The sequence below is a fragment of the Manacus candei genome, unplaced genomic scaffold (assembly GCF_025592945.1).
Source record: "Manacus candei isolate 608988 ecotype Guabito, Panama unplaced genomic scaffold, ASM2559294v1 h1tg000374l, whole genome shotgun sequence".
Lineage (NCBI taxonomy): Eukaryota > Metazoa > Chordata > Aves > Passeriformes > Pipridae > Manacus > Manacus candei.
Window position 1 is genome coordinate 1 of NW_026138422.1, and position 63,298 is coordinate 63,298.

Below are 63,298 nucleotides of genomic sequence, written 5' to 3' on the forward strand. Positions count from 1 at the left end.
TCCGCATTGGGCGTGGCCGGGCGCGGCTTGTTCGCGAATGGGCGGGGCTTAGACCATATCGGGTGAGGGTGAGGGGGAGTGGGCGTGGCTTTTCCGAAGGGGCGTGACGAGCAGGCACGGGCGTGGCACGTGGAGGGAGGGGCGGGGCCAAGCTCGGGATAGTCCAATGGAGTTGGGTGGTAGGCGGGGCCTGTACCCGGAACGGGGCGCGGCCAAGCGGGAGGGCTCCGGCAACCGGTAACGGCGCGAGACAACCCCCCAAACCCCCCCAAAAAACCCCCCGAACCCCCCCGGGATCTCCCCGAAAACCTCCCTAAAAACAGCCCCAGAACCGCCCCAACCCCCCCGCCCAAAAAGCGCCAGGACCCGCCCCAGAGCGGCCGCGTGAAACCACCTCAAACCCCCCCCCCAGAAACCCCCTCGGGACCCCCCCTAAATCTCCCTAAAAACAGCCCCCAAACCGCCCCAAACCCCCCCAAAAAAACCGCCCCAGAACCTCCCCAAAATCTCCCCCCAAAAATCCCCCCAAAAGCCGCCCCAACCTCCCCCCGAAAAACAGCCCCAAAATCCCCCCAGCCACCCAGAAAATCGCTCCAACCCCCCACCCCTGAAAAAACCCGCCCCAAAAACGCCGAATCCCCCCAAGCCCTGGGACCCCCCCCGAGACTTCGGGACTCCCTGGGACCCCCAGATCTGAGGGGCTGGGGGTGTTTGGGGGTGCCAAATAGATTTTGGGGGGCTGGAGGGGTGATCTTTGGGAGTATCCCACAGATCTCGGGGGGCTCGAGAGGGGGGATCTGGGGGTGCCCCATAGATTTTGGGGGTGCCCCATAGATTTTGGGGGTGCCCCACAGCTCTGGGGGGTTTCTGGGGGCCGAACCCATCTGTGGGTGGGGGGTCAACCCCTCCCTCACCCCCCCGCCCCTCCCCTCAACCCCTCCCCCCCTTTTCCAGCCCCCTCCAAATCTGGGAGCCCAAAAGGGGGATTTGAGGGAGCGCCCCGTAGATTTTAGGGGTGCCCCATGGATTTTTGGGGTGCCCCACAGCTCTGGGGGGTCGGAGGGGGTTTCTAGGGTTCCCAACCCATCTGTGGGTGGGGGGTCAACGCCTCCCTCTCTCCCCCCGCCTCTCCCCTCCCCTCCCCTCCCCCCCCAACCCCTCCCTTCGTAACCTCTCCCCCTTTTTTTCCCTTCCCCAGGCTTTCCATGGGGTTCTCCCCCTCTCCGCCCTCCCGCCGCAGCCGAGGGGCTCGGGATGGCGCCGGGGGGCTCGGGGCTGGCCGTGTCCCCCCCCTTGCTGCAGTGGGGGGCTCAGGTGGGGCGGGGGGCGCGGCGGGCGCTGCTGCGGGGGGGGCTCCTGCTGTGCCTGGGGCTCCTCCTGCTCTGGGCTTCCATCTTCCTCTACGGCACCTTCTACTGGGCTTACCTGCCCATGGCCACCGTCGTGCGGCCCGTGCACCTGGGCTTCAGGTGGGCACCGCGGTGGGCACGGGGGGCTGGGGGGGTCGGGGGGCACCGAGGGGTCCCGGGGGGTAAGGGGGGAGGGGGTTTGTGGGACCCCCCTCCCTCCCCTCGTGCTGCACGGTCATGGGTGGTACCTGGGTTCAGGTGGGGCTGGGGGCTTCAGGTGGGCACGGGGAGGCACGGGGGGGCACGGGGCACCAGGGGGGTCGGAGGGCACCAGGGGGGGCTCAGGGGGTCAGAGGGGAGGGGGGATGTGGGACCACCTCCATGCCCATGGGCACCATCATCAGCCTGGGTTCAGGTGGGTCTGGGGGGCACTGGGAAGTTCTGGGGGGGTCCCGGGAGTTTAGGAGGGTCTGGGGGGGTCATGGAGGTCTGGGGGGGTCCAGGGGGTTGTGGGGATGCAGGAGGGTTTGGGGGGGTGAGGGGTGAGGGGAGACACCTGACCCCCCCCATGCCAATGGGCACCGTCGTGTACCTGGTTCGGGGGGGGGGGCTGGGAATATTTGGGGGGTTTAGGGGGGGTCTGTACTCTCCTTTAACCCTGACCCCCCGATTTGGCCTCCCCAGGTCGGACTGTGACGTTGCCCCCCCCGAGCTCTGCTCCTTCCCCACGGCCAACGTGTCCCTGCTGGGGGAGCACCGCGAGAAGGTGGGGAGACCCCAAAAATTGGGGAGAGGGGAGGAAATATAGGGTGCCCCCCAAAAATAGAGGAGAGGTAAAAAATATGGGGGTGGGGCCCAAAAAAATTTGGGGAGGATCACAAAATTGTGGTGTGGAAACATGGAGGAGAACTCAAAAATAGGGGGGGAAGCCCAGAATGGGGAAGGCGAAAAATATGTGGGGTTGGGGGGGGGGGCAAAATAGAGGGGAGACCCCAAAAATATTGGAGGGGAGGGGCAAAATAGGGGGCATAAAAAAAGAAAGGGGGCAAAAATAGGGAGTATAAAAAAGGAGGGGAACCCAAAAATTGGGGGATGGGGGGCAGGGGCTAAAAATAGGGGAGGGGGTAAAAAGTACGGGAGGGGGCAAAATAAGGAGAGGGGCAAAAGTAGGGGGAGTAAATAATATGGGGAGACCAAAAATAGGGGGGAAAAAATGGGAGGGAAGCCAAAAATACGGGAGGGGTAAAAAATATGGGGAGATGTAAAAGTAGGGGGGGGGAAATGAAGGGGGGGCTAAAAATAAGGGGGTTAAAAAATATTTTTTCCCTCACATTTCCCACCATTTTCCCTTCACATTTCCTGCTATTTCCCCTCACGTTTCCCGTCCTTTTCCCCTCACGTTTCCTGCCATTTTCCCCTCCCATTTTTCACCCTTTCCCCTTCACGTTTCCTGCCCTTTTTCGCCTCACATTTCCCGCCATTTTCCCTTCACGTTTCCCGCCATTTCCCCCTCACATTTCCCTCCCTTTTCCCCTCACATTTCCCACCATTTTCCCTTCACATTTCCCACCATTTTCCCTTCACGTTTCCCACCATTTTCCCCTCACATTTCCCACCCTTTTCCCCTCACATTTCCCGCCATTTCCCCTCACGTTTCCTGCCATTTCCCCTCACATTTCCCTCCCTTTTCCCCTCACATTTCCCTCCCTTTTCCCCTCACGTTTCCCGCCCTTTTCCCCTCACGTTTCCCGCCATTTTCCCCTCACGTTTCCCGCCATTTTCCCCTCACGTTTCCCGCCATTTTCCCCCCTCACCTGTCTCACCTGTCCCTTTACCTGCCCAGGTGCTCCTGTACGGGCAGCTGTACCGGGTGTCCCTGGAGCTGGAGCTCCCGGAGTCGCCGGTGAACCGGGAGCTCGGCATGTTCATGGTGTCTGTGACCTGTTACGGGGCCGGGGGGCGACCCTTGGCCTCGTCCGCGCGCTCGGTGAGACCCCCGAGACCCCCGGGGGGGGGGGGTCCATTGATCTGTGGGACTGTGGGGGGCTCATGGATCTGTGGGGCTCGGGGGGGGGTGTGATCTGGGGGGCTATGAGGAGCTGATTTGGGGGTCTCCCCCCTCCCAGGCCATGCTGAGGTGGGATTAGGGAGCTCTGGGGTGGGATTTTGGGGGCTCTGCGGTGTGATTTGGGGGTCTTTGCCCCCCCCTTGGGCCATGCTCCATTACTGCTCCCACCTGCTGAGGGTCTGGGGTGGGATTTGGGGTCTGATTTGGGGTCCCCCTCCCCAATTTGGGGGTCTTCCCCCCCCCAGACCATGCTCCATTACCGCTCCCGCCTGCTGAGGACCCTCCACACCGTGGCCTTCGCCGGACTCTTCCTCAGCGGCTTCGCGGAGCAAACCCAGACCCTGGAGGTGGAGCTGATGGACCGCTACCGCGAGGACCCCGTGAGTGGGGGGCTCTAGGGGGGCCTGGGGGGCTCCAGGGGGGATTTGGGGGGGTTTCAGGGGGTCCTGGGTGGGTTATAGAGGGAGTTTGGGGGGCTCCCGTGGGGGCCAGAGCAGGCACAGACCCTGGAGGTGGAACTGAACGGGCGAGGACCTTTGGGGTCTGGGGGGTCTCAGGGTGTCCAGGGGTGGTTTGGGGGGTCCAGGGGGGTTTTATGGGGCGGGTTCCAGCCCCTGTGACCCCCCTGTGCCCCCCCCAGTACAACCCGACAGTGGAGGTGGTGCTGGAGCTGCGGAGCCGGCGGGTGCAGCTTTACAGGGCCCAGCTGAGGGTCCACGCCCACTTCAGTGGGCTCAGGTAAGTGGGGGGGAGGCTGGAGGGACCCCCAAACCCAAATCTTGCCCCCCAACCTGCCCCCAGACACAAAATTGGACCCACGATCTGCCCCTGGACCCCCAAACCTGCCCCCAGCCCCCCCCCCCTGTGTCCACACCCATGTCAGTGGGCTCAGGTAATTTGGAGAGGGGTTAGGACCCCCAGCCCCCTGTCCCACCTGTCTCACCTGTCCTCTCTCACCTCTCCCCTGTCACCTGTGCCAGGTACCTGCTGTACCACTTCCCCCTCACCTGTCTCACCTGTCCTTGTCTCTCCTGTCCTTGTCACACCTGTCCCTGTCTCAGCTGTCCTTGTCTCTCCTGTCCTTGTCACACCTGTCCCTGTCTCAGCTGTCCTTGTCTCACCTGTCCCTCTCTAACCTGTCTCCTCTCACCTGTCCTGTCTCACCTGTCCCCTCACCTGCCCAGGTACCTGCTGTGCCACTTCTCACTCACCTGTCACACCTGTCTCACCTGTCCTGTCTCACCTGTCCCTGTCTCACCTGTCCTGTCTCACCTGTCCTCTCTCACCTGTCCCCCCTCACCCGTCCCTGTCTCACCTGTCCTGTCTCACCTGTCCCCTCACCTGTCCCCCCTCACCCGTCCCTGTCTCACCTGTCCTGTCTCACCTGTCCCTCTCTCACCTGTCCTGTCTCACCTCTCCCCCCTCACCCGTCCCTGTCTCACCTGTCCTGTCTCACCTGTCCCCTCACCTGCCCAGGTACCTGCTGTACCACTTCCCGCTCACCTGTGCCCTCCTGGGGGTCGTGGGCAATTGGACCCTCCTGGCTCTGCTGACCCTGGGGGGGTACCTGCAGTGGGGGAGGGGCAGCCCCTGGCCCCGCCCCCCCCGTGCCCCCCTGCAGGTGAGTCTGGGGGGGGGGAGAGGGGGGGGGAGGGTTTTGGGGGAGGGGCTTTGCTCACCTGTGACCCCTCCCCCCCCACAGGACACGAGGAGTGAAGGGACTGGAGACCCCCCCGGGGAGGGGAAGGGGCAAGGTGAGGGCCGGGGGGGGCTTTGGGGGGGCTTTCAGGGGGGAATAGAGGGGGAGGGGAGATATGGGGGGCTAAGGGGGTGGGGGAGGGTCTGAGGGAGTTGGGGGGGCTTTGGGGGGTGGGGCAGAGGGTTTGGGGGGCTGGGGGGGAGGGGCTTTGGCACAAGGACTTTTTTGGGGGCAAAAAGTGGGGGGTTCGGGGGATTTTTCATGGGGGAGGGGAGGTTTTGGGGAGTCTTAGGGGGGATTTGAGGGGGTGTTAAAGTGATTTCCCCCCCCCAGATTCCTCAGAATGCCCCCAGAGTTCGGAAGAGCCCGAAATTGTGGGACCCTCGGAGCAGGACGAAGGTGGGGGAGGGGCCCTGCACCCCCAAAAACACCCCCAAATTCCCCTCCCTGGGCTGGGGGAGGGGCAGGTTTGGGGGGAGGGGCCCACATTTGGGGGGGAGGGGCAACAATTTTCAGGGAAGGGGCCAAAATTTGGGGGGACACACCCAGGTTTTGTGGGGAGAGGCCCAAAATTCAGGGGAGAACCCCCTGATTTTGGGGTGGGGGGCCCGGATTTGGGGGGGAACACCCAGATTATGGGGTGGGGGGCCCAGATTTGGGGGGGAACACCCAGATTATGGGGTGGGGGGCCCAGATTTGGGGGGGAACACCCAGATTATGGGGTGGGGGGCCCAGATTTGGGGGGGAACACCCAGATTATGGGGTGGGGGGCCCAGATTTGGGGGGGGGGGGGTGTCACACCCGGATTTGGGGGGGGAGGGGGGCTCAAATTTGCGGTAGGGACCCCCCAGGTTTGGGTTGGGGGTCTCACAGCCCCTCCCCCCCTACAGATCCCCCCCTGCTCGGAGCCGCCAATGCCCCCCCCAAAGGGGAGGAGGAAGAGGAGGGAGAAGGGGGGGAGGAGGAGGGGGAGGGGAAGGGGGGGGTCACCCTCACGGCCCCCCCCTCTCCCCCCGGAGCGCCCCTCCCCCCGCCAGCGCCATCTCTGCTCCAGCTCCTGAACCCCCTCCCCAAATTAGGGGGGACCCCAATAAACGCCCCTCCCCCACCTCCAGTGGGCGTGGCCTCCGTTTGGGGAGGGGGGGAGGGAACGCTGACCCCCATTTTGGGGGGGGATGGGACCCCCTGGGTGGAGGGTGGGGGTAAAGGGGGAGACTCTCAGGTGGGGGGAGGAGAGGTGGGGGGACCCAAATTCCTCCTGGACCCCTAAATCTGCCCCAGGACCCCCCAACACCCCCGTCCTGACTCCCGCCTGTCCCCCCCAACCCTCTTAGGACCCCCTCGAAATGCCCTGCAGGATTTTCGGGTCAGTTTAAGAGTTCCGGGACCACCTTAAGGACCTCGGGACCTTTTTGGGGTCCTTTGCTCACATTTTAGTGCCGCTTTCAAGGTTTTTTTCGCACCATTTTGGGGCCATTTCGGGTTTATTTTCGGCTCCTGTCTCGTTTCCGCGCTCGGGACGCGATCGCGTCTCGCTTTCTGTCCCCCCCGGGCCGCCGTCACCGGGGCCGCTCACGTGACCCGGAGCGCGGGAATTCCCGTAACCGGCCGGGCCGTGATGTCGGGGGGTCGCAAGGCCGGGCCCGGCCGGGCCCTCAAAGCGCTGCTGGAAATGGGATTCCGGCCTCGGCGGGCGTGAGAGACCGACCGGGGGCACCGGGGAGGGAACGGGGGGGAACAGGGTGAAGCGCGGGGCAACGGGGGAGGCGGCCTGGGTACTCCCGGGGGCCGTCCCCGTCGCTCCGGTAACGCGGGGAGAGGCTTCGGTAACCGGGAGAGTCGCCCTGGGGACCCCCAAGAGGGTCCCGGTGGCTCCGGTAACAGGGAGAGGGGTCGAGGGGGGGCTCCGATAATCGAGAGAGGCGCCCCAGGATGGGACCTGGAGGGTCCCGGAACACGAGGAAGAGGCTCCGGTAGCTCCGGTAACCTCGGGAAGGGAGTCGGGAGGGGTCCAGGTGGCTCCAGTGACAGGGACAGGGGCCCTGGGATGGGACCCGGTAACCGGGGGGGCCCCGGCGGAGTCCCGGTGTTAACGAGGGGTCCCCGCAGGAAGAAGGCGCTGGCGCTGACCCGGAACCGCGGGGTGGAACGGGCCGTGGACTGGTGAGGGGGACCTCCGAAACACCCCAAAAATGCCCGCGACCCCCAAAAACTCCCTAAAACCCATCCGGGACCCTCCAAAACACCCTGCAGGACCCCCAAAAACACCTCCAAACCCCAACGGAACCCCCCCAAAATCCACCTATGACACCCCAAAAACACCCGGAACCCCCAACCCCCTTCCCAGACCCCTTTGAGACCCTCCCAACCTCCCCCAAATTCCCCAGGACCCTCCTGAGACACCCCCCCCAAGCCCCCCTGACCCCCCCGTTCCCCCCCAGGCTGGTGGACCACGAGGATGACCCCGACTCGGACTCAGACCCCGACTCGGACTCAGACCCCGACTTGGACTCAGACCCCGACTCGGACTCAGACCCTGAACCGCCCCCGGGTTCTGGGATCTCCGGGGGGATTCCCCCGAGTTTGGAGGGGCCCCAGCAGCCCCAGGAGGAGGATGAGACCCAGAAGTGAGTGTGGGGGTCACCCCCAAATGTGGGGGATTGGGGGGGGCTTGGGATTTGAGGGGGGGGGTCCCCTGGGTTTGAGGGTGTCTTGGGTTTGGGGTTTTGGGGGAGCCCCCGGGTTTGAGGGTTCGAGGGGTGGATTGGGGGGGTTTCTCCCTGGGTTTGGGGGTTCAGGGGGGTGTCCCAGATTTCGGGGTGGCCCCCAGGTTTCTGTTGGCTGTGGGACAGGAGCAGGGGGGGCTTGGTGGTTGGGGGTTCAGGGAGGGTGTCCCCAGTGGTTTTGGGGGTTCAGGGGGGTGTCCCAGTTCTGGGGAGTCCCTCCCCGATGTCGGGGTGCCCCCCCCGATGTCGGGGTGCCCCCCCTGATATTGGGGTGCCCCCCATGCTCCTGTTGACCTGGGCAGGAGTGGGAGCGGCGGCACCAGGGGGGCTCAGTGTCCCCCAAGTTTGGGGGTTCGGGGAGGGTTTCCTCAGTGGTTTGGGGGTTCAGGGGGGTGCCCCAGTTTCAGGGTGTGGCCCCCGATGTCGGGGTGCCCCCCAGGCTCCTGTTGGCCATGGAGCAGGAGCGGGAGCAGTGGTGCTGGGGGGTTCAGTGTCCCCCAGGTTTAGGGGTTCAGGGAGGGTGTCCCCAGTGGTTTTGGGGGTTCAGGGGGATGTCCCAGTTTCAGGGTGTCCCCCCCTGATGTGGGGGTGTCCCCCCCTGATGTCGGGGTGCCCCCCAGGCTCCCGTTGGCCACGGAGCAGGAGTGGGAGTGGTCATGCCGGTGGGGTTCAGTGTCCCCCAAGTTTGGGGGTTCAGGGAGGGTTTCCCCCGGGGTTTTGGGGATCCCCCGGGGTTTTGGGATCCCCCCGTTTTCGGGGTGTCCCCCCCTGATGTCAGGGTGCCCCCCAGGCTCGTGTTGGCCGCGGCGCAGGAGCGGGAGCGGCGGCGCCGGGAGCAGGAGCTGTTGCGGCTGCGGGAGTGGCGCCGGGTGGCCAAGGAACGGCGCCGGGACTGCACCGAGGAGAGGGCGGCCCGGTGAGGGGGGGGGCCCCAAAAATCCCGGGAGACATCCCAGAAATCCAACCCAGAGTCCTCCGAGCTCCCAACTTCCTTCCAGACCCTTGGGGTCACCCCAAAACCTCCAGAGACTCCCCCCAAACCTCCCCCTTAGGCCCCCACGGTCACCCCAAAACCTTCAGAGAACCTCCCCAAACCTCCCCCTTAGACCCTCAGGGTCACCCTCAGGGACCGTCCAGACCCTTGGGGACCCCTCAGGGTCACCCTAAAACTCCAAGGGACCCACAAAACTCCCCCCCAGAGCTCTGGGGACCCCCAAGCCCTCCCTTCTTTAGACCCCCAGAGTCACCCCAAAACCCTTGGGGACCTCCCTAAGTCCCCCCAGACCGCCAGAGACCCCCCCACAACCCCCCTTAGACCTCCCCAAAACCCCCGGGGACCCCCCAGCCTCTCCCCAGACCCCCAGGATCACCCCAAAACCTCCAGAGACCCCCCCCCCAAACCTCCCCCAGGGACCCCCCAGACCCCTGGGAACCCCCCCAAGCCCCTCCAAAATCCAGGAATTTCCCCCCAGGCAGCGAGTGATGGAGAAGATCGAGCAGGACAAGGCTGAGAGAGCATATAGGGTGAGAGAGGGGGGATCCCAAAGGATTGGGGGGATCCCAAAGGATTGGGGGGGATCCCCAGGGATTGGGGGGGATCCCAAGGGATCAGGGGATCCCCAGGGATTGGGGGGGATCCCAAGGGATCAGGGGATCCCCAGGGGTTAGGAGGGTCCTGAGGGATTGGGGGGATCCCAAAGGGATTGTGGGGATCCTTGTGAGACCCAGCAGATCCCACCGGGATCAGGGGAGGATCCAGCAGGACCTGCCAGGACCCAGCAGGTCCTGCTGGGATCACATGGGGGGGGTCGAGTGGATCCCCAACCCCCCCCCCCTCCCCCCAGTTCGCCCCCTCCCCTGCCAAGCCCCCTCCCCCTAAGACGGAGCCGCCGGCGCCGCGGGATGACGACGAGTGCTGGATCCAGGTACGGAGTGGGGGGATCCCCTGGGATCTGGGGGGATCCAGAGGAGTCCTGAGGGATTGGGGGGGAGATCCCAAGGGATCCAGGGGCTTCCCAAGGGATCCAGGGGGTTCCCAAGGGATTGGAGGGGTCCTGTGGGAATACAGCCAGTGCTGGATCCTGACAGAACGGGGGGATCCCGAGGGATCGGGGGGGATCCCAAAGGATTCAGGAGGGAATCCTGAAGGATTTTTGGGGGTATCCAGGGGGGTCCCAATGGATTGGGAAGGATCCAGGGGGGTCCTGAGGGATTCGGGGGTCCTGAAGGATGTTGGGGATCGGGGAGATTCAGGGGGGATTGGGTGGGGACCACCTGAAGTATCCAGGGAGAGATCCCGAGCAATCTAGGGGGATCCCAAACATTCTGGGAGACTGGGGGGGGGAATCCCAAACATTCCAGGGGCATCGGGGGGATCCAGTGGGGTCCCAAGGGACCAGGACAGTCCAGGGGGGTCGTGAGCAGCCGTGGGGGGGAGCGGGGGGGGGGATCCTGAAGGATTCAGGGGGTCCCAAGGGCTGCAGGGGGGATGTGGGAGATCCCAAAGGATCCAGGGGGACCCGGGGGGGGGGGTCTCAGGGTGCTCTGCCCCCCTCCCCAGATCCGTCTCCTGGACGGGCGGGCGCTCACGCAGCGGTTCCGGGCGTGGGAGCCGCTGGCGGCCGTGCGGCTCTTCGTGGAGCTCTGCTGGGACTATGGGAGCACTGGGAGCACTACTGGGAGCACTACTGGGGGCACTACTGGGAGCGCTGGGAGCTCTGGGAGCACTACTGGGAGCGCTGGGAGCTCTGGGAGCACTACTGGGAGCGCTGGGAGCACTGGGAGCACTACTGGGAGCGCTGGGAGCTCTGGGAGCACTACTGGGAGCGCTGGGCGCGCTGGGAGCACTACTGGGAGCACTGGGAGCGCTGGCAGCCCTTGGAGCTCTGGGAGCCCTGGGAGCGCTGGCAGCCCTTGGAGCTCTGGGAGCACTGGGAGCCCTGGGAGTGCTGGGAGCCCTGGGAGCACTGGGAGCCCTGGGAGCACTGGGAGCCCTGGAGAACCCTCCCAGAGGAGGCCCCAGAGCCCCCGGGAGCAGTTCAGCCTTCGCACAGCCTTTCCCAAGAGGCTCTTCACCGATGAGGACATGGCGAAACCCCTCCAGGATCTGGGTGAGGGATTTGGGGGGGGGGGGGGCTGGAATTGTTTTGGGGGATCACGAGGAGGGTCGGGGGGGGTCTCTGAGTGGGTTTGGGGGGTCCCTGGCAGGGACTGAGGGGATTCTTGGAATGTTTGGGGAGTCCCTGGAATGTTTGAGGGACCCTGAGGGGGTTTGGGGGGGTCCAGGGTGGGGTTTGGGGGGGGGGGGGTCTCTTGGGGAGTTCCAAGTGGTTTGGGAGAATCTGGAAGGGGTTTTAGAGGATCCCTGGGGGAATTGGGGGGTTCTTGGAGGGTCTTTGGAATGTCTGGAGGGACTTTGGAGGGTCTTTAGGGAGGTCTGGGGGTCTTTGGAGGGTCCTTGAAATGTTTGGGGGTGTCTCAAGGGGGTTTGGGGGGGTCCCTGAGGAGGCTTGGGGGGGTCATTGGGGTGGTCCTTGGGGTGTCTGGGGGGTCCTTGGAATGTTTGGGGGTCCCCAAGGGGGTTTGAGTGTTTGGGGGCTCCCAGGTTCCTGGGGCAGTTTCAGGGGGGTCTCTGGGGATCTCTCAGGCTTTGAGGGTCCCATTGTTGCCCCCCCCCCCCCCCCCCCCAGGTCTGGTCCCCTCTGCCGTCATCATCGTGGCCAAGAAGGAGAGCTGAGGAGGGAGAGGGGCCTGGAGACCCCCAATTCTTCCAGCAGGGACGGCCCCAGGGACCCCCCCTCAGCTGTGCCTCCCCCCCAAAATCCTGTCTCTGTGTCCTCCCCAAACACGCAAGTTTGTGGGGGTGGTAAAGCACCTTTATTGGGAGGTCTCACCCCCTTGTTGCCCCAAAGGAGGGGTCCTGGGGGTTTTGGGGGTGTCCTGGTGATATTGGAGGGGTCTGGGACCCCACCTTCCCCCTTGAGACCCCCAGACCCAAATAAACCTCCCCCACAAATAAAAATAAGGAGGCAAAGCAGCTTTATTGGGGGTCCCCCCCCTTGTCACCCTCGGGGGGGTCTCGAGGGTTTTGGGGGGGCTCCTGGGGGGTCCCAGCCCCTCCTCAGGGCTGCTTGGGCACCTGTTTCCCCACGGGGTCCCAGAGGATGACGACGCCCCAGGCCCCCACACCTGAGGGGGGGGACAAGAAGGGGTCACTGGGCTGCCCATCCCCCCCGGGTCACCCCCCGCCCTCATTAGACCCTTTTCACCCCTCCCTCGTTCCTATGGGGCCCCCAAACCCCCTCTTATTTTGATCCCCGGTCCTAAGACCCTCCTAAGGCCCCCCCCACCATCAGTAGAGACCCCCAAACCCTCCCGTAATGGAACCCCCCCGTTGCCATGGCAACCCCAACCCCCCTTTTTCGGGACACCCCTTCCCCCCCTCCAAATCTCCTGATTTCGATGCCCCGGTCCCAAGACACCCCTCGTTACCATGGCAACCCCCCCCCCCCCCTTTTAAATACTCCGGGACCCCCCCGCTTCCCTCGGAACCCCCAAACTCTCCCCGAGCACTCCCATGAGCCCCCACCCCACCCCCCCATGCCTCTCCCGTTGCCATGGAAACGCCAACCCGCCCTCCCTCCCTCTCCCCTATCACCCACACCCCCAATTCCCCCCCCCAAAACCTCCCCCGTCGCTCACTGATGGCGAAGGTGATCTGAGCGATGGTGCCCATGGACGGCGGGATCCCCCTTTTCATGATGTTCCGCGGGCCCTGGTACAGCCACGCCGCCGCCAGGAGCAGCCCCGCGCCGCACACCAAGCGGCAGCTCAGGCAGCCCCCGAAGAGCGGCCGCGGCTGCGCCGGCGCCGGCCCCGAGCCGGGCGAGACCTCCCCGGGGCGTGACATGGCGGCGCCGGAAGAGGCGCCGGAAGTGCGCGGCGCTAAATCGGGTCCGTGTAGCGGCGGTCGAGCGGCTCCGCGCGCGACCGCCTCCCGCCACAAAGGTTCCGCCTGATTAACGGGGGGAGTTAACGGCAGATTTTAGGGGCGTCGTTACCGAAGGCCTCCCGGTGCTGACGTCACTCCCGCCGCAGCGGGGCTGAACTGCCGCTGACCCCGCCCGCAGTGAGGCCTTCCCGTGAGGGGACACGGCGGCGCCGGAAGTATGTAACGTGAAACGAGTCCGTGCGTTGTAACACCAGTCAGTTAAACCAGTCGGTGAGCAAACCGCGCCCCGCACTGACGGTTCCGCCTGGCAGTTACCGGGGGTCGTTACCGGGAGCTGGGAGAGGGGGGTTGAGTCGCCCGGTGATGACGTCACTTTCGCCACGGCACGGGCCGCCGCGCCACGTTCTCGTCGGTCTCAGCCGCCTCCCGCAGAGCCGCCATGATCAGCTCGTTGTGGCGGCGCCGCTCCGACAAAACCTGCGAGTTCGCTTCGGGAAGGGCCTGGAAAGGGGGACACAAAAGGGGTCACGGGGGTCTCTCGCCCCCCACGGCGGTCCCGAGGAGCCGTCGGCGGTACCTTGAGGCTGTCCAGGCGGTCCTGCTCGCCCCCGGCCATCGCCACCCAGAAAAACAGCCCCAGCGCCACCGGGGCGGCCCCGCGGGCGAGCGCCAGGGCCCAGCGAGCGGCCGCCATTGAACCCCCCGCGGCCACTTCCGGGGAGGGGCCGCCCTGGAGGGGCCGTTCTGGCCCGGCGGGATCATAGAGAGGGGATGTGGGAGGACCGCGGGACACCCCCCCACAAAGGAAGGGGAGACCCCTAAAAAGAGGGAATGGGGGGTCCCTGGCGAGGGGTGGAGGGTCCTTGGAATGTTTGGGGGGGGTGTTTGAGAGGAGCTTGGTCGGTCCCTGAGGGGGTTTGGGTTCCTTGGAATGTTTGGAGAGGGTTCCGGGGGGGGGGTGTGTGGTCTTTGGACTATTTGGGCGGTTCCTGGAGGGGTTTGAAGGGTCCTTGGAATGCCTGGGAAGGAGGTCATGGACCTCCCCACCCACCGGGAAAAGGGCCCCGGACCCTCCCCCATCGTTGCGAATGGGATCGCGGACCCCTTCCTAGGAATGGAAGAAGGATCACGCCCCCTCCCCAGGAATGGGGGTGATGGATCTCCCCGACCACTGGGAAAGGGGTCACGATAACGAGGGTCGCGCTGGTAACGAAGAACGACACGAGAAAGGGGATTTCTGAGCACTTTATTAACGATTTTAAGATCAAAACCGGCCTCCCCGGAGCCCCTGCGGTGCCCACGCGGTCCAGCGGCGTCTCCCCGTCCCCATGCGGACCCTGTGGAGCAGAAAAGCGGCGGTGAAACGGCGGCCCCGGGACTCCTCGGAGCCCACCGGGCAGGGTGGGTCTGTCTGTCTGTCCCGGCGTGTGAGGGTGGGACCGGCGGACGCGACCGCCGGCACCGAAGACTTCGCGCCGGTCTCTGCTTTCCCTCCGCACATCACAGGCCCCGGCACGGGCCCGCCGGGGCCCGCCAAGAACGGGAGGAGCCCTCCCGGTGATCCCCGAGCCGCCCCCCCAAGAACCGACCCTGCTCCAGAGCCCCCGGCCGCCGGGTACGGAAAAGAGACCACCGGCCTGCGCCTGGTATTTATATACCCTCGGTTGTAGGCGGGGCCGCAGCGCTACCCACCAATCAGCCACACAGAGAGGCCTCCAATCAGAGGCGGAGGCGCGCGGGCACGGGCCAATGGATGCCCGGGGAGGGAGGGAAGGGCGGGGATTATAGACCCGGAAGTGAAGGCAAACCGGAAGCGGGTCCCTAAGACCACGTGGGAGCGCGATGGGGATTGGGGGGAAAATCAACCGGCCCCGGACGGTGAACGGAGGGTCCGGGGGCGTCACGGGGGGGCCTGGTGGGGTCCGGGGGGACGAGAATAAACGTGGGGGTGTCGCGTGTTCCGGTGGGATGGGGAGGCGCGGGGTGGGGGATGTTCCGGTGCCCGTTGACCCCCTGTGCCCCTCCAGGAGCTCCGTAAGAAGCTGTTCAAGCGGCGGCGGGAGCTGGCGCGGGGGCGGCGGCAGAAGCGGCGGTGAGACCCTCCCCTACCCTTTCCCCCCGCGGTGCCCACCCAGCCGGTGCCGATGGCTGAGGGGGGTCCCTGGGGTGTCTCCGGTGCAGGTCGGGCCCGGCGGTGTCGGTGCCGCCCCCGCTGTGGGGGAAGAGGCGGCGGAAGGAGCTGAAGCGGCTCCGGGGAGCGGCGAAACGGGGTAAGAATTCTGAAGGGGGGCACCAGGGGTGTCCCGCGGGGGGGTGGGACACGACTGGGGACACCTTTGACCCCCTCGTCGGTGTCCCCCCAGCGCTGGAGGCGGCGGCGGCCGCGGGGAGAAAACCGGAGATGGAAACGAGAAAGGGGAAAAGCGGCGACGTGGAGATGGAAGAGGAGGAGCCCCTGGGGACAGCGGGGACAGCCACGGGGACTGCAGAGACACCCCCGGAGACATCCCCGGGCACCGGGGGCACCTGACCGGCACCGGGGTCACTGGTGTCCCCTCCCCCTCAGCAGTGGCACGGGTGTCACCTCCCTGGCACCGGTTTGTCACTGGGGTCACCAGTGTCACCTCCCCAGCACTGGGGCCACCTGACCCTCACCGGGGTCACCTGAGTCCCACCAGTGTCACCAGTTTGTCACTGGGGTCACCAGGGGGGCACCAGTGTCACTTCCCTCTCCCCAGTGTCACCGGCGTCACCTTCTTGTCACCAGTTCATCCCCAGGGTCACTGGTGTCCCCTCCCCAGTGGCACTGGGGACACCTCCTGGCACCGGAGTCCCACTGGGGTGCCCAGTTTGTCACCAGGGTCACTTTGGGGGCTGATTCCCAGTTGTTGCTGCTTATTGTTATTATTTAATGATTCATTAAAATATTCCCGTTTATTTTCTTTGTCCATCGTTGTCGACGCCGTCCCCGGAGAACAAGGAGACCGGGGCTGGAAAACTCCCAGGTTGGGCTTTGGAGCCCCAGTGCCCCCAGTTCACACCAGTGACTCCAGTCTGTGTCCCCAGTTCAGACCAGTGACCCCAGTCTGTGTCCCCAGTCCCTTGCCACTGTCCCCAGTTCACACCAGTCTCCCCAGTTCACACCAGCAATCAAGTCGGTGGCTCTGTCTGTCGGTGTGTCTGTCTGAGGGGGAAGGGGACACTCCCCGGGGGAGGAAGGGACACCCCTGGGGGGCGCCTTTCCCTGTGACACCGGGGGGGGGGGCGGAACCTCCGCAGGGCGGAACGATCGTGCGCGGCCGCGGCCGCGGGGGGAGAGCGCGGGGTGAGGCCCCTCCCGGCGCATGCGCAGCCGCCCCGGCACGGCCGCCGCCGCCATGTCGGCGCTGTGCGACCCCCCGGGCGGCGCGAGCCCCCCCAGACCCCCCCTCAGGTACCCCTGAGACCCCCCCGGCGATGGGACGGAACCCCCAGGACCCCCCTCCCCCGGGAACGCCTCCCACCGGGACCCCCCGACCCGGGAACTCCTCCCACCGGGACCCCCCCCCAGACCCCCCCTCAGGTGTCCCCGGGACCCCTCGGGGATGGGACGAGACCCCTGGAACCACCCCTATGCACCCCTCCCCTCAGGAACCCCTACCCCCCCCGGGTCTGGGCCAGGACCCCCTCAGGTACCCACAGGACCCCCCGGGGATGGGACGGGACCCCCGGGACCCCCCGACCCGGGAACCCCTCCACCCCCTTTGTCCCTTCCACCAGCACTCGGAGCTGCCCCAGGAGTTGAAGGACTCCCCCCCTGAGGGGGGTGACATCCCAGGGAGGGCTCCGGGGGTCCCTCCACCCCTCTAACCCCCCTCTAACCCCCGTTTCTCCCCCTGCCCAGTGCCCAGGAGCTCTCCCAGCAGACCGAGGCTTTCCTGAGCTGGGAGTGGGTGGGGTGTGACACCCCCGGGGGTCCCTCCACCCCCTCTAACCCCGTTTTCTTCCCTCCCCAGCGCCCAGGAGCTGTCGCAGGAGATCAAGGCCTTCCTGAGCGGGCTGGACCCGGTGCAGGGCACGCCGCTGTCGCCGCCGGCGCACGCCCGCTGCGCCCTGCGGCTGCTGCGCTGCCTCCCGCCCGCCCGCCACGCCGCCCTGCACCACCTGCGGGGGCTCTTCGACGAGCAGGTCTGCGCCCACCTCCTGCAGCGGGAGGGCCCCCCGGGAGCCCCCAAGGCCGGCGCGGGCGCCGAGGTGGTGCAGGAGGTGCGCGGGGCTCTGGCCGAGTTCGTGGGCGCCAACCCCAAGGCGTGGGCGCCCGGCGTGGCCGCCTGGGCCAGCGAGCTGATGGGGCAGCTGAGCAGCAAGTACGCCGGGCGGCCCGGGGTGCCCCCCGCCGCCAACCTGAACGAGCTGCTGCAGCTGTGGATGGGCTGCCCCGCCACGCGGGCGCTCATGGACATCTACACGCAGTGCCTGTCGGCCATGGTGGGCGGCTGCCCCGACGCCTGCGTGGACGCGCTGCTGGACACGTCGGTGCAGCACTCGCCGCACTTCGACTGGGTGGTCGCCCACATCGGCTCCTCCTTCCCGGGCACCATCATCAGCCGGGTGCTCTCCTGCGGCCTCAAGGACTTCTGCGCCCACGGGGCCGCCCCGGGCGACGCGGCGTTCGCGGCGGGGCCGGCGGGCGCCGACAAGAGGGCGCCCAAGATCGCGTCGGTGGTGGGCATCCTGGGCCACCTGGCCTCGCGCCACGCGGGCTCCATCAAGCAGGAGCTGCTGAGGATGTTCCACGAGAGCCTGGGCTCGGGCAGGGAGCAGCACAAGGCCACGGTGCCCTTCCTGCTGCAGCTGGCGCTGATGTCGCCGGCGCTGCTGGGCACCGTGTCGGCCGAGCTGGTGGACTCGCTGAAGCCGCCCGTGCTCAACCAGCTGCACCAGCACTTCTCGGCGCTGCCCCGCGACGAGCTGGAGCACGTGGTGGGCGTGGTGGTTCACCTCATCTCCCAGACCTCGGCCGGCGCCTTCCGCATCCTGCAGTTCCTGGTGGGCACGGCCATGCCCGCCTCCGTCATCACCTCGTCGCAGCCGGGCCCGCCGCTGCACGACGGGGTCCGCGAGGGCTGCGACCGCCTGGTGCAGCTGCTGCTGCTCAACCTGCAGAAGCTGGTGCACGGCAGGGGCGGCCCCGCGCCCGCCGAGGGGCCCCCGCGCCCGGTGCCCTTCCTGGAGGCGCTGCGGCCGCACGTGCGGGAGCTCTGCGTGGAGACGCTGCGGCTCGAGCGGAAGCGCTTCCTGTGGCAGCACCAGCTGCTGGGGCTGCTGGCCGTGTACTCGGCCCCGCACGGCGCCGCCGAGGCCCTGTTCTTCCTGCTGGCGCTGGCCAAGACGCCCGAGGAGCTGGCGCTGGCGCCGCAGCTGCACGCCGTGCTCTGCGCGGTGCTGCCCGACCCGCTGCCCGCGGCGGTGGCGGCGGCCGTGGCGCAGATCCACGCGGGGCGGCTGCCGGAGCCGCAGCTGGCGCAGCTGCTGCGCAACCTGGCGCTGCTGCTGCAGTGGGACGGCGGCGGCGACGCCGGCGGGGCCGCGAGCGCGGCGCTGGGCGCGGCGCTGGCCCGGCACCTGCCGGACCTGGCGCAGCTGCTGCTGCACCCCCGCGCCGAGGTGGGCGACGCCGCGTGCCGGCTGCTGGCCGCCTGCCCCTTCCCGCGGGCGCTGCCCCCCGCGCACGTGCTGCCCGCCGTGCGCGCCGCCGTCCACCACTTCTTCCTGGCGCTGCGGCGCGGCGACGCCGCCGCCCTGGCGCCCGCGGCGCGGCTGCTGGCGCGGCTCAGCGCCGTGTCCGGCGCCGCCGCCAAGGCCGTGCTGGCGCAGCTGGTGGAGGGGGCCCTGCGCGGCCGCAACGCCGAGCTCTTCGGGGGCACCGCCGAGCCCCGGCCCGGCGCCGAGGACCCCCCCCCGGCCGGGGAGCCCGGCGGCGCCGGCGTGTCCCTGCTGGACACCAACCGGCGCTTCAGCGCCGCGGTGAACTCGGCGGGCGGCGTGTGGTCGGTGTTCCACGCCGGCGTCATCGGGCGCGGGCTGAAGCCGGCGGCGGGCGCCGGGCGCCGCGACCCCGAGGAGTTCGCCCGCAACACCCACGCCTTCCTGAGCCTCCTGCTGCGCTGCTGCCGGGGGTCCCGCCCGGGGGAGCCCGACCCCGGCGTCAGCCCCGAGGCCGCCAAGGCCGTGGCGGCGGCGCTGGTGGAGTCGGTGTGCCCGGAGGCCGCCGGCGGGGACCTGGCGTGGCCCCCCGAGGAGCAGGCCCGCGGCACCGTGGAGCGGGACCTGCGCATCTGCCGCCGCTTCCGGGCGCAGCCGCTGCTCTTCCCGCTGCTGCGCGTGGTGGCCGCGGGGCGCCCGGCCCTCTGCTACTGCTCGGGGCTGCTGCGGGGGCTGCTGGCGGCGCTGGTGGCGCACTGGGACGCCTGCCGGGACCCCCGCACCACCGCCTCGCCCTGGCACCTGCAGGCCTCCTGCGCCCTCGTGGCGCTGCTGGCCGAGGGGTCGCTGCTGCCCCCCGTGCTGGGCAACATGCACGAGCTGTTCCCGCAGCTGGCGCCCTTCGAGCTGCACCTCCTGCTGCTGCTCGTCTGGGACTTCCTGCGCGAGAACAGCCCCCTGCCCCAGAAGTTCACCTTCCAGCCCCAGCGCGGCACCTTCCGCCGCGACTTCTCCCGCGACGGCGACGTGGGCAAGCACCTGGCCGTGCTGCACAGCGTCCTGCACAAGAACATCCAGCGCCTGGGGCTGCTGGCCGGCAGGTTCTACCCCTGAGAGCCCCCCCGAAATGGGGGGTCGGGGGAGCCTGGGGGGTCCTGGGGCTGCTGGCCGGCAGGTTCTACCCCTGAGAGCCCCCCCGAAATGGGGGGTCGGGGGGGCCTGGGGGTCCTGGGGCTGCTGGCCGGCAGGTTCTGCCCCTGAGAGCCCCCCCGAAATGGGGGGTCGGGGGAGCCTGGGGGGTCCTGGGGCTGCTGGTGTGGGAGTTCTAGCCATGAGACCCCACCGAAATGTGGAATTGGGGGGGTCCTGGGGGGTCCTGGGGCTGCTGGCAGGGGAGGGTTCTACCTCTGAGACGCCCCAAAATGTGGAATTGGGGGTGTCTGTTGGGTTCTGGGGCTGCTGGTGTGGGAGTTCTACCCCTGAGACCCCCCAAAATGTGGGATTGGGAGTGTCCTGGGGGTCCTGGGGCTGCTGGCGGGGAGGTTCTACCCCTGAGACCCCCCAGAAATGTGGAATTGGGGGGGGTCCTGGGGCTGCTGGCAGGGGGGTTGTACCCCTGAGACCCCCCTGGGACCCCCCTAGATATGGATTTGTAATAAAAGGGAGCAAAAAGGGAGCCCTGGGCCCAAATCAAACTCTGTCTGTGATGGTGGGGGGGGAATCTGGAGGGGTGAGGAGGGGGCTTTGGGATGTCCTGGGGCACTCTGGGTGATGTTTGGGGGGATCCTTGGTTGGGGGGGAGGTTAGTGATGGCTAGGGGGTCCCAGGGGGACTAGGGGTGTGTTTGGGGTGTCCTGGGAGGGGGCAGGGGACGCCCCGGGTTGCTTGGAGGGGTTGGGAGGGGAATTTTGGGGATCCTCAGAAATCCTGGGTGGGAGGCTCTGGGGGTTCTACCCATGAGACCCCCCTCCCTGGGGTAGGGGGTAGTTGTGGGGACCCCCGGCCCCAAAATCCGGATTTGTAATTAAAGGGAGCAGAAAGGAGGAGAGGACGTGGAGTGTGATGCCTTGGGGGGGCTGGAAAGAGTTTGGGAAGGGCTGGAGGTGTCCAGGGGACTCACGGGGTTGGTGTTGGGGGGGTTTGGTGATGGTGGGGGGTGTCTGGAGGGGAGTTTGGGGGGGTCTCGGGGGTCCTGGGAGGGTCTGGGGGCATCCAGGGGGGTCCTGGGATTGGTGTCGTGGGTCTCAGGAGTCCCGGGGGTGTTTGGGGGGGTCTCGGGGGATGTTTGGGGGATGCCGTGGGGGTCTTGGGGGGTGTTTTGGGGATGTTTGGAGGGTCTTGAGAGATGTTTGGGGGGTCTCAGGGGGTGTTTCGGGGATGTTTGGGGGATCCCGGGGGTGTTTGGGGGGTGTCTGGGGGGATTTTGGGGGGGTCTCGGGGGGTCCTTGAGGGGTCTTCGCCCCCGCCCTGTCAATCACCCGCCTGTCCCCGCCCATCCCTCCCAACCGACCAATCACCGCCCGCTCTCCCTCTCCGTGGCCCCCCCCCCGTCAACGGTCGGGTTTGTGGGCGGGGCGCCGCGCGGGCGGGGACCAATCAGAGCCGGGCCGGGGGGCGGGGCCTCGGCGGGTTCCGGCGGCGGCGGCGGCGCGAGGATGTTTTACCACGTGAGCACCGGGAGGGGTCACGTGTCACACCGGGAAGGGGGGGGGGGGGGTGTCCCTGGGTGCCCCCGGTGGGGTCCCGGGGTCCTTCCGGGGGGTCCCGGGGTCCTTCCGGGGGGTTCCGAGGGCCCTCCCGGGGCAGTGACGGCGGGTCCCGCTGTTGCCCCCGGCGGCTCCCGGTTTGCTCCGCGGGATCGCGGTGCGGTCCCGGTGTCCCGCCGGCGGTGGGGAGGGGTCCCTGTGGAGTCCCGGTGATCCTGCCGGGGCTCCCCACGTGCCCCCGGTGGCCCCCGGGGGTTCCCGGTGCGCGGTTGGCGATCCCGGAGGGGTCCCGGTGGCCCCCGGGGGTTCCTGGTTGGCGATCCCGGAGGGGTCCCGGTGTGTTCTCTGGGGAGTTCCCGGGTGGTCCGGGGTGGTCCCGGGGGCAGGGGATGCTCCGAGGTGAGTCCCGGGGGGGTCCCGGTGGGATCCCGGGGCCGCCCCGGGGGGTGTGGGGGGGGGGTCTATGAGGGTCCCGGGGGGTTCCTGGGGGTCCCGGTGGGATCCCGAGGGATCCTGGGGGGTCCCGGAGGTAGGGGACGCTCCGGGGAGGGTCCCTGGGTGGTCCCGGTAGAATCCCGGTGGGATGCTCCTGGGGGGGGTGTCCCGGTGACCGCGGTGCCCCCCCAGATCTCGCTGGAGCACGAGATCCTTCTGCACCCCCGGTACTTCGGGCCCAACCTGCTCAACACCGTGAAACAGAAACTCTTCACCGAGGTGGAGGGGACCTGCACCGGCAAGTGGGTACCGCGACCCCCGGGGGGGCACCGGGACCGGGAACGAACCGGGGGAGGGAGCACCGGGATCTCCGGGGGGGGCACCGGGAGCGGGAATGAACCGGGGGGGCACCGGGACCGGGGTGGACACTGGGAAGTGAGCAGGGACCCCCTTGAGATGCCCCCAAACCCCCTAAGACACCCCCCCAGACCCCCCAAACATCCCCTAAACCCCCCTGAGACACCCCCAGACCCCCCCCAAACATCCCCTTAACCCCCCTGAGACACCCCCAGACCTCCCCAAACATCCCTTAACCCCCCTGAGACACCCCAGGACCACTGAAGAACCCTCAGATCTCCTTTGGAACCCCCCCGAGACACCCCCAGGACCCACCTGAGCAACTCAAGGACCCCCCAAACATCCAGAAATCCCTGAGACACCCCCAGACCCCCCCAAACATCCCCTAAACCCCCCTGAGACACTCCCAGACCCCCCCAAACATCCCCTAAACCCCCCCGAGACACCCCCAGACCCCCAAACATCCCCTAACCCCCCCCGAGACACCCCCAGACCCCCAAACATCCCCTAAACCCCCCCGAGACACCCCCAGACCCCTGAAGAACCCCCAAATCTCCTCTAGAAGCCCCCTGAGACACCCTCAGGACCCCCCAAGCATCCCCAAATCCCCCTGAGACACCCCCCCCCGGCCCCCCTGGCCGTGTCCCCCCCCAGGTACGGCTTTGTCATCGCTGTCACCACCATTGACAACATCGGGGCCGGGGTCATCCAGCCCGGGAGGGGCTTCGTGCTCTACCCCGTGCGCTACAAGGCCATCGTGTTCCGGCCCTTCAAGGGCGAGGTCGTGGACGCCGTGGTCACCCAGGTCAACAAGGTGGGGCCTGGGGGGGTCCTGGGGGCTCCTGGGGTCACCCAGGTCAACAAGGTGGGGCCTGGGGGGTTCCTGGGGGCTCCTGGGGTCACCCAGGTCAACAAGGTGGGTCCTGGGGGGTTCCTGGGGGGGTCCTGGGGTCACCCAGGTCAACAAGGTGGGGCCTGGGGGGGTCCTGGGGTCACCCAGGTCAACAAGGTGGGGCCTGGGGGGGTCCTGGGGGCGTCCTGGGGTCACCCAGGTCAACAAGGTGGGGCCTGGGGGGCTCCTGGGGTCACCCAGGTCAACAAGGTGGGTCCTGGGGGGGTCCTGGGGGCTCCTGGGGTCACCCAGGTCAACAAGGTGGGGCCTGGGGGGGTCCTGGGGGCTCCTGGGGTCACCCAGGTCAACAAGGTGGGGCCTGGGGGGGTCCTGGGGGGGTCCTGGGGTCACCCAGGTCAACAAGGTGGGGCCTGGGGGGGTCCTGGGGGGGTCCTGGGGTCACCCAGGTCAACAAGGTGGGGCCTGGGGGGCTCCTGGGGTCACCCAGGTCAACAAGGTGGGTCCTGGGGGGGTCCTGGGGGCTCCTGGGGTCACCCAGGTCAACAAGGTGGGGCCTGGGGGGGTCCTGGGGGCTCCTGGGGTCACCCAGGTCAACAAGGTGGGGCCTGGGGGGGTCCTGGGGGCTCCTGGGGTCACCCAGGTCAACAAGGTGGGGCCTGGGGGGGTCCTGGGGGGGTCCTGGGGTCACCCAGGTCAACAAGGTGGGGCCTGGGGGGGTCCTGGGGGCTCCTGGGGTCACCCAGGTCAACAAGGTGGGTCCTGGGGGGTTCCTGGGGGGGTCCTGGGGTCACCCAGGTCAACAAGGTGGGGCCTGGGGGGGTCCTGTGGTCACCCAGGTCAACAAAGTGACAATCTGGGGGGTCCTGGGGGGGTCCTGAGGTCACCCAGGTCAGCAAGGTGACAATTTGGGAGGTTCCTGTGGTCACTCAGGTCAACAAGGTGGGTCCTGGGGGGGTCCTGGGGTCACTCAGGTCAACAAAGTGACCATTTGGGAGGTTCCTGGGGTCACCCAGGTCAACAAGGTGGGGCCTGGGGGGTTCCAAGATCAACAAGGTGACAATTTGGGGGCTCTAGGGGGGGTTCTGGGGAGATCCTGAGGTCACCCAGGTCAACAAGGTGACGGTTTGGGGGTTCCCTGGGGGTCCTGAGGGTCTGCAGGGGCCGTGACCCCCCCCTTTGTGTCCCTGGTGCCCCCCCAGGTCGGGCTGTTCACCGAGATCGGCCCCATGTCCTGCTTCATCTCCCGACACGTGAGAGGGGACCCCAAAAAGGGGCACTGGGGGGGGTGGGGGGGACCTCAAAAGGGACATTGGGGTCGTGGGGACCTCAAAAGGGTCATGGAGGGGCGTGGGGACCCCAAAAGGAGGGGGCACGAGGGGCACCCCTAAAAGGGTTCTTGGGTGGGGGGGGGGGGACCCCGAAAGGGATGTTGGGGCAGGGAGAGACCCCAGAAAGAGTCACTGGGTGGGGGGACCCCAAAAGGCTAACTGGGGGGGGGGTGGGGACCTCAAAGGGGGGGCCATGGGAGGCACCCCAAAAAGGGTCACTGGGTGGTGAGAGGACCCCAAAAAGGGTCTTTGCTGAGGTGAGGACACCCCAAAAGGTCACTGAGGGGAGGGGGGGGCTCAGGGACACCCCAAAAGGGTCACAGGGGGCGCTTGGGGGGGCTTGGCCCCGCCCTAATCCCCCCCTCGATCCCCCCCTCCCCCCAGTCCATCCCCTCGGAGATGGAATTCGACCCCAATTCCAACCCCCCCTGCTACAAGACCGTGGACGAGGTGAGTCCTGGGGGGTCCCCAGTGCCCCCCCTGTGCCCTCCCCACCCCGGGGGGGTCCCTGAACCCCCCCCTGACCCCCCCTGACCCCCCCCCAGGACATTGTGATCCAGCAGGACGACGAGATCCGGCTCAAGATCGTGGGGACCCGCGTGGACAAGAACGACATCGTCAGTGGGGGGGCACATTTGGGGGGGTCTCCAGCTCGGGGGGGGGGTCCCCAATTTTGAGGGGGCTCCAGGGGGTCTCCTAGCTTTGTGGGGGGGTCCTGTGTTCATGGGGGGGAGGTTCCAGCTCTGGGGGGATCCCAGTTCCATAAGAGGGGCTCCTTAATTCTCCAGATTTAGGGGGGGGTCCCCAATTCCAGGGGGGCAGTGGGGGGCTCAAATTCCAGAGGGGGCTCCAAATTTGGGGGGGGGAGGTCTCTAGTTCTGGGGGGATCCTGTGTCCATATGGGAGGGGTTTCCTGCTCCATGGGGGTCCCAATTCCATGGGAGTGGGGTCCTTGACTCTGGGGGGGGGGTGTGCTGTGTTCATATGGGGGGGGTCCAGATGGGATTTCCCCTCCCCCCCCCCCTCATGTTGACCTTTTCCTCTCCCCCTCCCAGTTCGCCATCGGCTCCTTGATGGACGATTACCTGGGTGAGTCTGGGGGGGCCACTGGGGTGGGGGGGCCATGCCTGGCCCCCAGGGAAGGGCTGGGGGGCTCTGGGGAGGGGGTCCCTCCGCTCTCACTCCCTTCTCCTTCTCCCCCCAGGCCTCGTCAGCTGAGCACAAGGAGCAGCCGTGCCCCCCCCCCTTCACTTGTTCCCCCACTCCCCATTTTGTGTTGCCCCCCCTGCCACTTCTTCTTCCCCCCTGCCCCCCCCACTTCTGGGACACTCCCAGAGCTGGGGGGGCTCTGCCTGTCCCCACCAACGAACCCACATTCCCAAATAAACGCCTTTTCTCTTCCCTTCCACCTTTTCCTCTTTCTTTGGCTGGGGGGGCACCTGAAATCCGGCGGGGGGGGGGTGTCCCTACAACGAGCTGGCCCCACCACCAGCATTACCACTTTAAGGCGCATCGCCGTTTTAAAAGGGCAAACCCCCCCCTTCCGTCGTGTTTCCGCGGCAACCGGCCGCGCTTTACGGCCCGGCGGCCTCGGCGTCGCGCGCCCGTCGCGCTGTGCCAGCACCGCGGCGCTTTGCGGCCGCGCGGCGCCGCCCCCCGGCCTCTCTGGTCTCGCCAAAATGGCCGTGTCGGGGGTGAGTGAGCGCGGTCCCCGCGCCATCCGCCGCCATCCCCCCTCCGCCGCCGCCCCCCGCCCGCCCCGCCGCCACCGGGACGACCCCGGGGGTCCCGGGCACCGGCTGGGCCGGGTTTGGGGGCGAGGGGTCGGCGAGAGGGGCACGGATGGCGGTGATTTTGGGGGGGTGGGGGGGTGGCGAGGCCTGAGGGGAGGCCTGAGGGGAGGCGGGGATGGAGCGGCCTGGGGGGGCGGTGGGGGGTGAGGGGGGGTCCGGAGGGGTCTGTGGCTGCGGGGGGGGCTTCTGGGTAGGGCGGTCACCGCGTTGTCCTTGAGGGTCCCGTGGGGGCCCCCCCTCGCCGGTGCGGGGCAGTGACCGCGGTGCCCCCCCAGCGTGGGGGGGGTCCCTGTGCCTTCACATCCACCCCCCAGACCCCGAAAAGTCACGTCAGTGACCCCACAGCCCCCCCCGCTCCTGTGACCCCCCCGTTTCCACGACCCCCCCCCCACCTGCCCCCTTAACGACCCTTTGACCCCCCCCCAGACCCTACACATGGACCCCAAGACTTGAGGGGGGGTTTCAAGGCCCTGATTGTGGCGCCCAATTCTGTGACCCCAATGTGACCTCACCCCATGACCCCTCCGTGCCCCCCACCCCCTGGGACCCCTCCGGACCCTTTGGGGCCCCCCCTGACCCCTGTGCCCCCCCAGACCCTGCACACGTAGCCCCACACCTGGGGGGCTCTTCAGGGCTCTAATTGCAGCTCCTGACTCTGTGCCCCTTCTGTGCCCACCCTGGGACCCCTCCCGGGATCCCCCTGAGACCCTCCCGTGCCCACCACCCCTTGTGACCCCTCCTGACCCTTTGGCCCCCCCCCTGACCCCTGGGCCCCCCCCAGACCCCTCACATGGACCCTGAAAACTGGGGGTACTCTTGAAGGCCCTGATTGTGGCCCAGCACTGCGGGACCCAACTCTGTGCCCACTCAGGACCCCCTGTAACCTCCCACCCTGTGCCCCCCGGTCCCTCCTATGCCCCCCACTCCTTGTGACCCCTCCTGACCCTTTGGGGCCCCCCCCCCTGACCCCTGTGCCCCCCTCAGACCCTTCACATGGACCCCGAAAACCGGGGGGGGTTTCAAGGCCCCGATTGTGGCGCCCAAATCTGCGACCCCATTGGGCCCATCCTGTGACCACACCCCACGACCCCTCCGTGCCCCCCACCCCCCGTCCCACCCCTGACCCTTTGGGGCCCCCCCCGACCCCGTGTTCCCTCACAGACTCTTCACATGGACCCCTAGACCTGGGGGGCCTTCAAGGCCCTGATTGTGGCCCAGCACTGCGGGACCCGACTCTGTGCCCACTCAGGACCCCCTGTAACCTCCCACCCTGTGCCCCCCGGTCCCTCCTGTACCCTCCACCCCTTGTGCCCACCCCTTGCCCTTTGGGGCCCCCCTGACCCCTGTGCCCCCCTCAGACCCTTCACATGGACCCCGAAAACCAGGGGGGGTTTCAAGGCCCCGATTGTGGCGCCCAAATCTGCGACCCCATTGGGCCCATCCTGTGACTGCACCCCATGACCCCTCCGTGCCCCCCACCCCCTGTGCCCACCCCTGACCCTTTGGGGCCCCCCCTGAGGCCGTGTTGCCCCCCAGACCCTGTACACGTACCCCGAGAACTGGCGGGCCTTCAAGGCGCTGATTGTGGCCCAGCACTGCAGGACCCGACTCTGTGCCCACTCAGGACCCCCTGTAACCTCCCACCCTGTGCCCCCCTGGTCCTTCCCGTGCCCTCCACCCCCTGGAACCCCTCCTGACCCTTTGGGGCCCCCCCTGAGGCCGTGTTGCCCCCCAGACCCTGTACACGTACCCCGAGAACTGGCGGGCCTTCAAGGCGCTCATCGCCGCCCAGTACTCGGGCGCCCGGCTCCGCGTCCTCTCCTCGCCGCCCCACTTCCACTTCGGGCAGACCAACCGCACCCCCGAGTTCCTGCGCAAGTTCCCCCTGGGCAAGGTGAGTCCTGGGGGGCCCCCCGGGAGGGGAGAGCCAGGGGGGAGGGGGGATTTGGGGGGGTTCTGGCCCAAACCGCCTCCTCCTCTTCCCCCCCCCCCCGACTCCGCAGGTCCCGGCGTTCGAGGGCGACGACGGGTTCTGCGTCTTCGAGAGCAACGCCATCGCCTACTATGGTGAGCTGGGCACCCCTTCACCAGCTGGACCCCCCCTTAACCAGCTGTGTTCTCCCTTAACCAGCTGTGTTCTCCCTTAACCAGCTGTGCCCCCCCTTAACCAGCATTGCCCCCCCTTAACCAGGTAGACCCCCCCTCTTAACCGTGTTCTCCCTTAACCAGCTGTGCCCCCCTTAACCAGCTGTGTTCTCCCTTAACCAGCTGGACCCCCCCCTTAAGCAGCTGGACCCCCCCCCTTAACCAGCTGTGTTCTCCCTTAACCAACTGTGCCCCCCTTAACCAACTGGACCCCCCCCTTAACCAGCTGTGTTCTCCCTTAACCAACTGTGTCTCCCTTAACCAGCTGTGCCCCCCTTACCCAGCTGTGCCCCCCTTAACCAGCTGTGCCCCCCCTTAACCAGCTGTGTTCTCCCTTAACCAGCTGTGCCCCCCCTTAACCAGCTGTGCCCCCCTTAACCAGCTGTGCCCCCCCTTAACCAACTGTGCCCCCCCTTAACCAGCTGTGTTCTCCCTTAACCAACTGTGCCCCCCTTAACCAGCTGGACCCCCCCCTTAACCAGCTGTGTTCTCCCTTAACCAACTGTGTCCCCCTTAACCAGCTGTGCCCCCCTTACCCAGCTGTGCCCCCCCCTTAACCAGCTGTGCCCCCCCTTAACCAGCTGTGCCCCCCCTTAACCAGCTGTGTTCTCCCTTAACCAACTGTGCCCCCCTTAACCAGCTGGACCCCCCCCCTTAACCAGCTGTGTTCTCCCTTAACCAGCTGTGCCCCCCCTTAACCAGCTGTGCCCCCCTTAACCAGCTGTGCCCCCCCTTAACCAGCTGTGCCCCCCTTAACCAGCTGTGTTCTCCCTTAACCAGCTGTGCCCCCCCCTTAACTGGTTTTGTCCCCCATTAATCAGTTGTGTCACCTCTCTTTAAACTGCCTTAATTAGTTTTTTTTCAGTAACAGCCTCTGTACTCTCTAAATAAGTTTTATTGCCTTATAACAAATTTTATGCTCGTTAATGAGTTTTATCCTCTCATCAACAAGTCTTATCACCCTTAAAGAGTTTTATTTTATATTAACGAGTCTCAGTGTTTAACTAGTTTTGTTCTCTTCTTACCTACCCTTAACCCCTTTAACTAATCTTCCCCCACCACAACTTCTTCCCCTTCCAAGTGACTTTTACTCCCCTCACAACAACTTTTATCCCTCGGCGCCGAGTTTTATCCACCTCTACCCGCCCTTAACCGGTTTCTCCCTCCCTTAACTAGTCTGCCCTGCCCTTAACTAGTCTCTCCCCCCCTCAGTGAGCACGGAGGAGCTCCGGGGCAGCACCCCCGAGGCGGCGGCCGCGGTGCTGCAGTGGGTCAACTTCGCCGACAGCGACGTCGTGCCCCCGGCCAGCACGTGGGTCTTCCCCACCCTGGGCATCCTGCACTACAACAAGCAGGTGGGGGGGCTTTTTGGGGGGGTCCTGGGGGAGTTTTGGGGGTCCTGGAGGGGTTTGGGGGGTCCTGGAGGGATTTGGGGGGGCCCTGGGGATCAGGGGTACAGGGACACAGAGATGTGGTGCCCCCCCGGCCAGCACGTGGGTCTTCCCCACCCTGGGTATCCTGCACTACAACAAACAGGTGGGGGGGCTTTTTGGGGGGGTCCTGGGGGAGTTTTGGGGGTCCTGGAGGGGTTTTGGGGGTCCTGGGGGTCAGGGACACAGAAATGTGCCCCCCATCCAGCACGTGGGTGTTCCCCACCCTGGGCATCCTGCACTACAACAAGCAGGTGGGGGGGGCTTTTTGGGGGGGTCTTGAGGGGGGTCCTGGGATGGATTTCAGGGGTCTGGGGGGCTCCTTCGAGGGGCTCCTCTGGGGGAGTTCCTGGAGGGGTTCTGGGGGCCAAGGGGAGGCCTCCTGGGGGGCTGAGGGCAAGGAGGGCTCCTTTGGGTGGGGGGGCTCTTGTTGGGAATTGAGGAAGGACCTTGGGGGTCCAGGGGGCTCCTTGAGGGGGCTCAGAGTCAGGGGGGCTCCTTGGGGGTCGGGGGGGCTCCTGGGGAGGGAACTGAGGACCTGGGAGGTCCTTGGGGGTCTCCTTGGTGGGTGGGGGGTTCTGAAGACCCCCCACTCCCACCGTCCCCCCCTGGCTGCTTCTTCTCGTGGACTTCCCCCCTCAGGGGTGGTCCCATCTCCTCGTGGGGAGGGGGTGTGGGGTGCTCTCAGGGTCCCTCTCCCAAATTTTGGGTGTTTTCCCCCCCCCCAGGCGACGGAGCTGGCGAAGGAGGAGGTGCGGCGGGTGCTGGGGGTCCTGGACGCCCACCTGAAAACCAGGACCTTCCTGGTGGGGGAGCGCGTGTCCCTGGCTGACATCACCCTGGTCTGCGCCCTGCTCTGGCTCTACAAGCAGGTAGGGGGGGGCCTGGGGGGGTTTAGGGGGCTCTCTGGGGTGTTCAGGGGGGTCCTGGGGGGGTTTAGGGACGTTTCGAGGGGTCTGGGAGGAGTTTCAAGGGGTCCCCAGGGGGTGTCCCTGGCTGACATCACCCTGGTCTGTGCCCTGCTCTGGCTCTACAAGCAGGTGGGGGGGACCTGGAGGGGTCCCAGGGGGTGTTTGGGGGGTCCCAGAGGTGTTTAGGAGGGTCCCAGACGGGTTTAGGGGAGGCTTGGGTAGGTTCATGGGGGTCCCAGGGGGGTGTCCCTGGCTGACATCACCCTGGTCTGTGCCCTGCTCTGGCTCTACAAGCAGGTAGGGGGGGCCTGGGGAGATCCCAGGGGGTGTTTGAGGGTCCCAGAGGGTATTTGGGGGTCCCAGGGGGTGCTGAGGGGGTGTCGTGTTCCCCCTTTGCCAGATGCTGAACTCAGCGTTCCAGGGGGTTAGAGGATCCTGGGGAGATCCCAGAGGGTGTTTGAGGGTCCCAGGGGGTATTTGGGGGTCCCAGGGGTGGTTCCCAGTGCTGAGGGGGTGTCGTGTCCCCCCTTTCCCAGGTGCTGGACCCGGCGTTCCGGGGACCCTTCGGGAACGTCAACCGCTGGTTCCTCACCTGCCTCAACCAGCCCCAGTTCAAGGCCGTACTGGGAGAGGTCCAGTTGTGCCAGAGGATGGCCCAGTTCGATGGTGAGGGGCAGGGGGGGTCCTGGGGGGGCTCAGGGGCACACTTTGGGGACACAGGGACACACTTTGGGGACACAGGGACACCCCTTAGGGACACAGGGACACCCCTGGGGGGTCACTCCTCAACCAACCCCAGTTCAAGACGGTGCTGGGAGAGGCCCAGTTCGATGGTGAGGGGCTGGGGGGGTCCTGGGGGGGACTCAGGGACACGTGGGGGACACGGACACCCCTTAGGGACACAGGGACACAGTTTGGGGACACAGGGACACCCCTTAGGGACACAGGGACACACTTTGGGGACACAGGGACACCCCTTAGGGACACAGGGACACCCCTGGGGGGGTCACACCTCAACCAGCCCCAGTTCAAGACGGTGCTGGGAGAGGCCCAGTTCGATGGTGAGGGGCTGGGGGGGCCTTGGGGGGACTCAGAGACACCTGGGGGACACTTTGGGAACACAGGGACACCCCTTAGGGACACAGGGACACAAGGGTTTTTTTTGGGGGGGAGAAAAAGGGCAATTCAAAAGGTTTTGGGGGGCAGCAAAAGGGAATTTTAACTTTTATGGAAAAATGGGGGCTCTGAGGAGCTTTTTGGGGGGAAGGGGGGGAAAAAGAGGGATTGGGGGATTTTTTCTGAGGAGGAAAAAGTGACTTTGGGGGGTGTTTTTGGGGGGACAGCCAAGAAGTTTGCAGAGACACAGGCCCGGAAGGAGGACAAACCCCCCCGCAAGGAGAAGGAGAAGGAGCCCCCCAAGAAGGAGAAGCCCCCCAGGAAGGAGGAGAAGCGGCCGGAGGCCGAGGAGGAGCTGGATGAGTGTGAGCAGGTCCTGGCAGCCGAGCCCAAGGCCAAGGACCCCTTTGCCCACCTGCCCAAGAGGTGAGGGGGCACCTGGGGGGAGGTGGTTTGGGGCACCTGGGGGGCATCTGAGAGGGTTTGGAGGCGTTTTGAGGGGGTTTGGGAACGTCGTCACAGGGGTTGGGGGGGGTTGGGGGCACTTCGAGGGGGTTTGGGGGCACTTCAAGGGGATTTGGGGGCACCTTGGAGGGGGTTTGGGGGCACCCTGGGGGGGGGGTTGGAGGGCATCTAGGAGGGTTTGGGGGCACCCTGGGAGGGGTTGGGGGCACTCTGATGGGGTTTGGGGACACTTCGAGGGGGTTTGGGGACACCTTGGAGGGGTTTGGAGGCACCCAGGGCCCAACTGGGCGGGGTTGGGATCACCCTCAGGGGGTGACCATATTCCTCTTGTCCCCCCATCCCCCTCCTGTCCCTTGTGTCCCCCCTGTCCCTCACTGTCCCCCTGTGTCCCCCTTGTCCCCCTGTCCCTCACTGTCCCCCTATCCCCTCCTGTCCCCCATCCCTCACTGTCCCCTGTCCCTCACTGTCCCCCCATGTCCTCCCTGTCCCTCTGTCCCTCACTGTCCCCTGTCCCCCCTGTCCCTCCCTGTCCCCCTATCCTCCATCCCTCCCTGTCCCTCCCTGTCCCTCACTGTCCCCCTGTCCCCCCCTGTCCCCCTATCCCCTCCTGTCCCTCCCTGTCCCTCCTGTCCCCCCGTGTCCCCCCTGTCCCTCCCTGTCCCTCCCTGTCCCCCCATGTCCCCCATCCCTCCCTGTGCCCCCCTGTCCCTCCCTGTGCCCCGTGTCCCCCCAGCCCGTTCGTGCTGGACGAGTTCAAGCGCAAATACTCCAACGAGGACACTCTGGGGGTGGCCCTGCCCCACTTCTGGGAGCACTTTGACCGCGAGGGCTGGTCCCTCTGGTACGCCCAGTACCGCTTCCCCGAGGAGCTGAGCCAGACCTTCATGAGCTGCAACCTCATCACCGGTGAGAGCCTTCATCCTCCTCATCCTCACCATCCTCAGCTTCACCATCCTCAGCTTCATCATCCTCAGCTTCATCCTCAGCTTCATCCTCATCCCCATCTCCCCCCTGTCACCTCATCCTTCCCTTCCCTGAGCTCCCCCAGACCTTCATGAGCTGCAACCTCATCACCGGTGAGAGCCTTCATCCTCCTCATCTTCATCATCCTCAGCTTCATCCTCAGCTTCACCATCCTCAGCTTCATCCTCATCCCCATCTCCCTCCTGCCACCTCCTCCTTGTCCTTCCCTTCCTGAGCTCCCCCAGACCTTCATGAGCTGCAACCTCATCACCGGTGAGAGCCTTCAGCCTCCTCATCCTCTCATCCTCATCTTCATCATCCTCAGCTTCATCCTCATCCCCATCTCCCTCCTGCCACCTCCTCCTTGTCCTTCCCCTCCTTGTCCTCCTCTTCCCTGAGCTCCCCCAGACCTTCATGAGCTACAACCTCATCACCGGTGAGAGCCTTCATCATCCTCCTCATCCTCCTCATCCTCATTTCCATCCTCATCCCCATCTCCCTCCTGTCACCTTCTCCTCATCCTTCCCTTCCCTGAGCTCCCCCAGACCTTCATGAGCTGCGGCCTCATCCTCTTCATCATCCTCCTCATCTTCATCCTCATCCCCATCTCCCTTCTGTCACCTTCTCCTTGTCCTTCCTGTTCTCGTCCTTCCCTGAGCTCCCCTCAGACCTCCATGAGCTGCAACCTCATCCCTGGTGAGAGCCTTCGGCCTCCTCCTCCTCGTGCTCCTCCTCCTCTTCCTCCCCTCTTTCCTCCTCGTTCCATTTCCCTTCTCTCCTTTTCTTTTCTTCCTTCCCTTTTTTCTCGTTTTCCTTTTCCTCTTCCTTTCCCCCCTTCTCTTCTCTTTCCTTCACTTCTCTATTTTCCCTTTCTTTTTCCCCTTTTCCCCTTTTCCCCTTTTCCCCTTTTTCCCCTTTTTCCCCTTTTCCCCTTTTCCCCCTTTTCCCCTTTTCCCCTTTTCCCCTTTTCCCCTTTTCCCCTTTTCTCATTTTCCTTTTCCCTTTTCCTTCTTTCCCTTTTCCCCTCTTTCCCTTCCTTCTCTCCCCTCCCCTCTCCCTCCCCTCCCTTCTCCCTGCCCCTGACGTGTCTCCCCCATTCCAGGGATGTTCCAGCGCCTGGACAAGCTCCGTAAAAACGCCTTTGCCAGCGTGATCCTCTTCGGCACCGACCACGACAGCTCCATCTCGGGGGTCTGGCTCTTCCGGGGGCAGGAGCTGGCCTTCACTGTGAGTGACACCCAAAATAGCCCAAAATATCCCCAAAATATCCCCAAATCCACCCCAAAATAGCCCAAATCCACCCCAAAATCCCTCCTCTGGCTCTTCCGGGGGCAGGAGCTGGCCTTCACTGTGAGTGACACCCAAAATAGCCCAAAATATCCCCAAAATATCCCCAAATCCACCCCAAAATAGCCCAAATCCACCCCAAAATCCCTCCTCTGGCTCTTCTGGGGGCAGGAGCTGGCCTTCACTGTGAGTGACACCCAAAATAGCCCAAAATATCCCCAAAATATCCCCAAATCCCTCCTCTGGCTCTTCCGGGGGCAGGAGCTGGCCTTCACTGTGAGTGACACCCAAAATAGCCCAAAATATCCCAAATCCACCCCAAAATCCCTCCTCTGGCTCTTCCGGGGGCAGGAGCCTCCCTTACTGTGACACCCCAAAATAGCCCAAATCCACCCCAAAATATCCCAAATCCACTCCAAAATATCCCAAAATAGCCCAAATCCACCCCAAAATATCCCAAATCCACTCCAAAATATCCCAAAATAGCCCAAATCCACCCCAAAATATCCCAAATCCACTCCAAAATATCCCAAAATATCCCAAATCCACCTCAAAATATCCCCAATCCACCTCAAAATATCCCCAAATCCCTCCTCTGGCTTTTCCGGGGGCAGGAGCCTCCTTTACTGTGAGTGACACCCCAAAATCATCCCAAAATATCCCAAATCCACCCCAAAACCCCTCCTTCCCCCCCCCCCCAAATATTCCCAAACTCTGGCTGAAGCCCCAAACAAACCCCCTAAAATTCCCTGGAAATGCTCCCAAGCTCCCCCAGATCCTCCAAGCCCCCTCTAAAAACCCTGTGACCGCCCCCAATTCCCGGGATATCAGCTCCTTTTGGGCTAATTCCCAGTTTTCCATGTGTTTTCCCAGCTGTGCCCGGACTGGCAGGTGGATTACGAGTCCTACACCTGCTGGAAACCCCCCAAACCCTTCCCAATTCCCAAAAAAATCCCTCTACAACCCCCCAATTCCCGGAATATCGGCTCCTTTTAGGCTAATTCCCAGTTTTTCCATGTTTTTTGCCAGCTGTGCCCGGACTGGCAGGTGGATTACGAGTCCTACACCTGCTGGAAACCCCCCTAAACCCCCCAAACCCCTCCCAATTCCCAAAAAAATCCCTCTGTAACATCCCAATCCTTGGAATATCAGCTCCTTTGGGGCTAATTCCCAGTTTTCCATGTGTTTTCCCAGCTGTGCCCGGACTGGCAGGTGGATTACGAGTCCTACACCTGCTGGAAACCCCCCTAAACCCCCCAAACCCCTCCCAATTCCCCCAAAAATCCCTCTGTAATATCCCAATCCTTGGAATATCAGCTCCTTTGGGGCTAATTCCCAGTTTTTCCATGTTTTTTCCCAGCTGTGCCCGGACTGGCAGGTGGATTACGAGTCCTACACCTGCTGGAAACCCCCCTAAACCCCCCAAACCCCTCCCAATTCCCCCAAAAATCCCTCTGTAATATCCCAATCCTTGGAATATCAGCTCCTTTGGGGCTAATTCCCAGTTTTTCCATGTGTTTTCCCAGCTGTGCCCGGACTGGCAGGTGGATTACGAGTCCTACACCTGGCGCAAGCTGGACCCCGACAGCGCCGAGTGCCGGACCCTGGTCACGGAATATTTCCTGTGGGAAGGGGAATTCCGGCACGTGGGGAAACCCTTCAACCAGGGCAAGATCTTCAAGTGATCCCGGGGGGGGGGATCCGGGGGGATCCCGGGGGGGTTTTCCCGGGATCCATCCCAAGGAATCCCGGGCTCCTCCCGGGCCGAGCCGGGGCCGTTCCCGGCGCTCCGCGTTCCCCCTTATCCTCCTGATCCATAAAAACCTTCGACCAGGGCCGGAGCTCGGAGTGATCCGGGAATTTGGGGGGTCCTGGGGAGGCAGGGGGGGGGGGGGGTTTGGAGGGTCCTGGGATATTCCAGAGGGATTTGGGGGCGTCTGGGATGATCCGGAATCGGTGCCGCTGGTGATTCCCGTTGTCCTCCTGATCGGAGCAGGGCGAGAGCTCGGAGCGATCCGGGAATTCCTGAGGGAATTCTGGGGGGCCCGAGGTGATCCAGGGGGTTCCCAGGGTGTTCCAGGGGGATCCAGAACATCCTCCCTGTTATCCCCCCAATTCCCAAAATCTCCAACCAGGGCGAGAGCTCGGAGCCATCTGGGAATTTTGGAGATCCCAAGGTGATCCAGGGAATCCCAGGATGTCCCAGATTGATCCTGGCTCCCCATTACCCCCCCCCAAATCCATGAAAACCTTCAACCAGCTTGGATTGATCTGGGAAATTCGGGGGGTTTTGGGATTCCCAAGTTATTCCGGGGGCTCCCGGGGTGTTCCAGGCTCCCCCTTATCCCCCAAATCCATGAAAACCTTCAGAGCAGGGCGACAGCTCGGAGCAATTGGGGAATTTTTGGGGAGGGGGGGGGGCGGTCCTGGGTTTTTTTTGGGGGGTTCTGGGCTCCCCCTTCCCCCCCCCAATCCCTAAATCCCGATGGAAATGAAGCAGCTCCAGCACCGCGGGAGGGGGGGGGGGGTTGGATCAGCCCGGAATTCCTCCTGGATGTGGCCAAAACCGGGGGGGGATACGGCGGGAAACCCCCCCAAAATCTCCTCCCCCCCCCCGCCCTGGGGTGGGGCCGTGCTCGGGGGGGGGGCCGGGGGGGGCACCCCCGGGTGACTCAGGGGGTGACTCAGAGCCCCGAGGGCCACCAAGGGCCACCAACCCCCCCCCCCCGGGCACCTCCCACAACAGGGGGGCTGTGACCGATGGGGGGGTCCCAGAGAGGTTTGGGGGGGTCCCAGAGCAGTTTGGGGGGGGCTGTGCCCCACATCGGGGGGGTTCTGCCCTACTGGGGGGTCCCAGAGAGGTTTGGGGGGGGCTGTGCCCTGCTGGGGGGTCCCAGAGACATTATGGGGGGCTCTGCCCCACGGGGGGGGTCTGTACCCCACATGGGGGGGCTCTGCCCCATGGGGGGCTCCCAGAGTGGTTTGGGGGGTCTCTCCCCCGAGCGTTGGGGGGGGGGGTCCCAGAGCCCCCCGTAGGGCTCAGTCTGGAGGGGGGGTGTGTTAATTTGGGGGGGGGACGGGACGGGGCAGGAAACGTGAGTCACCTCCCGCATCCTGCGGGGGGGGGGGGCGCTGGGGGGGGGTTGGCACCGATTGGGGGGGGCACCCCCCACCCCGGGGGGACCCCAGGTGGGTTGGGGGGGGCGGAGAAGCGACACCCCCCCCTCCCTCCCCCATAATTGAAGGGGGGGGGGGCTGAGATTTGATGTGGGGGGGTTGTTAATCCCAGTTTAAACCAGTACCGGCCCCCCCCGCGCTGGTTCCTCCCCCCCCTCCCCCCCCCGTTCCAACTTCCTTCCTGGGGGGGGGGCGGGGGGGGGGGTTCGGAGGGGGGGGGGGGCACCCAGGGGTTCCCCCTCCCCCCCCGGGGAGGTGCTGCCAGATGTGGGGACACGCGGGCGGGGCTGGCGCGGCCCAACCCCCCCCCTCACTCCCCCCCCCCCCCCCCCCCACCACATCTGGATCCAGTTTGGCTCCGGCTCCGCGGCCGCGCCCGCGTGAGTCACCGGGGCCCAACCCCCCCCCCCCGCCCGGAATGGGCCCCCCCGGGGCAGGGGACGGCCCCCCCCCGAACCGCCGGGGCTGGGACAGAGACCCCCAAACCCCGGAATGGCCCCCCCGGGGCTGGGACAGAGACCCCCCCCAAACCCCAGAATGAGCCCCCCCCCCCCTCCCGTTAACGACCCTCCCCGAGCCCCCCCAAGTGCTGCCCCCCCCCCCCCAAAATGGGACCCTCCAGGGCAGGGATAGAGCCCCCCCCCCCCCCCCCCCCCCCGAGCTTGGGCTCCCCCCGTTCTCGACCCCCCCGAACCCCCCCCAGTGCTGCTGCCCCCCCCGGAATGACCCCCTTCCCCAAACCCCCCATTGCCCCCCCCCCCCCCCAAATTGGGCTCCCCCGGAGCAGGGACAGAGCCCCCGCCCCCCCCCCCCCAGCATCGGCCCCCCCGAACCCCCTCAGTGCCCCCCCAACACCCCCGAACCCCGGGGTGGCCCTTTGGCCCCCCCTCTGTGCCCCCCCTCCCCAGTTTGGTTCCCCCTGTGCCCCCCCCGTGTCCCCCCCGTGCCCTCTATGTCCCCCCCCCCGCGGGACGTGCGTGTCCCCTCCCCGCGCCCCCCCGTGTCCCCCCCGGTGCCCCCCCCGTGCCCCCCCTCCGGGCCCCTCGGCCGCCCCCGTCCCGGTGCCAAATTCCTCCGTGTTTACGGCCCGCGGGGCCGCGGGGGAGGCGCGGGGGGGGCCCAGGGGGGGACACGAGGGGACAGGGGGGACACGGCGGGACAGGGAGGGGCCGGGGGGGGCACCTGGCACTGCCGGGGGGGGTCACGGGGCAGCGCCGGGCCCCGCTGAGGGGCTGGAGGGGCCGGCGAGGGGGCAGAGAGTGGGGACGGGGGACATCGGGGACGTTGGGGACATCGGGGACGTTGGGGACATCGGGGACATCGGGGGACGGGTGTGGGGCAGCCACAGGTGTGGGGCAGCCCGCGAATTCCATGGGGCAGCCCGCGAATTCCGTGGGGCAGCTCGGGAATTCCATGGGGCAAGCCCGGGAATTGCGGGGAGAAGCGGGCACGGCCACGGGGCAGGTGAGAGGGGGCACCGGGACTGGGGGGCACCGGGACAGGGGACACGGGGACACGTGTGGGGCAGGCGGGTGATTCCAGGGGGCAGCCGGGGAATTCCGGGGTGAACTGGGCACCGCTGCCCCCGGGCAGCGAGTGGGGACACGGGGACAGGGGGACACCGAGACAGACAGGGGGACACCTGGCACAAGGGTGGTGCTGCCAGGTGATTCCATGGGGCAGGCAGGGCATTCCATGGGCAGGCAGGGCATTCCACCCTGAGCTGGGCACCAGCACAGGGCAGGAGAGACACGGGGACACCGGGACAGGGGGACACCGGGCACAGGGGTGGGGCAGCCAGGGCATTCCATGGGGCAGCCAGGGAACTCCATGGGGCAGCCAGGGCATTCCATGGGGCAGCCAGGGAATTCCAGGGTGACCTGGGCCACCCCCACCACGAACTGGGCACCGCCACAGGGCAGCGAGTGCGGAGAGGGGGACACCAGGACAGGGGGACACCGGGACAGGGGGACGCCGGGCACGGGGGTGGTGCATCCAGGTGATTCCAAGGTGCATCCAAAGGATTCCCAGGTGCTGCCAGGCCACGCCCCGGTGAACTGGGCACCACCAGGGCGCTGCCGGCGCTGCCACGGCGGCTCCGGGCCGTGCCAAGGCGTTCCCAGGCAATGCCACGGTGCGGGGGGGGCGAGTGGGGGCCCACCCAGGTGCCACCGAAGTGCCACCGGGCCGTGCCGCGGTGAGCCGGGTCCCTCCCAGGTGCCACCGGGGTGCCACACCAGGCGGTGGAACGGTGAGTTGGGCCCCACCCAGGTGCCACCGAGTGCCACCAGGGTGCCACCCAGCAGCGCCAGTGAGCCGGGTCCCTCCCAGGTGCCACCACGGTGCCACCCGCCGCTGCCACCCCGTCAGTGCCCATCCCCGGCCCTGCGGATCGCCGGCCCCCGGCCCGCCCCGCGCGGCTCTCGAGGAATCCCGGGCACCCGCGGGGGCAGGAATTCGGGGGGTGCCCCCCCCGCGCCCCCCCCGAACCCCCCCTTAGCCCCCCCCCAGCCCACGTGGCCCCCTGGCACAGCTCCCCCCACCCGCCGCGGCCACGCCGGTGGCCCCGGGCCAGCGCGGAATCCCAAACATCCCGAATCCCAAACATCCCCCTCCTCCCTGCGCCGGGAAAGGAGGGGGGGGGGGCCGCTCCCCTCCACCCCCCAACCCCCCCACCCCGCTCCGGCCGATTTTGGGGGGTGCCTCGCCCCCACCCCACGCCCCGGGGGGGGTCCCCACGCGCGGTGCCGAGCCCGGCGCGGCCCTTCCAGCGGTGCCGCCACATCTGGGGGTCGTGCCAGGGGTTGGCGCGGCTGGATCGGAGCCCTGCGGATCCCGCGGGATCGGACCCTTCGGGGAGGGGGGGGGGGGGGTCACCGCACCCTCCGGGACCGCGGGGACCCCCCGGGGTGTGGGGGGGGTGTCCCCTGGGTGCCCCCACCCCCCACCCCCGTCCTGGGGCGGGGTGGGGGCGGGGAGGGATGAGCCACGGCTCCGGAATGTGCCGGAATGTGGCAAAGGCCCCGATCCCGGATCCCGCCGGGATCGGCCGGAACCGCCCGGGATCGGCCCCGGCACCGCCCGGGATTGGCCCCCGGGGGGGACCCCCAGGGGTCCCGGTGGCACCGGGATCGGGCCCCGGCGAGGGGCGGGCTGGGAATGCCGGGGGGGGATAAAAATAATCGGGAATGGGAACGGGAGAGGCCGCGGGAGGAAGGGGGGAGGACGTGGGGGGGGTCCCACAGGTGGGGGGTCCCACAGGTGGGGGGCAGAGGGATCCGGGGGGGCGGGGTCGTTTAGGGGGGGATTTTAGGGGTTCAAGGGTGGGAAAAGTCTTGGATTATGGGGAGAAGGATCCCTTGGACCAGTATGAACTGGGCCAAACTGGGCCAAACTGGGAGCAGCTCTGGAGGGTCCGGGGGTCCTGGGGGGCACCAAGTTGAAGGTGATCCAGGGAGGAACATCCTGAACCTGGAGGAACCACCTGAGGGGGTTCAAGGGTGGGGAAGGTCCTGAACCAGAGCAGGAACCACCTCCCGGCCCAGTATGAACTGGGCCAAACTGGGAGCAGCTCTGCAGAGGAGCTGCAGGGCCTGGTGGGTCCCCCAGGGACTTGGAGCCGGTGGGGGACACGGAGAGGGTGGGGGGGTCAACAGGGAGGGGTCTCGGGGGGGTTTCAAGGGTGGGAAAAGTCCTGCACTGGGACCCCCCCCGTCCCAGTATGAACTGGGCCAAACTGGGAGCAGCAGTGGAGGGTCTGGGGGTGCCAGGGGGGCCCTGCAGTGACCGGGGACCAGCTGGGGATGGTGAGAGGGTGGAGGGATCATCCAAGAGGGATCATCCAGGGGGGATCTCGGGGGGGTCGAGGTGGGCAAGGCCCTCCCTGCATTGGGGGAAGAAGGAGCTCCCGGCCCAGTAGGAACTGGGCCAAACTGGGCGGCAGCTTTGGGGGGTCTGGAGGGGGCCGGGGAGCACCAGGGGGACCAGGAGCTCATGGGGGACCTCAAGAGGGCAGAGGAGCTGCCTGAGAGGGTCCTGGGGGGCTTGGGGGGCTTGAGGGGGGGGGGAAGAACCCAACGGACCAGTGTGAACTGGGCCAAACTGGGAAGAAATTCTGGAGGCGCTGGGGGTGTTGGTGGGTCCCAGCGAGGGGAGGCTGAGGGTGTGGGGGGAGAAACCCCCCTGGATCCTTCCACCTGGAAGGCCAGGGCAGGTCCCAGCCTTCCCAGTATCCCCAGTGCTCTCCCAGTATCCCCAGTGCCTGCTCCTGAGGGCACTGGGGGGTGGGGGGCCCCCCCTGACTGTCCCCGTGGGGGTCCCCCAGGCCTGGGGGAACTCCCTGAAGGGGGGTGGGGTGACATCTCCCCCCTCAGGGGATCCAGGAGATGCTGGGTTGGGGTCCTGGGGGTGGGGAGGATTTTGGGGGTCCCACCCCCTTCTCTTGGGCATTTAGGGGGTGGTCCCCAAGAGGGAGTGGTCTGGGGGGGATTAGGATGGGGGGTGGTGTTGGGGGGGGTTGGGTGTTATCTCTTGGGGGGGGGGTTGGGGTTTCCCCTTGAGGGGTCTGGGGGTGACCTTGAGGGAGGTCCTGGGGGGTCCTGGGGGGGTGGTGGTGTCTGTTTTGGGGGGAAAGAACCGGGGTCACCTCTGGGGGGCTTTAGGGGTTACCCTGGAGGGGTCCCTGAAGGGGGGGGCTCTGGGGGTGTCTCTCGGGGGGGGCTCAGGGTTACCTGGGGTGGGTGGGGTTCACCTCGGGGGCGGGGCTTATTTGGGAGGGGAGTTTGGGGTGACCGGGGGGGGGTGTCGAAGTTACCTGGGGAGGGGGCGGAGCTTGGGATTCACCTGGAGAGGGGGGCGGGGTTACCGGGAAGGGGGGATTTGGGGAGGGGATTTTGGGGGGGGAGGGTCTCGGGGTGTATCTGGGGGAGGGGTGACCTAGAGGGGGGAGGGGTTTACCTCGATGGGGGGGGGGGGGTAACTGCGGGAGGGAGGGGGGATCCGGGCCCAGGGGGGAAGGGTCTCCCGGGGGGACCCTCAAAGTGGAGCCCCGACGGGCACCGGGAGCGGGACCGGGACTGGGACCGGGATTGGATCGGGTCGGGACCGGGATTGGATCGGGTCAGGACCGGGATTGGATCGGGTCAGGACCGGGCCCGCGATTGGATCGCGACAGGAGCAGGATCGGACCATGACTGGGATCAGGACCGGGACTGGATCGGGACCAGGACCGGGCCTGGGATCAGCACCGGGATCGGACCAGGATCGGGTCGGGGTCGGGACCGGGAGCAGGACCAGGACCAGGACCGGGACTGGAATTTGATCGGGATCAGGACCAGGACAGGAACTGGATCGGGACCGGGACCGAGATCAGACTTGGATCGGGAATGTGATCGGATCAGGACCAAAATTGGATCGGGAGAGGAATTGGATCGGATCGGGGGCGGGAGCGGGACCAGGACCGGGTCCGAAATTGGATCGGGCCCAGGACCGGGAGCGGGTCGGGATCGGTGCCGGTGCCGGTCCCGGTCCGGGCTCCGCGGGGCCGCTCCCGATCCCGACCCCGTTCCCGATCCCGCTCCCCGCGCGGGGCTGGGCCGCTCCCTGGGCTGTCCCGGGGCCGATCCCTGTCCCGGGGCCGGGCCGGGCCGGTCCCTCCCCGCCGGGGCGGGGGAGGCTCCGCCGCCGTACAAGAGCCCGGACCCGCCCGGGCGCGGCCACTCGCCGCGATCCCGCCGCGCACGGACCCGCCGGGGCCGCTCCGGGACCACCGGGATCGGGACCCGCCGCCAGGAATCCGGCACCGGCCATGGCCCGGGCCGGGAGCTGAGCCCGCTGCCCGCAGGTACCGACCGGGAACGCGCCGGGGACGGGAACGCGCCGGGGACGGGAACGCGCCGGGGACGGGAACGGCGGCTCCGGGCGGGGCGGGGGGGGGGACCTCGGGAGCGTCCCGGGGAGCTCGGGGGGTCCCGGGACTGTCCCGGGGGTGCAGGGGGGGTGTCCCGCGAGTGTCCCGGGGGTGTCCCGGGGGGCTCTGGTGGTCCCGGGACTCTCCAGGAGTTCAGGGGGGTGTTGGGGAAGTATCCCGAGGGCTCTCGGGGGGCTCCGGTAGCCCCAGGAGTGCAGGGGGGGGGTCTCCCGGTGGTCCCGGGAGTGTCGCGGGGGGCTCCGGGGGTGTATCCCGGTGGTCCCGAGCCTGTCGTGGGGGTGCAGGGGGGGTTGTCCCGTGACTGTCCCGGGGGGCTCCGCTGCTCCCGGGGGTGCAGGGGGGTGTCCTGGGGGGCTCCGGGAGCCCCAGGAACTCCACGGGGCGGTGTCCGGGGGGGCCCACGCGTGTCCCGTGATTGCCCGGGGGGAGCTCCGGGAGTCCCGCGCGTGGAGGGGCGGAGGGGCCCGGGGGGTCTCGTGGGCCCCGTAAGGCGGGGTGGGGGGTGTCCCACGCGTGTCTCAGGGGTGTGGGGGGGGGTCCCGGGGGTCCCAGGACGTCCCGGCCGCGCTCAGGGCGTGGCACCCCCCTCCCCCCCCCCACTCCGACCGCGCCCGGGGAGTCCCCGCTGGGGGCGGGGCCACGGAGATCCCCCCTCCCCCCCCCCTTTCCCGCGCCCATCCCCGCCCCGTCCGGGTTCGGGGGACCCCCGGGGGGGTCCCGGTGCCGTGGGTTGGGGGGATGCGGGGCGGGGGGGGCATCCCAGGGATCCCGCGAGGGCGCGGCCGCGCGTGGGCGATCGGTTAATGAAGGTTCAGTTAATTAACGTTCATCAGGGCCGGTTTCAGCGCGGGGGTGGGAAGGGCCCGGCACAGGAGGGGGGGGGGGGGCGTTAATTTTGGGTTCACTCGAGCCCCCCCAACCCACTCAAAGGCTGTTTGGACTCGTCGATGGGGAAGGTGGGATTTGGGGGGGCGTGGGGGGGGGGGCGCAGGTGCCCCCTCCCCGCACCCGTTGCGGTTTTTGGGGTGCGGCCGCACCCAAGCGCCACTTCCCTCCCCTCCCCGCTCTTCCTGGGGACACCCCCCACCCCATCTCGGGGGGCTCGGCGAGGCCCCACCCACCCGAGAGGGGCCCCCCCTCCCCTGCAAAGCACCGCGGGACCCCCAAATCAAACCCCACCCTGAGTGCGGGGGGGCCGGGAGGGGGGGGGGCAGGCGCTGCTTCTGAGCGCCCCCCACCCCCCTCCGAAGATTTTGGGGTGCACGCGGCAGCTCCGGGGGCACGGCGGGGACCCCCCCCCCTCGTCCGGTTTTGGGGGGGGTGGGGGTGGGGTTAAAGGGCCACAATCCCGCCCCCCCCCTCCCCTCCCAAAATGCCCCGACGCCACCGCGTGTGGCCGCGGCAGAGTCCGGGCAGGACCCGGTGGAACCGGTCCGGGAGCCGCGGTGGCGGCGGCGGGATCCTCCCGGATCCCCGCGATCCTCGACGCCCGCGGGACTCTCGCCCCAGCCGGTTCAACCGGTACCGGCCGCGGGGGCCCCGCCCGGCCGCCGCCGCCGCCTCGCACCCGCCGTGCGCTCCCCTTTTTAGTTTTTGGGGGGGTTTTGTGGGTTTGTTTGTTTGTTTGTTTGTTTGTTTTCCTTCTCTCCCCCACTTTTTTTACTCCTCCCCTTTTTTCCCCCGGTTTTCCCTCGTTCCGTCCCCATTTTGGGGATGGTTTTCCGCGGTTGGCGGCGGCTCCTGGAGGGTTTTCCTGGGAGGATCCCGGGCCGTGCGTCACCCGCCGTCACCGGCCCGGCTGCTCGAGGCCCCTGGAGCGGCCCCCGCCCCGCCCGAGCCCCCGCATTTGGGGGTCCGACCCGTCCCGGGCATCCCCACATTTGGGGGTCCAACATCCCCCAGACATCCCCACATTTGGGGGTCCAACACTCTCCAAATTTAGGGGTCCAACTTGTCCCAGACATCCCCACATTTGGGGGTCCCATGCTCTCCACATTTGGGGGTCCAGCTTGTCCCAGACATCCCCACATTTGGGGGTTCAACTTGTCCCAGACATCCTCACATTTGGGGGTCCAACATCCCCCAGACATCCCCACATTTGGGGGTTCCATGCCCCTCAAATTTGGGGGTCCAATCCATCCCAGACATCCCCAGATTTGGGGGTCCAACATCCCCCAGACATCCTCACATTTGGGGGTCCAATCCCGCCCAAATTTGGGGGTCCAGTGTCCTCCAGACACCCCCAGATTTGAGATTCTACCCCCCCCCTTCCTCCCCATCCCGGGGTCTTGCCCCTCGTTGGGGGGTTGGGGGTTCGCTGCTGGGGGCTGTGAAGGATTTTGGGGACCCCCTCCAGTTTTGGGGGTCCAGGGGGGTGTTGATGGTTCCCGGCGTGGTGTCGGTTGGGGGAGGGAGGGGGGGAGGAGGATGAGGAGGGTCCTGGGGGTCCCGGGGGGGGGACGCCGCGGGGGGGGCGCTGCGGGGAGGGGTCTGTGGGGTCTGGAGATGAGGATGAGGAGGGTGGGGGTGACACCGTGGGGGTCCTCAGTGAGCAGCGAGGATGATGAGGGCCCTGGGGGAGGGGAGGGGGTCCCGGGGGTTCTGACCGCCCCCCCCCATCCTCCGCCGCAGCCGCCGGGCCGGTTTTTGGGTGATTAAGGACCTGTGGCCTCAGCAAATCGTCCCTTTGTGGCCCCGGAGCCGCCGGGCTCGGCCGCGGCTGCACAAACAGCCGGCCGGGAGCGCGGATTTGGGCTGGGGGGGGCTCACGGGGGGTGGGGGGGTTCGCCCCAAACAGCACCCATGGGTGGGGTTCCCAACACTGTCCCCCTGTCCCCTAAACAGCGTCCAGGGGTGGGGGGTCCCCAAACAGCACCAGGGGTGTGGGGGGGTTCCTAAACAGCGCCCAGGGGTGGGGGGGTTCCTCTGCTATCTCCTGTCCCCCAAACAGCGCCCAGGGGTGGGAGGGGTCCCAGCACCATCCCCGTGTCCCCCCCCATTGCCCCCAAAAGAGCACCCAGGGGTGGGGGATCCCTCTGTCGTCCCTGTCGCCCCCAGCGTTGTCCCAAAACAGCACCCAGGGGTGGGGAGGGCCCCAAAAGAGCACCCAGAGGTGTGGGGGGGTCCCAACACCATCCCCACATCCCACCAGTGCCCCCCAAAGAGCACCCAGAGGTGGAGGGGGGGTCCCTCTGTCAGCCCTGTCCCCCCCAGCGTTGCCCCCAAACAGCTCCCAGGAGTGGGGGGGGTGGGTGGGTGGGCATGGGGGGAGGGTCCCGCCGCCGCCCCCGTGGCGGTGACAGCGCCCGTTCGGGTTCGGGGGGGGGGGGGGGGGGTTCGTGTCTTTTCTTTTTTTGGGTGCCGTGGGGGGACCCCGGCGGGTGCCACGGCCGCGGGTGGCATCTCCCTCCCGCTGCGGCTTTTTGGGGACACGGGGGGGGGGTGGGGGGGGTGGAAACTAAAAATACAGGGAAGGGGCAGCACGTGGTTCACCCCAAAAATAGCCGCGGGCGGTTGGGGCGGGGGGGGGGGGCGGGGGTGGCACCGCCGAGGGGACACGCGAAGGTGTCCCCTGTGCCCGGGGGGGGTGAAACGAGCCCCTCCCCCTCCGAGGACACCCCGGGCTGTGGTGGGGGCGGGGGGGGAAGGGGTGAAACCCTTGGAAAACCCTTGGAAAAACTCTCGGAAAAGCCGCTCCTCGCCCCTTTTCGCGGCGCGGGGGAAGAGCCCGCGGGGCCCGAGCGCGGCCGCGGCCGCTCCCTGAGCTCGGGGCGGGTCTGAGTCACCCCCCCCCCCTCGGGCCCCCCCTTCCCCCTCCTCCCCGGGGCCCCCCCCCCCGGAGCCCCCCGCCCAGCCCTGAGTCACAAACCTGTTCGGCCGCCGCCGAGAGGAGCCTTCCAGAGGCTTCCGCGGCCGGATCGGGCCCCCCTGGAGACACCCGTGGGGCGGGGGGAGGCGGGATGGGACCCCCCCTTCCTCATCCCCAAGGTCAGATCGGGCTGCCCCCCCCCCCCCCCCTTCACCCAAAGCCCCCCCTCGAGACCACCCAGTGTCACCCGGAGCTTCCCAGGGGTGGAGGTGCCACCCCCACCCTCCCCCATCCAGTTGGGGTGTCTGGAGACCCCCCCGGACCACCCCCCACCTCCTGGAGCTCCACGGGGGGGGGGGGGGGGAGATGCCCCCCCCCCCCCGGCAACCCCTGACAGAGCTTGGGGACCCCCCTGGTGACACTCAGAGGGTCCTTTATGGCCACTGTCCCCCCAGTGCTGGCACTTGGGGACCCCCGTGGTGACACTCAGAGGGTCCCTCTGCCCCCAGGACCTGCCCACCCCAGGGTTGTCCCTCCCCGTGTCCCCCCCCCCCTCACTGGACAGGGTCCCCCGTCACCCCCTCGGCACCAGGGACACCTCGGTGGCTCCGTGGCCACCAGGACCCCTGAGGTGGCCATTCCACCCCCCCCCCCAGCTTGGGGGTCCCTGGTGGGGGTCGGTGTAGGGGGGGCAGCTCCTCCCGGGGTTGGGACCCCCCAAATCTCCCGCTGAGCTCCGTGAGGGTCCCCCCCCCGATCTGGTGACAGCGGCCCCCCCCCCCCCCATGTTGGTGTCCCAACATCCAGGTGGTTAAAAAACCAGGAACCCCCTGGAGAATGACCCCCCCCGCCCCCCCCGGGGGGTCCTCAGGCTCCCCAAACTGGGGGAGGGGGCAGGGCCTCCATCCCCAGTGACCTTCCCGGCCATCCTGGTGTTGTCCCCCCACCCCGGACCCTCGGCTCGGGGGGTTGGGGACTGGGTGGCCCCCAAGGGTCCCATCCCACCTTTCCCGGTTTGTGGAGCTGGAAAACGCCCCCCTTGGTGGTTTGGGGGTTCTTTGGGGGCGGGGAAATAACCACAACCCTCCCCCACCCCCCTTCCCAAAATTCCCCCCCCCCCCCCCAAATCCCCTTCGGGGCTGGTGGGAATGGGACACTCTGGGAGGTGGTTTTGGGGGGTCCAGGCGAGGCCTGGACGGTGACGGCTCCAACCCCAAACCAGCCGGAGATCCCAAACCTCTCCCGAAATTCCCGGTGGGATTGAGGAACCGGGACTGGAGCGAGGTGGGTTGTCCCGGGGGGCTCCGGTCCAGGCCGGCGGTGACCTCCTGGGGCAGGGCCTGTCCCACATCCCCAAGCCCCAGATCCGCAAGGATCGGGCTCATCCCGCCCTTTCCCTCTGTGACTGCAGCGGGAGGAGGGTTTACTCCTGATTTCTGTCTCATCCCAGCCCGAAATTCCCTAAAAACGGAGAAATCCCCTCAAAGCATCCGTAGGTGCCCGAGGAGTTGGCCCTGGGGGGGGTTCAGTGCCCGAGGTGACGCAGGGGACGGGGGACAGGCGACGTTCCAACGCCAGCCCCGCTCCGTCCTTCCCCACCACCCAGCCCTGGAATTCCTTTAATTCCCAGAAAGCAGCAGGAACGTGGATTCCCGGGCAGGCAAAGCTGCTCCTGGGGCCGAGCTGGCCCAGAAGGACCTCCAGGGCAGGGGGGACGTGGGGACAGCGAGTCCCTGGCCCCGGAGCTCCCCCCTCGCACCGTGGAGCCGGAGCCGGATCCGTCCCATCCGGAGGTTTTGGGGGAAGGAAGAGGGATCTGGGGGGGGAGAGATGGAGCTTCACCGACCCCCCCGCTGTCCCCTCCAGGCTGGGAAGGTGACAAGGGAACCACCGCGAGGTCCGACAGGCGAGGGCAGAGGATTCCTGGGGCGGATCCGGGCGGGACCTTCCTCCCGACAAGGTCAGTGGGGCCGCCCGGGGCTCTCCCTCCTCCTCCTCCTCCCCGACCCCTCCGTGGTGTCCCTGCCCCTCACCCCATCCCCGATCCCGGCCGCAGATGGAGAAGGAGGAGGAGACGCGGGAGATCCTGCTGCCCAACTGGCAGGGCAGCGGCTCCCACGGCATCACCATCGACCAGACCGACGACGGCGTCTTCGTCAAGCGCGTCCAGCAGAACTCCCCCGCCGCCCGCATGGGCGTCGTCAAGGAAGGTGGGGCCTGGGAGGGGTCTGGGGGGACAAACTGAGGGGGTTCGGGGCTGTTTGATCACTCCTGGTGGTGCAGGGGCTCCTCCCTGAGGGTCTTTTGGGGGGAAAATGGGGTCTTTGGGGCTGTTTGGCCCATCCTGGTGGCACCTTGGGTGGTTCCTCTTCTGTCCTTACGGGCGCTGACCCCACTGTCACTCCTGGTGGGGTCAGGGGCTCCTCCCCGAGGGTTTTTTTGGGGGAAAAACGGGGGCTTTGGGGCTGTTTGTCCATCCTGGTGGCACCTCAAGCACTTCCCCCTCCACCCTCATGGTGATGGGGGGAAAATGACCCCACGGCCGCTCCTGGTGGGGACAAGGGGGCTCCTCCCTCCCTCCCTCCCTCCCTCCCTCCCTCTCCCCCTCCCAAATCTCTCACCCCTCTGCTCAGCCCCATCCCCACAGGGTGGGCACCAGGATGGTGGCACCGTGCCAAGGGAGTTCTGGGGGGGAAAAACCGGGATATTTTGGGGCTGTTTGTCCATCCTGGTGGCACCTGGGGTGCTTCCTCCTCCACCCTCCTGGGCGATGACCCCACAGTCACGCCCAGCGGAGTCAGGGGGCTCCTCCTTGAGGGTTTTGGGTGTAAAAACCAGGTCTTTGGGGCTGTTTGGTCCACCCTGGTGGCACCTGGGGTGCTTCCTCCTCCACCCTCCTGGGCACTGACCCCATGGTGACTCCCGATGGGGACAAGGGGGCTCCTCTCTGAGGGTTTTGGGGTTAAAAATGGGGTCTTTGGGGTTGTTGATCCATCCTGGTGGGCCCTTGGGCGGTTCCCCCGTCTCCCTCGTGGGCGATGACCCCACGGCCGCCCCCGGTGGGGACGAGGGGGCTCCTCCCTCCCTCCCTCCCCCTGACCCGCCCGCGCCCGCAGGGGATCAGATCGTGAGTGCCACCGTCTACTTCGACAACCTGCAGTCCGGGGAGGTGGCGCAGCTGCTGCAGACCATGGGCCACCACACCGTGGGACTGCGGCTGCAGCGCCGCGGCGACCGCTCCCCCCTGCCCGGCCAGCCCTGGGCGCACGACGTGTTCGCCGCCGGCAGCCCCGAGGTCGTGCTGGTGAGTGCCGGGCGGTGGGGACGGTGGTGGTGGTGGTGGTGGTGGTGGTGGAGGGAAGGAAAGCGGTGGAGGTGCCGATCCAGGGTTGTCTCGGTTGCAGAGCGGAGATGACGAGGAGTACAGGAGGATTTACACCACCAGGATCAGGGGCCGGGCAGGAGGGCGGTGGGGACGGTGGTGGTGGTGGTTGGAGTGGTGATTGTGGTGGTTGTGGAGGGAAGGAACGCGGTGGAGATGCTGATTTGAGGTTGTCTTTCTTACAGAGCGGAGATGACGAGGAGTACAGGAGGATTTACACCACCAAGATCAAGCCCCGGCTGAAGTCGGAGGAAGGGGCGGACGCCGAGGGCGGGGGGACGCAGAGCAGGACCATCACGGTCACCAGGAAGGTCACGGCCTACACCGTGGACGTCAGCCGGCACGGCGGCGCCGGCGACCTCAGCGCCGCGGGGACCGACCTCGACATCCGAGTCCCGAGCCCGGGACTCGCCCTCGGCGCCGACGGAGAGCCCGGGAAAACCCGGCTGCCAACGGGAGAGCTGAGGACTCAGCCAGAGAGCCAAATTCCTGGTGGAGAAACTGGAAAAGCCGTCCTGCCGGAGATGCCGACGGGCTGGAAAGGCTCCGGTGCCTTCCCGGGGTCACCCAGGGTTGAAACCAACGGACAGATGGGAGAGCTGGAGGTGGGGTTCCACGCCAAGGGGCCCAGGGTGGACGGGAAAGGACAAGCCCCGTGTCTCCAGGGAGAGGTCGACGGCTCTCCGCCGCCCGCGGACGTGGGGAAGATCAAGATTCCCGCGTTAAAAATCCCCAAATTCGGGTTCCAGGCTGGCGGCGGCGAAGCTCCGGTCCCCCCGGCAGGTGCCAACACCAACATCACCTGCTCACCTGTCCAGGTGACGGGCCCTGGGCTGTCACCCCCCTCGACCACAGCCGGGAAGGTCCCCTCCCCTCAGCTGGGCGTCCCCGGCGTCGGCATCGACGGCCCCGGCGTGGAGCTCACGGCTCACGGCGCCGACGGCACCAAGGGGAAGGTCAAGATCCCGCACGTGACCTGCCCCAAATTCACCGCCCTGGACTCGCGGGGGGACGGCCCCGCCCTGGACATCGGGGTTCCCAAGGGCGAGGCGGCCGTCGAAGGAGGGTGGAAAGGCCCCGCCTTCAAGAAGGTGGAGACGCCCCAAATCTCCCTGTCCGACGTGAACTTGAGCCTGAAGGGCCCCCAGGCCAAGGGGGACCTGGGGGGGGTCACCGGCCCCAAGGCGGGGGGGGACCTCCCGGGACTCGGCCCCAAGGGGCTCCAGGTGGACGTGAAGGCGCCCGAGGCGGAATTCGGGGGTCGCGTGAAGGGCCCCAACGTGGACATCGGCGCGAAGGGGCTGAAGGGGGAGGTGGACGTTTCCATCCCGGCCGTGGGCGGCGAGTTCAAAGGGCCCCAACTGGAGCTTAAAGGCCCCGCGGGGAAGACGCCGGAGCTGCACGTCCAGGCCCCCCAGATCTCGATGCCCGACGTCGACCTGAACCTCAAAGGTCCCGGAGTGAAAGGAAATCTGGACGTTTCCAAGCTGGAAGGGGAGCTGAAAGCCCCCGGGCTCGACATCAAAGGCCCCAGAGTCGACGTTGGGAGCCCAGAGCTGGACGTCCAAGGTCCTGAGGGCAAACTGAAGTTCCCCAAGCTGAAAATGCCCAAATTTGGGGTGAAGGGAGAGACCCCCAACGTCGAGGTGACTCTTCCCAAGGGGGAGGTGGACATTTCTGGCCCCAAAGTGGACATTTCTGCCCCCAAAATGGACATTTCTGGCCCCAAGGTTGACCTGAAGGGCCCCAAGGTGGACGTTTCTGGCCCCAAGGTGGACGTCGATGTCCCGAGCGTGGACATCAAGGGTCCCAAAGTTGACATCGAGGCCCCTGACGTGGACGTTCACGGCCCAGAGGGGAAGTTCAAGATGCCCAAGTTCAAGATGCCCAAGTTTGGGATGCCTGGGGTCAAGGCTGAAGGCCCCGAGGTGGACGTGACCCTGCCCAAGGGGGACGTTGATGTTTCCCTGCCCGGCGTGGACATCCAGGGGCCCGAAGGCAAAGTGAAGGTGCCCGAGATGCACATCAAGGCCCCCAAGGTCTCCATGCCCGACATCGACCTGAACCTCAACGGTGCCAAGGTGAGGGGCAACCTCGACGCCTCCGTCCCCGCTTTGGAGGGGCCCCACCTGGAGCTCAAAGGCCCCAAAGTCGACGTTGGGAGCCCAGAGCTGGACGTCCAAGGTCCCGAGGGCAAACTGAAGTTCCCCAAGCTGAAAATGCCCAAATTTGGGGTGAAGGGAGAGACCCCCGAGGTCGAGGTGGCCCTTCCAAAGGGCAACGTGGACGTTTCCTGTCCCGGCGTCGACGTGCCGAGCGTGGACATCCACGGGCCCGAGGGGAAGCTGAAGGGCCCCAAGGTGAAGGTGCCCGAGATGAGCATCAAGACCCCCCAGATCTCGATGCCTGACATCGACCTGAACCTCAAAGGTCCCAAAGTGAAGGGAGACCTGGATGTTTCCGCCCCCAAGCTGGAAGGGGAGCTGAAAGCCCCCGGGCTTGACATCAAAGGCCCCAAAGTCGACGTTGAAGTGCCCGACCTGGACGTCCAAGGTCCTGAGGGCAAACTGAAGTTCCCCAAGCTGAAAATGCCCAAATTTGGGGTGAAGGGAGAGACCCCCAACGTCGAGGTGACTCTTCCCCAGGGGGAGGTGGACATTTCTGGCCCCAAAGTGGACATTTCTGCCCCCAAAATGGACATTTCTGGCCCCAAGGTTGACCTGAAGGGGCCCAAAGTGGACATTTCTGGCCCCAAGGTGGACGTCGATGTCCCGAGCGTGGACATAGAAGGGCCAGAAGTGAAAGGAAAAGGTCTCAAGTTTAAAATGCCCGAACTGAACGTTCAGACCCCAAAACTGTCCATGCCAGACGTAGATCTGGGGTTGAAGGTCCCAAAACTGAAGGGGGACGTGGCAATTTCTGGCCCAAAGATCTCCGGGGATCTGAAGGGCCCCAAAATAGATGTGGAGGGTCCCAAGGTGGACGTGAAAGGCCCCAAAATAGACGTGAAAGGTCCCAAGGTGGATGTGGAAGTTCCCAGGATGGACGTGGAAGGTCCCAAAGTGGATGTTGAGATGCCGGAGGTGGACTTGGAATGCCCAGAAGGGAAGATAAAAGGCCCCAAATTTAAGATGCCAAAACTGAACATTAAGTCGCCCAAAATCTCGGTGCCGGACGTGGATTTGAACCTGAAGGGCCACAAAGTGAAGGGAGAGATGGACGTTTCCCTCCCGAAGGTAGAAGGTGAGGTCAAGGGGCCCAAAATCGACGTGGAGGTCCCGGACGCAAACCTGGAGGGTCCGGAGGCCAAAGTGAAAATGCCCAAAATGAAACTGCCCCATTTCCACATGTCCGGCCCCAAACTGGAGGGAGCCGAGGTCGATGTGAACCTGCCCAAAGCAGAGCTGGAGGTGTCTGGGCCGGAGGTGGACGTTGAGGGGCCGGAGGTGGACGTGGGAGGCGCGGAAGGCAAATGGAAAGGTCCCAAATTCCGGATGCCGAAGCTGAACATCAAAACGCCCAAAATCTCGATGCCGGACGTGGATTTGAACCTGAAGGGCCCCAAAGTGAAAGGAGAGGTGGATGTGGCAGCTCCCAAGGTCGAAGGGGACTGGAAAGGGCCAGAAATGGAGGTGAAGGGGCCGAAGGTGGATGTTGAGGTGCCCAACCTGGACGTGGAGGGTCCCGAGGGGAAGGTGAAGGGCCCCAAGTTCAAGATGCCCGAGATGCACATCAAGGCCCAAAAGATCTCCTTGCCCGACGTGGACATCAACCTGAAGGGCCCCAAAATCAAGGGAGATGTGGACGTGTCAGTGCCAAAGCTGGAGGGGGACCTGAAAGGCCCTGAACTCGACATCAAGGGCCCCAAGGTGGACATTGATGCCCCTGACGTGGACATTCACGGCCCAGAGGCGAGGTTCAAGATGCCCAAGTTCAAGATGCCCAAGTTTGGGATGCCCGGGGTCAAGGCTGAAGGCCCCGAGGTGGACGTGACCCTGCCGACAGGAAACCTGGATGTGTCCTGTCCCAAGGTGGACATTGAAGGTCCAGAGGTGGACATTGAAGGTCCTGAAGGAAAACTGAAGGGCCCCAAGTTCAAGATGCCCGAGATGCACTTTAAGACCCCCAAGATCTCGATGCCCGACATCGACCTGAACCTGAAGGGCCCCAAAGTGAAGGGGGATGTGGATGTGTCAATGCCAAAGCTGGAAGGTGACCTGAAGGGTCCTGAACTGGACATCAAGGGCCCCAAAGTTGACATCGAGGCCCCTGATGTGGACATTCATGGCCCAGAGGGGAAGTTCAAGATGCCCAAGTTCAAGATGCCCAAGTTTGGGATGCCCGGGGTCAAGGCTGAAGGCCCCGAGGTGGACGTGACCCTGCCAACAGGAAACCTGGATGTGTCCGGTCCAAAGGTGGACATTGAAGGTCCAGAGGTGGACGTTGAGCTGCCCGAGGGGAAGGTGAAGGGCCCCAAGTTCAAGATGCCCGAGATGCATTTTAAGGCCCCCAAATTCTCCATGCCCGATGTTGACTTCAACATGAAGGGCCCCAAGATCAAGGGTGATCTTGATGTGTCTGTTCCCAAACTGGAAGGTGACCTGAAGGGCCCAGACATCGACATCAAGGGCCCCAAAGTCGACGTTGACCTTCCTGACGTTGAGCTGGAAGGGCCTGAAGGAAAAGTGAAGGGCCCCAAGTTCAAGATGCCCGAGATGAACATCAAGGCCCCCAAAATCTCCATGCCTGACGTCGACTTCAACCTGAAGGGCCCCAAAGTGAAGGGGGATGTGGATGTTTCCCTTCCCAAACTGGAAGGTGACCTGAAGGGCCCTGAACTGGACATCAAGGGCCCCAAGGTGGACATTGATGCCCCTGACGTGGACATTCACGGCCCAGAGGGGAAGTTCAAGATGCCCAAGTTCAAGATGCCCAAGTTTGGGTTTTCTGGCCCCAAAGTTGAAGGCCCCGAGGTGGACGTGACCCTGCCGACAGGAAACCTGGATGTGTCCAGTCCCAAGGTGGACATTGAAGGTCCAGAGGTGGACGTTGAGCTGCCCGAGGGGAAGGTGAAGGGCCCCAAGTTCAAGATGCCCGAGATGCATTTTAAGACCCCCAAGATCTCGATGCCCGACATCGACCTGAACCTGAAGGGCCCCAAAGTGAAGGGAGATGTGGATGTTTCTGTTCCCAAACTAGAAGGTGACCTGAAGGGTCCTGAACTGGACATCAAGGGCCCCAAAGTCAACATCGAGGCCCCTGACGTGGACATTCACGGCCCAGAGGGGCCGTTCAAGATGCCCAAGTTCAAGATGCCCAAGTTTGGGATGAAGGGAGAAGGCCCCGAGGTGGACGTGAACCTGCCCAAGGGGGACGTTGATGTTTCCCTGCCCAAGGTGGACGTGGAGATGCCGAGTGTGGACATTGAAGGTCCTGAGGGGAAACTCAAAGGTCCCAAGTTCAAGATGCCCGAGATGAACATCAAGGCCCCCAAAATCTCAATGCCCGACATCGACCTGAACCTGAAGGGCCCCAAAGTGAAGGGGGGGGTCGATGTCTCCGTTCCCAAACTGGAGGGTGACCTGAAAGGTCCGGAGGTGAATATTAAAGGTCCAAAGTTGGATGTCGACGTTCCCGATGTCGACGTTGAAGGTCCCGAGGGGAAATGGAAAGGACCCAAGATAAAAATGCCAGAGATGAACATCAAGGCACCAAAATTTTCCATGCCCGACATAGACCTCAACTTGAAGGGTCCCAAACTGAAGGGGGACGTGGATGTTTCTGCCCCAAAAATAGAGGGTGACGTGAAAGTGCCAGATCTGGAGCTGAAAGGACCCAAAGTGAACGTGGATGTTCCTGACGTTGAACTTGAGGTCCCAGAGGGGAAGATCAAGGGCCCCAAGTTCAAGATGCCTGAGATGAACATCAAGGCCCCCAAAATCTCGATGCCGGACTTTGATCTGAACCTGAAGGGCCCCAAAGTGAAGGGGGACGTGGACGTGTCTCTTCCCAAGCTGGAAGGAGACCTGAAAGGTCCTGAAGTTGACCTCAAGGGTCCCAAAGTTGATGTCAACCTTCCCGACGTTGAGCTGGAAGGGCCTGAGGGGAAGGTGAAGGGCCCCAAGTTCAAGATGCCCGAGATGCACTTTAAAGCCCCCAAGATCTCCATGCCGGACTTTGATCTGAACCTGAAGGGCCCCAAAGTGAAGGGGGACGTGGACGTTTCAGTCCCAAAAATTGAAGGCGATTTGAAGGGCCCAGACCTCGACATCAAGGGCCCCAAACTGGATGTCAACGTCCCCGACGTCGACCTCGAGTGTCCAGAAGCGAATTTGAAGGGCCCCAAGTTCAAGATGCCCGAAATGCACTTCAAAACCCCCAAGATCTCGATGCCCGACATCGATTTGAACCTGAAAGGCCCCAAACTGAAGGGAGATGTTGACATTTCCGCCCCCAAACTGGAGGGGGACCTGAAGGGCCCAGAGGTGGATGTCAAAGGCCCTAAACTGGACATCGAAGCTCCTGACGTGGACATTGAGCTGCCAGAGGGGAAGGTGAAGGGCCCCAAGTTCAAGATGCCCGAGATGCACTTCAAGGCCCCCAAAATCTCAATGCCGGACATTGATCTGAACCTGAAGGGCCCCAAAGTGAAGGGGGACGTTGATGTGTCCCTGCCCAAGGTGGAAGGTGACCTGAAGGGGCCAGAGGTTTCACTGAAGGGCCCCAAAGTGGACATTGAGGCTCCAGATGTTGAGCTGGAATGTCCAGAGGGGAAGGTGAAGGGCCCCAAGTTCAAGATGCCCGAGATGAACATCAAGGCCCCCAAGATCTCGATGCCAGACTTTGATCTGAACCTGAAGGGCCCCAAAGTCAAGGGGGACATCGATGTGTCCCTGCCCAAGGTGGAAGGTGACTTGAAAGCCCCAGACATTGACATCAAGGGCCCCAAAGTCAACGTCGACCTTCCTGATGTTGAGTTGGAAGGACCTGAGGGCAAGATCAAAGGCCCCAAGTTCAAGATGCCCGAGATGAACATCAAGGCCCCCAAAATCTCCATGCCCGACATCGACTTCAACCTGAAGGGCCCCAAGGTGAAAGGAGACGTGGATGTGTCAGTGCCAAAGCTGGAAGGTGACCTGAAGGGCCCTGAACTGGACATCAAGGGCCCCAAAGTCAACATCGAGGCCCCTGACGTGGACATTCACGGCCCAGAGGGGCCGTTCAAGATGCCCAAGTTCAAGATGCCCAAGTTTGGGATGAAGGGAGAAGGCCCCGAGGTGGACGTGAACCTGCCCAAGGGGGACGTTGATGTTTCCCTGCCCAAGGTGGACGTGGAGATGCCGAGTGTGGACATTGAAGGTCCTGAGGGGAAACTCAAAGGTCCCAAGTTCAAGATGCCCGAGATGAACATCAAGGCCCCCAAGATCTCGATGCCGGACATCAACCTGAACCTGAAGGGCCCCAAAGTGAAGGGGGACGTGGATGTCTCTGTTCCCAAACTGGAAGGTGACCTGAAGGCCCCAGACATCGACCTCAAAGGCCCGAAAGTCGACGTTGACCTTCCTGATGTTGAGCTGGAAGGGCCTGAAGGAAAACTGAAGGGCCCCAAGTTCAAGATGCCCGAGATGCATTTCAAGGCCCCCAAAATCTCCATGCCCGACGTCGACTTCAACCTGAAGGGCCCCAAGATCAAGGGTGATGTTGATGTGTCACTCCCTAAACTGGAAGGTGACCTGAAGGGCCCAGACATTGACATCAAGGGTCCCAAGGTGGACATCGAGGCCCCTGACGTGGACATTCACGGCCCAGAGGGCAAAATCAAAATGCCCAAGTTCAAGATGCCCAAATTCGGGTTTTCTGGCCCCAAAGTTGAAGGCCCCGAGGTGGATGTGACTCTGCCGACAGGAAACCTGGATGTGTCCGGTCCCAAGGTGGACATTGAAGGTCCAGAGGTGGACGTTGAGCTGCCCGAGGGGAAGGTGAAGGGCCCCAAGTTCAAGATGCCCGAGATGCACATCAAGGCCCCCAAAATCTCGATGCCCGACATCGACCTGAACCTGAAGGGCCCCAAACTGAAAGGGGATGTGGATGTTTCTGTTCCAAAACTAGAAGGAGATTTAAAGGGCCCAGACATCGACATCAAAGGCCCCAAGGTCGACGTTGACCTTCCCGATGTTGAGTTGGAAGGACCTGAAGGAAAACTGAAAGGCCCCAAGTTCAAGATGCCCGAGATGCACATCAAGGCCCCCAAGATCTCCATGCCCGACATTGATTTCAACCTAAAAGGCCCCAAGGTCAAGGGTGACGTGGATGTGTCTCTTCCCAAGATGGAAGGAGATTTAAAGGGCCCAGACATCGACCTCAAGGGCCCCAAAGTTGACCTTCCCGATGTTGAGCTGGAAGGACCTGAAGGAAAATTGAAGGGCCCCAAGTTCAAGATGCCCGAGATGCATTTCAAGGCCCCCAAGTTCTCCATGCCCGACGTCGACTTCAACCTGAAGGGCCCCAAAATCAAGGGTGATGTTGATGTGTCAATGCCAAAGCTGGAAGGTGACCTGAAGGGCCCTGAACTGGACATCAAGGGCCCCAAGGTGGACATTGATGCCCCTGATGTGGACATTCACGGCCCAGAGGGGAAGTTCAAGATGCCCAAGTTCAAGATGCCCAAGTTTGGGATGCCCGGGGTCAAGGCTGAAGGCCCCGAGGTGGACGTGACCCTGCCGACAGGAAACCTGGATGTGTCCGGTCCAAAGGTGGACATTGAAGGTCCAGAGGTGGACGTTGAGCTGCCCGAGGGGAAGGTGAAGGGCCCCAAGTTCAAGATGCCTGAGATGCATTTTAAGACCCCCAAATTCTCCATGCCCGATGTTGACTTCAACCTGAAGGGCCCCAAGATCAAGGGTGATCTTGATGTGTCTGTTCCCAAACTGGAAGGTGACCTGAAGGGCCCAGACATCGACATCAAGGGCCCCAAAGTCGACGTTGACCTTCCTGATGTTGAGCTGGAAGGGCCTGAAGGAAAAGTGAAGGGCCCCAAGTTCAAGATGCCCGAGATGAACATCAAGGCCCCCAAAATCTCCATGCCTGACGTCGACTTCAACCTGAAGGGCCCCAAAGTGAAGGGGGATGTGGATGTTTCCCTTCCCAAACTGGAAGGTGACCTGAAGGCCCCAGACATCGACCTCAAGGGCCCCAAGGTTGACGTTGACCTTCCCGATGTTGAACTGGAAGGACCTGAAGGAAAACTGAAGGGCCCCAAGTTCAAGATGCCCGAGATGAACATCAAGGCCCCCAAGTTCTCCATGCCCGACGTCGACTTCAACCTGAAGGGCCCCAAGATCAAGGGTGATGTTGATGTGTCACTCCCTAAGCTGGAAGGTGACCTGAAGGGCCCAGACATTGACATCAAGGGTCCCAAGGTGGACGTCGAGGCCCCTGATGTGGACATTCACGGCCCAGAGGGCAAAATCAAAATGCCCAAGTTCAAGATGCCCAAATTCGGGTTTTCTGGCCCCAAAGTTGAAGGCCCCGAGGTGGATGTGAACCTCCCCGATGCCAACGTCTCTCTTTCGGGTCCAAAGGTCGATGTTTCCCTTCCAGACCTGGACATCGACGGACCTGAAGGAAAACTGAAGGGCCCCAAGTTCAAGAAACCTGAACTGCAGTTCAACGTCCCCAAAATCTCGATGCCCGACATCGACCTGAACCTGAAGGGCCCCAAACTGAAGGGGGACGTCGATGCCTCCCTTCCCAAAATCGAGGGTGAGCTGAAAGGCCCCAAGTTGGACATCAAAGGGCCGGAGCTCGAGGTCGAGGGGCCGAAGGTTGATCTGGAAGGAAAAGCTAAAAAATCCAGGTTCAAACTCCCCAAATTTGGCTTCTCCGGCCCCAAAGTTCAAAGCCCTGAGGTGGATGTGAAGCTGAAGAAACCCGAGGTGGAAGTGTCCGGTCCCAAAGTCGAGGTTCAGGCTCCCGATTTGGACGTCCAGGCGAAATCCAAAGGCTCCAAGTTCAAAATGCCTTTCCTGAATATTTCCTCCCCCAAAGTGTCGATGCCGGACGTGGAACTGAACCTGAAAGGGCACAAAATGAAAGGGGAGTTGGACCTGTCCGGCCCCAAACTGGAAGGGGAACTGAAGGGCCCCGAGCTGGACATCAAAGGCCCCAAGGTGGACATCGAGGTCCCCGACGTGGACGTTCACGGCCCGGAGGGGAAAATCAAAATGCCCAAGTTCAAAATGCCCAAATTTGGGCTCAAGGGGGAGGGGCCAGACGTGGACGTGAACCTGCCGGCGGGAGAGCTGGATGTGTCCGGTCCCAAGGCGGACATTGAAGGTCCAGAGGTGGACGTTGAGCTGCCCGAGGGGAAGATCAAAGGCCCCAAGTTCAAGATGCCCGAGATGAACATCAAGGCCCCCAAAATCTCGATGCCTGACATTGACCTGAACTTGAAGGGCCCCAAAGTGAAGGGGGACGTGGACGTGTCCCTCCCCCAGGTGGATCTAAAAGGACCCAAAGTGGACGTGGAAGTTCCCGACCTTGACGTCGAAGGGCCCAAAGGAAAAATTAAAGGCCCCAAATTTAAAATGCCCGAGATGAACATCAAAGCCCCCAACTTGTCCATGCCAGACCTGGACCTGAGTCTGAAAGGTCCCAAGCTGAAAGGGGGGGTGGACGTCGACCTGTCGGCGCCAAAACTCGAAGGCGACGTGAACGTGCTGGACATCGACATCAAAGGCCCCAAAGTGGACATTGAGGGGCCAGAGGTGGACATTGAAGGGCCTGAGGGGAAGATCAAGGGGCCCAAGTTCAAGATGCCCGAGATGCACATCAAGGCCCCCAAAATCTCCATGCCCGATGTCGACTTCAACCTGAAGGGCCCCAAAGTGAAGGGGGATGTGGATGTTTCTCTTCCCAAACTGGAAGGTGACCTGAAGGGTCCTGAACTGGACATCAAGGGCCCCAAGGTGGACATTGATGCCCCTGACGTGGACATTCACAGCCCAGAGGCGAGGTTCAAGATGCCCAAGTTCAAAATGCCCAAGTTTGGGATGCCCGGGGTCAAGGCTGAAGGCCCCGAGGTGGACGTGACCCTGCCGACAGGAAACCTGGATGTGTCCGGTCCCAAGGTGGACATTGAAGGTCCAGAGGTGGACGTTGAGCTGCCCGAGGGGAAGGTGAAGGGCCCCAAGTTCAAGATGCCTGAGATGCACTTTAAGACCCCCAAGATCTCAATGCCCGACATCGACCTGAACCTGAAGGGCCCCAAAGTGAAGGGGGATGTGGATGTTTCTCTTCCCAAACTGGAAGGTGACCTGAAGGGTCCTGAACTGGACATCAAGGGCCCCAAGGTCGACGTTGACCTTCCCGACGTTGAGCTGGAAGGGCCCGAGGGGAAGGTGAAGGGCCCCAAGTTCAAGATGCCCGAGATGCATTTTAAGGCCCCCAAGATCTCCATGCCGGACTTTGATCTGAATCTGAAGGGCCCCAAAGTCAAGGGGGACGTCGATGTGTCCCTACCCAAGGTGGAAGGTGACCTGAAGGCGCCGAAGGTGGATGTTAAAGGTCCTGAGTTTGATGTTTCTGCCCCAGATGTTCAAATTGAGGGCCCAGAGGGGAAGATCAAGGGCTCCAAGTTCAAGATGCCTGAGATGAACATCAAAGCCCCTAAAATCTCAATGCCAGACTTTGATCTGAACCTGAAGGGCCCCAAAGTGAAGGGGGATGTGGATGTTTCCCTTCCCAAACTGGAAGGTGACCTGAAAACCCCAGACATCAACATCAAGGGCCCCAAAGTCGATGTCGACCTTCCTGACGTTGAGCTGGAAGGACCTGAGGGGAAGGTGAAGGGCCCCAAGTTCAAGATGCCCGAGATGCACATCAAGGCCCCCAAGATCTCGATGCCTGACATTGACCTGAACCTGAAAGGCCCCAAATTGAAGGGAGATGTGGATGTGTCTCTTCCCAAGGTGGAAGGTGATTTGAAAGGTCCTGAAATTGATATTAAAGGCCCGAAAGTTGATGTTAATCTTCCTGATGTTGAGGTGGAAGGGCCTGAGGGCAAGATCAAGGGCCCCAAGTTCAAGATGCCCGAGATGAACATCAAGGCCCCCAAGTTCTCCATGCCTGACGTCGACTTCAACCTGAAGGGCCCCAAGATCAAGGGTGATGTGGACGTGTCTGTCCCTAAACTGGAAGGTGACCTGAAGGGCCCTGAATTGGACATCAAGGGCCCCAAGGTGGACATTGATGCCCCTGATGTGGACATTCACGGCCCAGAGGGGAAGTTCAAGATGCCCAAGTTCAAGATGCCCAAATTTGGGTTTTCTGGCCCCAGAGTTGAAGGCCCCGAGGTGGACGTGACCCTGCCGACAGGAAACCTGGATGTGTCCGGTCCCAAGGTGGACATTGAAGGTCCAGAGGTGGACGTTGAGCTGCCCGAGGGGAAGGTGAAGGGCCCCAAGTTCAAGATGCCCGAGATGAACATCAAGGCCCCCAAAATCTCGATGCCTGACATCGACCTCAACCTGAAGGGCCCCAAAGTGAAGGGAGATGTGGATGTGTCAATGCCAAAGCTGGAAGGTGACCTGAAGGGCCCTGATCTGGACATCAAGGGCCCCAAGGTGGACATCGAGGCCCCTGACGTGGACATTCACGGCCCAGAGGGGCCATTCAAGATGCCCAAGTTCAAGATGCCCAAGTTTGGGATGAAGGGAGAAGGCCCCGAGGTGGACGT

The 63,298-nt window shown here is 65.1% G+C and overlaps 10 protein-coding genes, 1 long non-coding RNA gene and 1 other non-coding gene across 42 annotated transcripts in view; 8 read left to right on the forward strand and 4 right to left on the reverse strand.

Annotated features, from left to right (window-relative positions):
• The first annotated feature begins 841 nt into the window (after positions 1 to 841).
• On the forward strand, positions 842 to 6,222 carry BSCL2 (BSCL2 lipid droplet biogenesis associated, seipin). Its single transcript, XM_051775835.1, is given in 10 exon segments — positions 842 to 1,469; positions 2,034 to 2,115; positions 3,193 to 3,336; positions 3,663 to 3,797; positions 4,058 to 4,155; positions 4,894 to 5,038; positions 5,120 to 5,171; positions 5,450 to 5,515; positions 6,007 to 6,089; positions 6,091 to 6,222. Coding segments are annotated over 10 exon segments (1,107 nt in total). The 5' UTR covers positions 842 to 1,254; the 3' UTR covers positions 6,178 to 6,222.
• Positions 4,168 to 4,908, reverse strand: LOC127465378 (uncharacterized). Its single transcript, XR_007902159.1, has 3 exons — positions 4,860 to 4,908; positions 4,509 to 4,675; positions 4,168 to 4,463 (listed from the first exon to the last, which is right to left on the reverse strand). It is a non-coding gene; the product is annotated as an uncharacterized LOC127465378 (long non-coding RNA).
• Positions 6,223 to 6,399: 177 nt separating the features above from the next.
• On the forward strand, positions 6,400 to 11,808 carry UBXN1 (UBX domain protein 1). The gene is made up of 9 exons (XM_051775838.1): positions 6,400 to 6,811; positions 7,226 to 7,279; positions 7,558 to 7,743; positions 8,621 to 8,758; positions 9,315 to 9,366; positions 9,687 to 9,767; positions 10,403 to 10,549; positions 10,865 to 10,952; positions 11,532 to 11,808. Exons 1-9 carry the CDS (start codon positions 6,735 to 6,737, stop codon positions 11,576 to 11,578), a joined length of 870 nt encoding a protein of 289 aa, XP_051631798.1. The 5' UTR covers positions 6,400 to 6,734; the 3' UTR covers positions 11,579 to 11,808.
• Positions 11,809 to 11,863: 55 nt separating this feature from the next.
• Positions 11,864 to 12,762, reverse strand: DMAC1 (distal membrane arm assembly component 1). Its single transcript, XM_051775836.1, has 2 exons — positions 12,544 to 12,762; positions 11,864 to 12,030 (listed from the first exon to the last, which is right to left on the reverse strand). The coding sequence occupies exons 1-2, from the start codon at positions 12,749 to 12,751 to the stop codon at positions 11,963 to 11,965; spliced, it is 276 nt and encodes a 91-aa protein (XP_051631796.1). The 5' UTR covers positions 12,752 to 12,762; the 3' UTR covers positions 11,864 to 11,962.
• A 387-nt stretch (positions 12,763 to 13,149) lies between these two features.
• On the reverse strand, positions 13,150 to 13,512 carry LOC127465375 (ubiquinol-cytochrome-c reductase complex assembly factor 3-like). Its single transcript, XM_051775837.1, has 2 exons — positions 13,371 to 13,512; positions 13,150 to 13,294 (listed from the first exon to the last, which is right to left on the reverse strand). The coding sequence occupies exons 1-2, from the start codon at positions 13,485 to 13,487 to the stop codon at positions 13,163 to 13,165; spliced, it is 249 nt and encodes an 82-aa protein (XP_051631797.1). The 5' UTR covers positions 13,488 to 13,512; the 3' UTR covers positions 13,150 to 13,162.
• A 694-nt stretch (positions 13,513 to 14,206) lies between these two features.
• Positions 14,207 to 14,340, reverse strand: LOC127465385 (small nucleolar RNA SNORA57). Its single transcript, XR_007902160.1, has one exon. It is a non-coding gene; the product is annotated as a small nucleolar RNA SNORA57 (small nucleolar RNA).
• A 244-nt stretch (positions 14,341 to 14,584) lies between these two features.
• On the forward strand, positions 14,585 to 15,730 carry CUNH11orf98 (chromosome unknown C11orf98 homolog). Its single transcript, XM_051775842.1, has 4 exons — positions 14,585 to 14,671; positions 14,821 to 14,885; positions 14,975 to 15,063; positions 15,157 to 15,730. The coding sequence occupies exons 1-4, from the start codon at positions 14,636 to 14,638 to the stop codon at positions 15,321 to 15,323; spliced, it is 357 nt and encodes a 118-aa protein (XP_051631802.1). The 5' UTR covers positions 14,585 to 14,635; the 3' UTR covers positions 15,324 to 15,730.
• Positions 15,731 to 16,155: 425 nt separating this feature from the next.
• Positions 16,156 to 20,219, forward strand: INTS5 (integrator complex subunit 5). The gene is made up of 3 exons (XM_051775840.1): positions 16,156 to 16,226; positions 16,789 to 19,578; positions 19,653 to 20,219. The coding sequence occupies exons 1-3, from the start codon at positions 16,171 to 16,173 to the stop codon at positions 19,663 to 19,665; spliced, it is 2,859 nt and encodes a 952-aa protein (XP_051631800.1). The 5' UTR covers positions 16,156 to 16,170; the 3' UTR covers positions 19,666 to 20,219.
• An 860-nt stretch (positions 20,220 to 21,079) lies between these two features.
• POLR2G (RNA polymerase II subunit G) lies at positions 21,080 to 25,562 on the forward strand. Its single transcript, XM_051775839.1, has 8 exons — positions 21,080 to 21,144; positions 21,811 to 21,920; positions 22,630 to 22,789; positions 24,028 to 24,078; positions 24,541 to 24,606; positions 24,702 to 24,773; positions 25,212 to 25,245; positions 25,361 to 25,562. The coding sequence occupies exons 1-8, from the start codon at positions 21,133 to 21,135 to the stop codon at positions 25,372 to 25,374; spliced, it is 519 nt and encodes a 172-aa protein (XP_051631799.1). The 5' UTR covers positions 21,080 to 21,132; the 3' UTR covers positions 25,375 to 25,562.
• Positions 25,563 to 25,731: 169 nt separating this feature from the next.
• On the forward strand, positions 25,732 to 36,101 carry EEF1G (eukaryotic translation elongation factor 1 gamma). Its single transcript, XM_051775834.1, has 10 exons — positions 25,732 to 25,850; positions 27,685 to 27,843; positions 27,953 to 28,016; positions 29,307 to 29,449; positions 30,253 to 30,396; positions 30,972 to 31,101; positions 31,779 to 31,977; positions 32,750 to 32,922; positions 34,082 to 34,206; positions 35,793 to 36,101. Exons 1-10 carry the CDS (start codon positions 25,836 to 25,838, stop codon positions 35,949 to 35,951), a joined length of 1,311 nt encoding a protein of 436 aa, XP_051631794.1. The 5' UTR covers positions 25,732 to 25,835; the 3' UTR covers positions 35,952 to 36,101.
• Positions 36,102 to 39,018: 2,917 nt separating this feature from the next.
• LOC127465370 (translation initiation factor IF-2-like) lies at positions 39,019 to 40,428 on the forward strand. The gene is made up of 2 exons (XM_051775832.1): positions 39,019 to 39,109; positions 39,245 to 40,428. Exon 2 carries the CDS (start codon positions 39,253 to 39,255, stop codon positions 40,426 to 40,428), a length of 1,176 nt encoding a protein of 391 aa, XP_051631792.1. The 5' UTR covers positions 39,019 to 39,109; positions 39,245 to 39,252.
• A 2,613-nt stretch (positions 40,429 to 43,041) lies between these two features.
• Positions 43,042 to 63,298, forward strand: part of AHNAK (AHNAK nucleoprotein) — a 26,354-nt gene continuing 6,097 nt past the window's right edge. The window contains exons 1-11 of one of the 31 annotated variants that reach the window (XM_051775873.1): positions 43,046 to 43,285; positions 49,047 to 49,140; positions 49,237 to 49,390; positions 50,297 to 50,484; positions 50,748 to 54,572; positions 54,957 to 55,703; positions 56,079 to 58,094; positions 58,701 to 59,153; positions 59,982 to 60,863; positions 61,671 to 61,739; positions 61,962 to 62,801. In XM_051775873.1, the coding sequence (XP_051631833.1) occupies positions 49,237 to 49,390; positions 50,297 to 50,484; positions 50,748 to 54,572; positions 54,957 to 55,703; positions 56,079 to 58,094; positions 58,701 to 59,153; positions 59,982 to 60,863; positions 61,671 to 61,739; positions 61,962 to 62,801 (9,174 nt within the window). In that variant the 5' untranslated portion in view covers positions 43,046 to 43,285; positions 49,047 to 49,140. Of the gene's footprint in view, positions 43,286 to 49,046; positions 49,141 to 49,236; positions 49,391 to 50,296; positions 50,485 to 50,747; positions 63,178 to 63,298 lie in introns of all 31 variants that reach the window. The other 30 variants (XM_051775874.1, XM_051775858.1, XM_051775862.1 and 27 more) reach the window with 30 other exon arrangements.

Excerpts from the sequence above, each read along its gene's own strand:
- LOC127465375 (XM_051775837.1), bottom strand. The coding sequence starts at position 13,487 with ATGGCGGCCGCTCGCTGGGCCCTGGCGCTCGCCCGCGGGGCCGCCCCG. Across the intron at positions 13,295-13,370 it reads ACCGCCTGGACAGCCTCAAG|GCCCTTCCCGAAGCGAACTC; the intron begins GTACCGCCGACG and ends CCCCCTTTCCAG.
- CUNH11orf98 (XM_051775842.1), top strand. The coding sequence starts at position 14,636 with ATGGGGATTGGGGGGAAAATCAACCGGCCCCGGACG. Across the intron at positions 14,672-14,820 it reads AAATCAACCGGCCCCGGACG|GAGCTCCGTAAGAAGCTGTT; the intron begins GTGAACGGAGGG and ends GTGCCCCTCCAG. Across the intron at positions 14,886-14,974 it reads GGGCGGCGGCAGAAGCGGCG|GTCGGGCCCGGCGGTGTCGG; the intron begins GTGAGACCCTCC and ends TCTCCGGTGCAG.
- LOC127465370 (XM_051775832.1), top strand. The coding sequence starts at position 39,253 with ATGGGGCAGCCAGGGAACTCCATGGGGCAGCCAGGGCATTCCATGGGG.
- EEF1G (XM_051775834.1), top strand. Across the intron at positions 31,102-31,778 it reads GAGGATGGCCCAGTTCGATG|CCAAGAAGTTTGCAGAGACA; the intron begins GTGAGGGGCAGG and ends TTGGGGGGACAG. Across the intron at positions 32,923-34,081 it reads GAGCTGCAACCTCATCACCG|GGATGTTCCAGCGCCTGGAC; the intron begins GTGAGAGCCTTC and ends CCCCCATTCCAG.
- DMAC1 (XM_051775836.1), bottom strand. The coding sequence starts at position 12,751 with ATGTCACGCCCCGGGGAGGTCTCGCCCGGCTCGGGGCCGGCGCCGGCG. Across the intron at positions 12,031-12,543 it reads TCAGATCACCTTCGCCATCA|GTGTGGGGGCCTGGGGCGTC; the intron begins GTGAGCGACGGG and ends CCCCCCCCTCAG.
- UBXN1 (XM_051775838.1), top strand. The coding sequence starts at position 6,735 with ATGTCGGGGGGTCGCAAGGCCGGGCCCGGCCGGGCCCTCAAAGCGCTG. Across the intron at positions 8,759-9,314 it reads ACCGAGGAGAGGGCGGCCCG|GCAGCGAGTGATGGAGAAGA; the intron begins GTGAGGGGGGGG and ends ATTTCCCCCCAG. Across the intron at positions 9,367-9,686 it reads AGGCTGAGAGAGCATATAGG|TTCGCCCCCTCCCCTGCCAA; the intron begins GTGAGAGAGGGG and ends CCCTCCCCCCAG.
- POLR2G (XM_051775839.1), top strand. Across the intron at positions 22,790-24,027 it reads TGGTCACCCAGGTCAACAAG|GTCGGGCTGTTCACCGAGAT; the intron begins GTGGGGCCTGGG and ends GTGCCCCCCCAG. Across the intron at positions 24,774-25,211 it reads GCGTGGACAAGAACGACATC|TTCGCCATCGGCTCCTTGAT; the intron begins GTCAGTGGGGGG and ends TCCCCCTCCCAG.
- INTS5 (XM_051775840.1), top strand. The coding sequence starts at position 16,171 with ATGTCGGCGCTGTGCGACCCCCCGGGCGGCGCGAGCCCCCCCAGACCC. Across the intron at positions 16,227-16,788 it reads CCCCCCAGACCCCCCCTCAG|CGCCCAGGAGCTGTCGCAGG; the intron begins GTACCCCTGAGA and ends TTCCCTCCCCAG.